The sequence below is a fragment of the Streptopelia decaocto genome, assembly GCF_964273445.1.
Source record: "Streptopelia decaocto genome assembly, chromosome: 3".
NCBI lineage: Eukaryota > Metazoa > Chordata > Aves > Columbiformes > Columbidae > Streptopelia > Streptopelia decaocto.
In genome coordinates this window covers 9,983,120-10,044,067 of record NC_138656.1, presented here as the reverse complement: position 1 = coordinate 10,044,067, position 60,948 = coordinate 9,983,120, and the positions used below count along the sequence as shown (strand labels likewise).

Genomic DNA, 60,948 nt, shown 5'->3' with positions numbered 1-60,948 from the left:
ACCAGAGAAGAAGTGTCACTCTGATTTTGTGGAAGATTGAATCAAGAGCTCTTGACATTTTACAAGAGCCCAGCCACTTGGTTAAAAGTTTTTGCTTACATATCATTACTTGTAACTTATTTAGGGAAGAGATAATTTAACTGTATCTTTTGAACAAGAATCTCGCCTTTGTTAATGTAGGATTAAATATAAAACACATTGAAAAGTCATGTCTGAAAGGGGCCATTCAAATCCACGACTGGATGACATGCAAATTCTTCACAGTTCTTTTATGATCTTAATCCACATGTGTAGAACAGACACCTTATGTGACAACAAAAGGGTTATCTCCAACCCTTGGAAACAAAGCAACAGAGAATCTCAGAATTTCTATTTTTGCAAAGTGTTTACTCACGTACTTTGAATAAATTAATTTGCAAATAAAAATTAAACTACAGTATAATATAGTTTGAATAAAATGATTAGAACAACTACAATACAGGGGTTTCTCGCTGCATTACTTAATGCATATAATCTGGAAAATGTCAAAATCAGTTATATTTCTATGGAAAGGGAGTAACAGCAGTTACTTGTACATGACAGCTAACTGAACTTATAGTACAGGTTTCCTGACACATGCATTTCCTGAGTGAACCAAACAATATATATAATTTCTTTTTAAAGATGGAGAAACAATTGACAGTCAAAGTAAATAATTCATGACAACTAAGTAACATAGGTCTCTCTTTAAACCAAGAAAATGTTAGAACATCTTCAAAAGGACAAAATAAAGCTATGCTATAAACTACAGAAATTTGCTACTGTCAATTATACAGTACGTATTTTGAAAAAAAAAAAAAAAAAAGAAAAGAAAGAAATGAAGCTGGCCAAAAAAAGCTCAACTCAATTCTAAAAAAGGTCAAGTTGTGTATTTGCCATGAAGCACAGTGCGTTAGCAGCAAAGCTGGGTGTAGTGCACTGGCCTTTTCTGGTGGATACAGAAGGGAAAGGAAGAGTAGAGAGGGAAGAGCAGAGAGACGACGAACTAGAGCCCACTGCAGGGTGAGCGGACCTTAGGCAACATCCCACACTCCGGTCTACCAGCCCAGCCCCAGCTCAGGCTCTTCCCCAACAGGGGATGCAAACACATCCCGGGGTACCAGACTTCAACTTTGTTCCACATGCAGCCTCGATGCGTATTTGCACCACAAGGCAGGGCAAAGGCAAGTGCGTGACTGGCCAGTTGAAAGGAGACCATCCGAGTGACAAGCCTGTGACAAGCTGTGATGGTGGCCGATTCACAAACTGCTCCCACATGTGCACCCGCCTCTCCCCTCACCCCCCTGCCCCAAGGAGCAAAGAACAAAACGAGCCTCTTCTTTCAGGTTTCTTAATGTTTAACATTGGAAAAACCCTCACAAATGTCACTAATGCTAAATAAAGAGATGTGTTAGCATGAAGGGAGAAAAAAAAAATCCTTAATCTAGACTAAGTTGCATATTCAAAGAGTCTGGTAAATATTCTCCTCATAACTAGACCGTAATACACTCCTACCAAAAAGACATTTTAAGAAGTCCTTCTTAGCTACCTTTCGACATGGTTAAAGCACACCTTTATGCCACCATAATTTGCATTAGCTTTGTTTAAAAAGCGTTGTAACTATTCTAAGAACTCAGTATTTTAGATTAAAAAAGATTTTTCTACCATTTCCATCTCACGTTCTTCTCCGTCCAGAGCTACTCTACACATCCAATTGCTGGATGTAACACACTATGACCATACTACTCCCTAAACATTCTACTTATTTTCAATAATAAAGATAAATAGAAAAGAGTTAATATACACATTATATTTTACAATGTTTGCATCCAAGCTGTAAACTAATGTTCTTTGAACTATTTACCCTCCATATACAAAAAGAATGAAACAACTTTCAAACACTGTGGGCATGTGATTCAAGACCATTTAACTGAAGGCATCGAAATTCACTCTACAGTACTTCCTTCACCTCTTCAGAAATAGTTATTACTTAAAATAAGTAGGAGTTTTCCCCCTTTCCCCTCTGTTTCTTTCATTTCCAGACTTTTCTTGATAGAGAGGGATTTAGTTGTTGTAACAAAAAAAACCCCAAAAAACAAAAAACCAAAATTCTTCATCTTAATGCAAACCAGCAAAGCCCAGAGAATACAAAAAACAGTCAATTTAAAAATCAGAATCGCTTAGCTTATCAGTTTACTGCAGTCCTTGGTAGCACATGTGTTAGTCAAGAGGTCCTTGGAAAATGAGTCTGATGTAACCTTGCTCACCAGCCAGCTGATGCGCACAGAACGGACAGGCTGCGTGAAAAGTGTGAGTACCATGAGGAAGAGGAATTTGGGACCAATATGCAGTTGTCTTTTCAGAGCACACGTGTCCACACGGGCTGAAGGCGTGAGTTGGAGGTCCTGCATCCACATAAAATCCCGCTTCGCATCCAAGCCACAGCGGCACATAGGGGCCGACAGAGCGGCACATGGGACACTCGCGATCCTTGCCATCTCTCTCCTCTTTGTTTCCCCAGTTGTGATAGCCATGGACATGGCCACAGTTCAGATACACCCACGGCTGCTTTTCATCTACAACATCTTTTCTCTTCATGCTGGGAAATGCCAAGGTGTTAAACCCCACTGGACACTGGGGCCTTGCCGCATTTATCTCCTGTCTTAGTGCCTCCAGGTGCTTGACAGTGGGGGTGCGCGAGAGCCCTTCTGCGGTGCGCCACAGCAGTGTTGCTCCACACAGATCTATCAGAGAGCCGTCCTGGAGCTGGTTCGTTTCGTTCTCAACCTTGTGATGGACAAGGAGAAAGAGAGGTGTCACCTAATGTTATATGAAGAATAACATAAGACACTTTTTCATAATACAAATTTGCCTGGAAGATCCAGACAGAAATTTCAAGCAGCTCCTCACTGTCCTACACAAGATACCATAGGTAGTCCAGTGTCAGCTTCTCTCTTCCAGTTTTCTTAATGTACACATTAATCTCTTCTCAGATTAAAAAAAGGCCGAAAAGCTCCTCTTCAACTTTAACAACTTCTCTCAACTCTATCCCTATAGCACTCCCAACTATGTTAAATGAAATACATCAAGGAGGAATGGCACAAGCCAAGTCTTGTTTAGTCCTTCATCACATTTTAGGCTGTTCTCTTCAAACACATTGTTAATGTGGCTTTCCTGTCCTCCAGAAAAAGTCAGCTGTCAGCATTCCTAGCTAAATGCATGACTTAAATAAGTGTTATGTAGCATTTCTTGTTGCAAAGGGATCCCAAGTCATAGCAAAACAAATCACCTCCTGGAAACGTTGCCAATGCTCTGGAAACCACAGGGAAAACTCAGAATGCCAAGGTAGAAATGGATATCCAGGTATATAGGCATGCGTCAATAAAACTAACTATTATTTGTCGTTCTATAAAAACAGGAGAAATGGGAAAACCTTAAAGGCATAAACTCAAGAGGGAGAATCAGGAAAGTACTCTTTAAAATGTGTGCATGACTGTGACAGTTTGCAGAAGAGCAGAGGGGACAGGCAATTCAATTTAGAAGAGCAGCCTAGATCTGCAGTTAAGTACTAAGTTTGCAGATAAAACTTTTGCGGTTACTCTGGTTGAGCAAGACACCTTCATATATGAGCACAGACGTGTAAGAAGTCAGTGTAATAATTACAGAGGTGACAGCTACACTGAATGAGGCAGATTCCAGCCTCTGTTTCTGCCCAAGCATATGGTTGTACTCATTTTAAGTGTTGGTCACTATTCTTACCATTTTTCCCCTCTGCTGAGCTGATCTGGTTTCACGGAGGCTGAACACATTACCACACACAGATATCTCTCTCCACACCCCTGGCTTAGAGTCTTCTGTAAATCCATTACGGGGGTGCATAACAAGAACTCCATTTGTGGTCAGTCCATCCATTTGCCCATCTGATGTCTTCCACTTTGCAGCTTTCTCCTAAGAAAAGTTACACCAATGAAAACTTAATTTGCCTGAAGTGGAGCTATGAATTAGTTCAAATGTAAGCATGCCTGCACTGAACTTGGAAGAAAACAGAAACAGTTCCCTTACCCCAAGAAAGATGTTTTTTGAGGAGTCAAATCCTGCAGCATATATCCTTGCTGTAAAAGGAGGATTACGTTCACATATGATTCTGCAGGCAAACCTTGATATAGTGCTCTGCACAGACTGCGTATCTGAATTACTCTGACTTCCAGGAACTGTGTCTGTTACGACAAAGTCTATAGGACTCTCTGTTGACCGACCAATCTGGAAAGGGATTAAAAAAGAAAAACGCCAGTTTAGAAGTTTGCTTTTGGGTCCAGGAATATCTGAACTCAATAGATTTAAAAGTGATCAAGAAATAAAACCAAACATGATATTCCAGTTGGAAGCATTCCCCTCCACCAATCTAAAGTTAGGTTTCTACAGTCTAATCTGAATCAATAAATTATTCTACCACCATGTGATCAAAGTTATTCTGAAGGCTGAGTACAGTCAAATGAACGAAGGGGAAATAAAATGATGTAATTAAGTCAGTTCTAAGACAATTTCCCAAGTCAGCTGAGTGTAACCAAGACAGCTAGTAAACAACATTAGATGGAAGAAAAGTGATATTCAGCCACTTTCTGTGCCCAGAATATTCTGAAAAATGCCAGACTAGGTGGAGGTGTAGAGGTAGGAAAATGAGCTCGCTTCAGCTCTGATGGGCCACTGAGAAGCAGAAAATCCATCAGGAAAGACCAGGTATAAGATGTCTAGGGTGGGGAGGGGTTATATTATAATAACATGCAGAGAACACAACAGGAATGCAACATCTGACTGTAACCAGATTTTTTAGTAGCTGTCCCTTCTTTTCTGGTTGCATGGAAGAATGAGTTTTGCAGTCCCACACAGCTCTACTGGGTTTGATAGAATTGCATGGGCTTCACTGCTTTTCCAGGCAACTCATCTTGTCCTTTTCCTTGTAAAGCATAAAAGGAAGTTATATCCTTCTCCTAAACATCCACATAGCCAGGTTTAAAGCCCACTTGCACACTACTACCTTTCACTCACTTCCAGAGCTCTCAGCAGCCTCTTATAAAATAGCTGGTTATATTAAAAGACTGATTAACCGCTGGGCAGGAAACCCAAAAGGCTGAGGTGCTTTTTGGTGAAGGCTGGAGAGCTTTCATTAGACTGAACTGACACGTCAGAATGTATTTTTCCATTGCTTCTTAAGCAGGATAACCCATCAGTACACATGGATTCCCACTGGCAATTTTAGAGCAGCATACATGCCACAGCACGCCTGAAGAGAGAACACTTACACACAAACAATAGCTTATGCTGCAGTTAGTTCATTACAGCCCTTTTGCTCTGTTGTAGGTATTTGCAGTTGCACAGCAGCTTCCTCCAGCACTTACCAACACCTCCCACCTTCTTAGAACATGCACTGGCGTCACAGCTAAATGCTGTGACAGCAAAACTCCTTGCCATAAATTAGTGACAACAACAACAACAACAATAGATCAATCCAGGAATCAGAAGGAACAAAGCACACAAAACCCCCCAAACAAAACCCTTCCTTCTGAGAAAAACAGGAAACTGCTACAAGACATGAGCACACACCACAGCTGCTGTGGTTCCTTCTCACACATACAGGAACTGCAAAGTTGCTCTGAACTTTGGGCCTCCTCTCTCCACATTTCTCAATGCTCTAGACTTAATTCTGGGTTCACTTAAAAAGTTAGTATTTTTCATATTAGTTCTGTCAAATGCTTTCCTGTATTTACACACGGTATTTCTTCTACCTGATCTCCAACTAGCTGATCCCAAATTCCTTTGTAAATGCTAGAAGCAAAGTTGCAATTGCTTAAAGAGAGCTGTGCACTTTATTCTTCATTTTGCAAGAAGGGACTAGGAAATAGGCTACGTGACTTGCAGACCAGCAATCAAAGGCAAAACTATAATCCTGTGCATTAGTCACAAAAGAACAACTTTCACCTCTGACCAAGCCTCAAAGAGACACACAGACATACAGCTTTGTTCAAATGATGGCCTTAGGAATAAACAGAATTAAATATTTCTGAATAGTAAAGCACAGAAAGTGACACATCCAAACTTTCGGGTCTGAGGGAAAAAGCCTGTTGAGAGGATGTCTTGTTAGAAGTTACGAAAAGCACAAACACTTTTATATATCATATTAACTTCACATACCTGGAACATATCTGTGTTGCTGTCATGGGTATATTCAACTACAACTGTTTGGGCCCGAGACAAAGTGTAAGATATGCTGTGTTGGTCCTTATTACTTATTGCCTATGGAAAGAAATGTAAAATATTATTGAGCCAGTGAACAATAACTACTGAATACAGCAACAAAGCAGACAATGTATCTAACTGGGCTCTTGTTCTGCCCAATTAATGCATTAAGGCAGATGGTTGTTAGTGACACACCTGTAGGTAAACTTCACAAAAACCAGTCCCGGCCACTAAAAAAAGCTGCAGGATTGATTCAGCAACAGACCAAACTGGTCTCTTTACTGCACACTGCAACAAAATACACGTAACCAAGACACATTATGAGTCATGCTTGATGGGAAAGCAATGCTGGCCTTGACATAAAAGAACAAAAACAACTGAGTGCAAAGACTAAAAGTGAATATAACACCTTCGTGCTCTTCTCAGCCTGAACTTCTCCAACAGCAAAGTTAGGACAAAAACTTCAGGATTTCACTCTAGAAACAGAATCTGAGTTCATACTAAAATCAGTGATGATTAATAAGATGCATAGACAAAAAAATGTAACAAGCAGTGGTAGTAAACAAGGTAACATGGAGAAACTCAGCAGAGGTTGCAGAAGTTGTAGCAGTCATCTAGGTTTCCTTTTGTTAGTCTAGATTTTAATTCTGCAGCTATGAAGAACTGAAAAAGTCTAAAACTATTTCCAAACAGCACTTGAAGATCATCGATAATTAGGAAAAATAAATGTTCTTTTCACAGATCTCCAACAGATAGAATTCCATTACAATAACTTCAGTTAGCAATATGCTTTTGATTTCAGAATATTTAATGCCATTCCCTGAATCTAGGAATCAATATTCCTAAGTGACAAGGTATTGAGAAAGCCAAGCACTTACTACTGAATTTGTTCAAGGGCCTGATCTCAACAATGGAGATCTTCTCTAAAAACCCACTAAGCATTCTCAAATTCCCTTGGTTTTAGCAGAAATGCTCGATTTCTTATTGAACATAAGTGCACATACGCTTGAACGGCAGAGGTATTTAATGATAGTACTTTCTCTATAATAGTTTTGCCATGAAATACAATTCAACTTCAGGCCTGAATACCACCCTTTACTGGTTCTTAATGGGAGCTGTGAAATTCATTATGAGCCATATAAAACTTGCACTGCTAAATCCACCTGTCCTCATGCCTGGGAAACTCCTACCCATTCAGCCAAGGAGCAAGTACACACAGAGCTTTGGTAAAAATCTTTTAAGACAGCTTCATGTGAAGCAACGTTGGTCCTAAAACATGAATAAGTGCAAAACCAGGAGAGCTAAAACAGATGTCTGTAGTGAGTTTGGAAGGAAAACAGAATACAAAATGTTTTATATGACTAGCGTATGCCCTGAACATTCACATTTCAAAACCAAACATTTTTCTTCCTGGACACAGGAAGGACTGGGCACCAGATTTCTTTTGCTAAATGGTTTCTTGCTAAGTCTGACAGGTACCAAAAAACCTTGGATAAACATGAATCATTCTTTTCACAGACAGAACTTCATGCTTTTTACATCCTTTTATCTCAGCATAACAGCAGTGACTTCAATGAACTCTTTATACAGTATCAGGAGACATAAGACTTAACTAGACAAATCGAGCTTACCTTTGCTGCCTGAGGGGTACAGGCAATATGTACAGTGCTAGGTTTCACCCCATTTGCCTTGGGCCTTTTAAATAAAGCAAACCGACTTTTTCTTCTTCCTCTATCTCCATTTGGGAGAGACCCATTGTACCTATCAAAAAGCACAGAGAAAGAACAAGGTCCATCTTCCTGTATTACTTAGCTTCTTCTCTATATCTAGAGATACAGAGCCGCACAACTTTCATTCTAAACACAAAGTCTTCTTAATTAGTAAGGTATTAATAATTACAGATTTCCAATTAATCACACCTATTTAAATCTGAGAATTGATAAACACAATACTGAAAATTGCTCACGGAATTACAGCATACATAAAGTCTGTAGGGCAAGGAATGCTACCCAGATGAATCTCAAAGCTACCGATGACTTGGGTCCCAAACATGAAAACAAGTGTGGTTTTATACCTACCTGTAGCTTTATCTCCAAATGATGTGTTCCTACCCTAAATGAAAGATTTTAAATACTCACCACCCTGGTGGAGAGATAGTATTTTATAGAACTTTGACTGAAATAAAAACCCATAAAGAATAGATATGCTGTCCTCTGAGACTCCAATTTAACCCCTTAGAAAACCCTCAGACTATCACTTCGAACATGTCAACATAAATGGGCCATCTGGCAAACTCACTGTTTGCACTTGGATATAGTCAGCTACTATGTTCTTACAAAACTCTTTTCAATTTTCACTGAAGTCCTAAAGACCTTCTCCTTCCACATTATCACCTTAGTCATCTGTCTCAGCTCAACTTGGAACCAGCTGGGAAACCCTTCACAAACTGGCTGCCTTTGTCACAAAGTGCTTATGTGGGAAGAAGACAAGAGCTGAAAAAAAATCAACATCTATTCAGGTGTTTAGAGCCCTACATCCATGCTCATGCTGTCACAAAAAAGTATGTGTACTGCAGTGTTGTTTTCCAATATATCACATTACGTATAATGCCACTGGAAAAGTTAACCCTCCTTTCGCTCCCTCACCAGATCAGCTACCAAAGTGAAACCGATTAACTCACTGTTCACTTGCACGCTCACTAGATACACTGCAAAAGAGGGAGTTCAGAGTTTGTGGGACCACCTCTCACAGCAACCTGCATTTTATCTGCTTTAAGCACACCCTGGCATTCTACCTTCATTCTTGCTTCTAACCAAGTCACAAACACTTACCCTAATACAATCAATTCACCATATTTTACTGGTGCTTTTGATGGATGATTTTCTTGATCAGGAGAAAACATGAGCTTAGCTAATGACTTCTTCTCAAATTTCAGGTCTCTGATCAAGAGTTGTGGCACACCTTTTTCATTATTTCCTGTAAAAACAAATATAAAATTAAGGGTAAGAGAAAAGACTCAAATCCATCAATTACACAAGCCTGCACACTTATCTGATACAGCAGATACAATATTTTGTGTTTTCCATATTTTGGTTTTGCCTGATATTTTAAAAACATACATATAAAGCCATATCAATTAAGGCTGAATTGCCTGGAAGAACTACCAGATCACACAGTCACACAAGTGCATTTAAGAAATTCCAGCATGGACTTGATAAAACATCTACAGTTGTTTTCCTTCATGCTAGTTTTCAGTATAAATAGTATATAGGTTCATTTAGTATGCTTGGTTCAACTATCAAGAAGTAGAGCCATATAGAGATTAAAGAAAAAAAAAAACCACAAAACCAAAGCAAGACCATTCTATTAGCTAGAGTGGTGGAAGTTCGCACAGGAAGTATCTGATTCAGAGCATTCCAATAAATTCTGGGTTTGCAGATGGAAGGAAGTTGTGTGAAAATTTGAAATTGAGTCTACCATGCAACTTCAGGGTGTGCAACGTGAACTGTCATGTTTAGCCAGATACAGAAGTGATACAAACAGCTATTTTAAGAAGATTTCTGAGGGAATTCCACATAATTCTTAATGAGAACAGTGCCTTGAAGTGCAATTTTCATTATAGTTCTGCTTCGATGAATAGTTCACACTAGTACTTCTTTACAGCTTCTCATTACTAACATTTCCAGGCACCACTGACCTACCCAGCCCATCCCTGACCTTCCTATAGACTCTATAGTATAGAGAAAGCCTACCCAACAGAGCACTTGCTCAATAAAGAATAAAGCTGATGCTAGCCTGTTTGAGGTTTTTTTTAAAACAGAAACAAGAACATCCCTTTGATTCATCCAAGTAAGTTTTCATACCAACTCAAAAAGCTATAAAGCTTTTTTAGTACTGATGGTTAATATTCTACCTTCTGTTCAAATACACATTTTGGCCCACATAACATTTCTTGTATCCTGTCATCAACTTTGATCACGAATACAATGCCGTATCTCCATTTTCTTCTACCTCAACTAGACTGTAGATATTAGCAGAAAAGACATCCAATGCAGATTTTATCTACCCCATCTTCTGTCCTAACAGGAAAAAGGAAGCAGCAGCACTTGACATCCTGCCCACATTCGTTCAGAAGATGACGCAAAGATCCTTTACCAACATGATCTCTACCTACCCTCTCCCAGTCATCTTTGCTCCTTCACAGAGAAGCTTGGCCTTCAAGATCTCTTCTAAATCTACCAGTTTCTTATTCAGCATGGATACGTTGATCCCCACACCTCCAATCAGCTCACAGCCCTCTCTGAAAATTTAGTACGCTTCTTCACGCTTTCTTACATGCTGTCCCATGTATCTGGGAGGGCTTCACACAAATACATGCAAAGACATCTTACTGTCCTACACACTTTGGCTGGGATGCCTGCAGAACACAACCAGGAGGCTAAATCGAAACCTTTCCTTTCTCCTTTCATTTCTCATTATTTTCCAAAACTTTCCTCCTTTGCTCTCAAATCTGAGTACTGTGGATTTCATAGTGCTTGAAATTAGAAGTTAACTGAAGACTCTCTTTGTGGTTAACACATGTGTAACATTATCACAAGGGTATCCTAACCCACTGCTAGATGTGTGAGCTCACTGTAATAAACCCGATGTGCACAATACTATTGCGAAGTGTCTGCGTCCCATCTACACGACGGTTACACCAATGTATTTCTGTTGCATAGGAACCAGTGTGCGTTTTCACTGGACAGCTCTCTGTGTTCATGCTGTACTGTATCCATCATTTATCTGGTGCAGAAAGTGCCTTATACTGATCCAAGGATCCCCATCTGTTGCACAGGAACAGCACCAGCAGCACAGGAGAGAGTAAAACAGTGCAGTTTGCTCCAAAGCATTTCTAGATTGCTGACCCATCTGTAGCAGTATGGGATGGCGAGGGCATTTACTGTTGTAGGTGGGACCCAAGATTTTGCCTTAAGAATTCTAAAAGGAAGAATTTAAAGCAAATTTATATGAAAATGTGACCTAAAACTCCTATCATGCCAACAGTCAAAACATATTGACGCAGAGATTATCCTATTTGATAAATGGAGCCTCACAGCAGTAGCTGTGTTCACAATTTTCATGTTTGCTATGGTCATCCATCCTTTCACCTTTGCTATGGTCTTCCTCGCCTCCAGGCATCACAACCCCCTTGGAATTCCACACCAGCAATTCTCTGAAACCTTGTACCTTAGGACACACCGCAGGGGTGGTTTACTGACATTAATAGTAAACTATCTAGCTCTTGGTGTTTAACAGTGTTTGGTTCTCCAGCTACATTTCCTTTCTGAAGTATTTTTATATAAGTGATTATAAATCTTAAGCATTTATCTGTATATAGATACATGGTTATAAATATACTTATTATGAAGTATTTCTACTATCAACTTAAGTATTTCTTTTTTATGTTAAAACTTCTTGCATCATAGTTGCTTACATATTGTCTTTTAAAACAGCTCCTAATTTTTTTCTCCTCCCCAAATGATTAACCTATTTTCTGCTTGAATATTGATCTCCTCAGCAGTCTCTCCCCTGCACTTCAGTCTTCTCCACATATCACTAATTTCATCTTGGCCACTGCATTTCACATGCAATGCTTCAGATTTCTTTGCTACAATACATAATGATTGTCCTTTGACTTGACATTTAACAACTCAGAAGAAACACTGCTATGAAATCTGTAGCACCACGCATTAGGATATAGCACAGGAGTAGTAAATACCATGACAGGGTAAAAAAAAGATTTGAATAGTATCCACCCAACACTATGGTCTTTGAAAAAGAGCCAATCCATTCACTTAGAGAAGGTGGGAAGGCAAGCATTAAAAATAACCTTAACTTTTGCCATTAGTACAAGAACAAGTTTGGCATAACTTCTCTGTTTCACCCAAGTGAACAATTTCATGGAAAGCTAAAAAATTCCATCTCCCAATCAGTCAGCTTCTGAGTCTCATTAACTACACATGAGCAGTTAAAGAAGACCCTACTGTAAAGAATTGCATAAACAGGTGGTCAGTCACCTGCTCTTGAAAGATAATTGAGCAGAAACCATGAAAGGGCCAACAGTTCCAAGTGACAGACTTCAGTAATGCAAGATGTCAACTAAAAAAAAAAATCTTAATACATGGAGAAGTGTCCAACATCTAAAACTCATCTTCCCCTCAATACATTTTTTTTTGTTTCACATTTAAATCCAGCCAAGTTTATTTTGGGACCAGTACACGTGACAGAAACCTACTTCTTATTTGGCTTAAGCAAGGTTTGAGAGTTAGAAATCTGTAACTATCACTAGTGGAACAGCTTGCTTGTACATATTCAGAAACATGTCTTGAATATTTGAACTTCTTTTTAACTACATCTCAGAACCTCTATTAGCTGCACACACCACTTTCACAAGTACTAACATCACCCAGCTAACTTCAACTCAAGCACATGCAAAATTCAGTGCCCCTATAAAAAAAAATAATCAGCACAACCTACACCCTGCTTCTCACACAGTATGATCTGCCTGATGCACTGTACCCAAAAGGAAGACTCATTTCCTTCCCAGAAGTAACAAAGATTAACCATATTCTTCCAGTGAGGTCCCTAAGACTAGTCCAAGTGAAATTTGATGTCTGCAAATAAAACTCAGGTGTTGTCCCACTGAAGATAAATCTAACAGGCCATGGGCTAACATCTCCAGTCCTGAAACAGAACAGGCTAACAGATCATTCGAAGCTTGATAAAGCATTTAAGAACTTAAGGGAGGGAATGCTCTTGAGTTGAGAGGGAGGACCAACTAATTTATATAGTGGGCCTTCTCTCGTAATATACCTGACCAGCTTTTATTTCTAGAACACTACAGGAGACTTCTTGAACATGTTAGGAAAGTTTAATTAAATATGTTAAAAGACAACTTAGCCCTGTAGCACCAGTATACAACTAAGCAACTGACTGCTTAAAAAAATATGTGCAAGTTAGCTTTTTGCCATGGCCATTAATTTTGCAACAGCACCTCTGGCCACTGGTGGAACAGGCTTCATTGGAGCAGGCTCTGAACAACAGACTGTTCTGAACTCCTCCAAGATCCTTCAACACTGATGTTAAGGTGTTAATTAAGAGATCCCACCCACCCCATCCAACATTCTTCCAAAATCATAGAACTGATAGTGGCAAACTCTTCATGTCAAGATCTCTGCTTCTGCTACAGAGACTAAAACCTGAAAACTCCCACATGTGCACAGTCACATATTATAGAATGAAAAAGATTTTGTGAGTAAAGCAGCTTGCACACAAAGGAAATAGGCTCAGAACAGCATTCTTTGGGTAAGAGGTGAGCACAACTGTTTGCAGTTAGCACCTGGAAAATGGAACAGGAATATGGAATAGGAAGAACTCACAAAAAAGTAATGCATTTTTATTCTTAACACTGTTTTCTCCAGAGCTGGGAGAAAACTCACAGGAGGTAACTTGCACAACACTTGCTTGTGCAACTGTTTTGAGGGACTGGAAAGAGATAACATCTAAACTGAAAAAGTATGGAAATCCTGTTTTGTGCAAGCTTTCTTGTTCAATATTCACTTGAGCCACAGAAAGCCAAGATTGCTATGGCAGAAAACAAGCCTCAGACTTCTGATTACATTCAAGCAGAAAGAAAAGCCGTATTGCATGGTACTCTCTCCTGTCACATTCAAACACGAGTCTCCAAATCTGGAGGCAGACTATTCCCCGGGAAGACCTAGCAAACCATGCCTCAGAGTAAATGAAGAGTTTAAGACCCATTTTTAGTGGGGGACCTAGAGATACAATGAATTTTGGTTGGTTTTGCACTATCAGCTTTAGCTCACCAGCCATCCTCAATCACTCAGCTGCCTTTCCTCATCATGAGACTACAAACATGATTAGTCTTTGGTAGCTTCTACAGAAAGTCTCCAGATCTTGTTTGCACTAAGGCACAGCATTTTGTGGTTAAGTTTGCTATTTAGGAGACCAAGAACAGCAGTATCTTAATGGTTAAAATGGGGCGGGGGAGGGGAGAACATAAATTCAATGAGCCCAAGCAGAGATTCATTAAACAGTCGGCTGTGAGCTAAAAATACTAGAATAAAAGTCTCTTTGTAATAAATTACCATCATTTTCTAAACACAGAGCCAGCATTATAGGCTGCTAGCAACTGTAGCTAGTGCCAGACTAGCCCTTTTCTAAAATACTGCATAAATAACTCCACTTTCACAGTATAAAAAGAAGTCTTCTGTCAATGAGTATATTAAAACAAAAATACACTGATTCAGATGCAAAAATCGGACATTTTGCCATTTTTGTAATATTACCTCTTTATGTTCTATATCTACATGTTCTAGGGTTTGGATTTTTTTTGAATTATAGAAATAAAGCTCAAGACAACTTGCCTACTGACATTTTTATACAATTTGCTACTTGTAGTCCCTCCATCTACTACCCTTGCAATTCTCATACCCAGTTCTTGCCTCAGCAATTCTGTGTTAAATCAGGGGGATACAGACAAAATATAATCCATCTCTTCTCACAGGTATGCAGTTACAGGACAAGAAGCAACAAACAAGCTTTAACACAGAAAATCCTGATTAGTTATTAGGGAAAAAGTAATCCAGGGAGGCTGTGGGATCTCTATTATTTGAAATATTCAAACCTCAACTGCACATGATCCTGATCAACTTGATCTAAAGCTGTCCAGTCCCACTTCGAGCTGGGAAACTGGACCAGCCAACCTGGACCAGCCCAAATTATTCTAGGAGTAGAATTCATTTCAGGAAGCCTGGAGTGATTTTTTTCAACCAACTAAAATATGCACCTTAGGTGCACTTCTGATCAGTCAGACAAATTCTGAGGAAGTCCATTACAAAAAAACCCCAAATTTTACCCTTGCCCTCGCAAGGTTTGCGTGTTTCTGTACAGAAATTTATTTTGATGTAAAATTCCGTATTGCTCTTCAAAGAATTCACATCAAAAAGCACAGTTACCTGACTAAAAACACAAGCAGGACCCAAGTTTGCCAACATCCATTGCCACATTTAAGCCCCTCAATACTCCTATTGATTTCTACTAGGCAAAAATCATGGCTTCCAGATTTAAAGGACCAGAACACCTAAGTTAAAGTCACTGTGAAACACAAAAGGGTCTACATGGAGTCCTAGTCTTTCAAGATCAATGTATTTGCAAGCACGGAAGAAGGAAGAGGCAATAAGTAATGATAGAGAAGTAAAAACAAAACAAACAAAACCCCAAAAACCCAAATTGATTCATCCCCAGCAGACTGCTTTCGTGCTTGATTACAAGTCTCCATCAAGTCCAGGTTGCCAGATTTCAGAAACATGATGTATGTTACTGCTGATCTACACTGGTGTTAGCAATGAGGAATCGGTTTCATCACTGCTTATGAAAGCTGAGACAAAGATTGGGAAATCACTTTCTTCTACATGATGGTTAAGTCATCACTGGAAAGTTATTCTTCCTTAACTGTTTTTCCTAGCAATCTTTTGGAAGCTTTTATTAAAACAGTTTTACTGAAGCGATCACCTGGGTAGAGGAACATGCAGAAGAGTGTGTGTTTATCAGCCGGAGTTTTCACACTTCTCCCAGTTTCCAATTAAAAACAAACTCACATTTCCTTCACACACATACCTGGAACTAAGTTCAGCAGGTTCTATATTCCGCTTTCAAGATCTGCCAGATTGTGTCTACAGCTTGTGTCCTTCACTACAGATGCACAGGAAAGGTGTAGTAATGCAGCTGTGATGTATTTAAATTGCATTGTCATTTTAGATCAGTAGCCCTACTTTACCTAAGGAAAGACAATATTTTCCTTTCTAGGAAAGGAAGTTTCTCAGCACTAAAAAAAAAAAAAAAAGCCTTGGGAGTGGGACAAATCAGCTCAGCCTTTTGCATGGCTTATTCTTTCCTTAGTCTATACTGTTTGCATTTTCTTTTATAAACTCTGAATAAGCTTAGTCATCCACTATACACATAAGTGTTTTCTGATATGAAAGTACTGAAAATGTGACAAGGCCAAGCTCTGAAATGAGCAAACAGTCTCTCCTGCATAGGACACTACACACAAAACAATGCAAAGTATCCGCTGCTATGCCTTGACAACATCTGCAAAATCTCAAACAGAATGAAAACACGTTTTTACCACAGACATCTGGCATTAGTAGGCTAGTCAACCTGAAAACGAGTCCTGCAAGAATCATAGCACAAAAAAAGCCCCAAACAAACAACCAAAAATAAGGCACATGGCCTGTCAACACTTTCAAAGGGGCAGCATTAACCTGAAACACAAGCACAAACCTACCGCTTTGCACCAAGACTACAGTTAACTTTTTCCGGTCTAAGAAACAGCAGTTTTAGTCGGGTTGGCATCCAGTGTCCTGCTTCAAGTTTGTTTCAGTCTCAGAAGCAAGCCTGAGCAGTTCTCAGCAACTTCAGGGAAGCTGGGAAGAGTAGTGAGGATAAGCATCCTTGCTCAATTAACAAGGCAAGTGTTTCATAGAACAAGACTTCTATTATAGGCACCTATATGGAAGTCTGTACTTTATGACACCATTGAAAAATGGCATTCCTGTTCCAAAGATGAAAAAAGCCATCTAAGCACAGGGGCCCGATTTCAATTGACCTCTGCTAACTTCTGTCCTGTTATTCTGAACTGCCATTGACTGGATGAGAATGTGGCTGGGCATATTCAACCTGGAAGAGTTATGTAATGGCTAACAAGATTGACTAAAATTCTGAAAATATTCTCCTGAAAAAAAAAAATCCAGCATTTTTTCAGTTACAAAAAGTAACAGCTGATCCTCCCCTGAGGAAACCACGATAGCCTCCTACAGGTTACAAATGATGTAATTCAGGCTGTGTGTGGGAAGCTGAAAACATTTGTCTTTTAGCACAAGGTGTCTATTTTAAAGCTGTCACCGCAATATTATCTATAACCTTAATTAGCTGAGAAAAAAATTCTTCACCAGTTAAACTGCTGTATGTACACGCGGTCTGCAGCCCCTTACCACCCACGTCCTCCACGCCAGCTTTCGGATGTACCAGTGACGAAACACGAGGCCAAGCTCCTCTGCTGAGCGCCCCTGCAGCATGGGGGACAAACGCTACGGGCGGAACTTGCTCCATCAGCTGAGCGACCTGCGGAAGTTATTCACACGAGCTACTTCAGAAGATTAATTTTGCAGCTTTCTACATGAGCTTTTGGCTGTTACAACAAACTCTGTATGTTTTGTTAAAAAGGGACAGTTCTGATTTTATACTCAGATCATCAAATGAAGATTATTTATATGACCTGTAATGTATGAAGCCATAAAACAATATGGCAGAGGCATTCTGATCGAACAATGTGTTAGCACTGCTTATTTGTATCTTCAGAGAGTCCCTTGCAAAAGTATAAGCATGAAAATAAAAAAAAATTTACAATAAGGGTACTACATGGCAAAAGTATGGTTCTGACACAGACGACTTTGTAGTCAGAAGCCTTTGAAATTATCCTCTTTACTGCCTTCAGACAAATTGCAGAGCACTACCTTAAAAATAAGCAGTCCAACTTTCATTGCAAGTTGGTGACAGAAGCACAACTCCCATGTACAAACTAAGAGTTTATACTAAAACAGAAGCATTTTATTTTTAAAAGGGCTGTTACACAGATCGATAGAGCTTTTTATGCTTTAATGACTGAGCTGAGAGAAATCTACTGTGTGATGCACCTGAACTAGAATACACAGCTGACAGCCCCATGCTTGCAGAAAACCACAATGACTTCTTGTTCTACAGATCTGAACGTTGCCATTTTGCTTTTTTATGAGCCTCTGACTTCCTGAGGAGGCAGTTTATGTACAAAATATCAGCTAAATAGGTGTTTGTATTACACTAAAGCCTTTTCACATAGCACACTATACCATCTTGCAAAAATAAGAGTTGCAATTACATTTAAAAACCTTTTTTTGTTTGTTTCAACAGCACAAATCTCTAGCAGCTCCATAAGAAATTCTTCTTGGTATGATTTTGTTAGGTAGTGTGGACAGTTTCAAGGCATCTTTGCTCTGCACTGTGAAAATGAGAAGCGACTGATGTTTCTTGCAAACAAGCAGCAATTATTATACTACGCACTTTGAATGTGTCTTCCTATTTTGGGTGGAAGGGCACCCACAGACACACTGCCTGATCTCGGATTTCCTTTCAACTGCATCACTGAACTACCTTTCAACTTCTCACTGAAAAACACTGCAACTGAGGAGGTTTTTAGAAGAGAGACTGAAAACAATACAACACCAGAAGGGAACAGCAATGGCATGCAGAGCACTTACCAGTATCTTTTGTCCTTTGAGTATTTCTGCACAGCAGAGGAAAAAAAAAAAAAAAAAAAAAAGGCGCAACACTTTGATCTTGTTTAAAACCAGCTGAAATCCACCAACTCCTTTAAACCCCCAGCAACTGCCAGACTGAGTGCCTCTGCTCAGTGTGCTTTTACTTAAGCCGTGGGTAGCGCCTTCTGACTGAAGAGGGGCTGGCTCTGCCTTGCGTAAGCGAGGTAAACACCACCGCGCCTCACACCATTGGCTGGAGCCAGAGCCTGCATCCCGCTTGCCACCCCATAAATTCATCCCTCTCTGGCCCCAAAAAGGGAAAAAGGAAGCGGAGGGTGTGTTGAGAATGATCCTGCAGCCCAATTCCCTGGCAGCTCTGTGGATGAGGTTCTCTGAGAAACACCCATCTATTTCCTTCTCTGCTTCTCTTACATAACTGTACCCCTGCATGCTATACCTTTTTTTTTTTTTTTCCTTTTTTAATCATCACTTAATAGCCCAGCTTACTTCCCTAACCTCCCGCACAAAAAATGACTTCTTAATACAATGAGGATTAAACCAGCAGAAACTCTTCAGGCATTGCTATCCCTGTTTTCACTGGGGCTATAGAATTGGACACACAACACACCTGCAGACAACACCTGTGTGCACTGGACTCCCATGGCCAGTGATGCTGTAACATCTCATTCCTGTAGGAGGCACGTTCAGAAAGGCAAATCTGCACGTGTCAGACCAGGTTCTGAGCTCATTTCTTATTCCACTAACACTGAAATCACTGCTTCAAGCTAGTGGGTGGGATCATTTAAATGTCTGAGCCATAAAACGGTGACTTCCAAGTTACCACCTCTTCAAATTGATCATGCAAATGCTCTGAGGCGGCTACAAACATTGCACGATGCAGTAGTTAAACCTTTACATCAAGTTTTACATCACAGTTGTAGTGGGACAAGATGAAATGCATGGTTACCCTGAGGCTGGCATCTGACATTTCCAAGTTCTACAGGTGACTATTGCTCCTATCTCTGCTGCTCCTTCCTTGGCTTGCCACCTCAATATCACAAGCACAACTTTGTGGACTGGTTTCCCTCATCTATCCACATTTTCAGAAGCTGGTTTACTTGCTCAAACGTTTTTCAGCTGGATCTGTGTTCAGCTCGTGGTACAGCTGTGCAGTTGCACCAGCAGAACCAAAGGTGTGAGGGGAAGAGAAGTTGCATTACGCAGCAGCACTCTAAAGCAAAGCACTGTCAAATGACATTTTTGTTCAAAATGCCATGACACAGCGTAATTTGCAGCTCCACAGAAGTCAGCTTCACTGCTGAATGCACGCCCCTTTTCTCTCTCCTCGACCTGTACTCCACAGCCAGCCTGCCCTTAGGTAATACTGTAATGCTGTCCTGTTACAGGATCTTGTCACCTACCTGAACAACTCAACTGCAGAACCTCTTGCCATAAGGTACTTTGGATAATAAAACATACATAGGCTCAAAGACATTTCCCCCTGCCGGCCTCCTATCAGAGTTTACTAAGCACAAAGATACTACTTTGTTACACAGGTGTGAATGGGCCACAACTGCTGAACACTGAGAAGTACTTGGAGAAACACTGATGTGCATGGCCTTCCTTGTTCCCACTCTTCTGGCTAACAAAAATGACATGCTACTGAATACTGATCTGAAATGGCACAGTCATTATCACAGCTATCAGATTACTGAAATGGAACAGGGCTTAGAGAAAAATATAAAACACAACACACAAACCCCAAATATTTTAACCCAAATTATTTTGCTAATCTGTTCGTGGGTTTATTCTGTAAACCTGCTATACCAATGGCAAGTGAGGGGACAAGAACCTTTTGAACCAATCTCATCAGTAAAGCCAGAGGCTCATCAAGCCACATCTTGAAGTTAGAGTTGAGCCCTCCTTCGTGCCAAAATATCAACACCCTGACTCTACTGGCACATGAACCTAGCTTTTCCACTGGAAACTTGAAAAACCTTAAAATTACACATTTGCTGTGGTGGAAGTGTCACCTCATCCCAACTCCCCCATCACCTTATTAGAACATCCCTGTCCTGGCCTATACAAGTTGGGCAGCTTTAATAATTTTTTTTAATCAGGGCTAAGTTATTTTTCTTTTGTTTAAAACCAAAACCAACCAAAAGCACCCACTATCAGGACTGTATTAGTATCACTTAACACACAGATATGGTAAGAAGAGTACAAAAGGTGTTCTGTATTCAGGTATTTAACTGTAGTGATAAATTATATTGGCATGAGTACTTTGAGGTTGTGTTAGTTTCCTCAGAAAAGCTGTAACACTTAAGTTGTACTGTTTCAAAGCTGTTCATTCTGAAAATCAGAACTTAAGAAGACTAACTTGCTTCTAGAGCTCCTTTACTTTCCCATTTTACAGATGCCACTTTTCAGAGACCAGGTTAATAATCTTGTGGATGACTTTATGCTGCAGGCACATAGAAATTACAGAGTGAGCAACTAGAGATGAATATGCCTTCTAGTGCCCAAGCCAGCCTCCTGCAGATAACAATCCTATCTCTACATCCCACCTGCCTTCATATTAGTGACTCAGGGGATTCTGGAGGGCAGACTTCTGGTCTCAGGCAAATACACCATAGTGCTCTTTTCATAGCTAATTGTGCCCAACCTTGAAGCAGTTTTTTGGGGGCATTTATTTTGCCCCTAGGCACACTACTCTGTGTCTGCCTCTGAACATCTACCCTACAGAGTTTGAACCACTTTGCTTCCCTGCCCACTTTCACTAACTACCAGGTTCTACTCCTCTCTCTTCCTGTGTCAAAATTGTCTCTCACTTTTATTAAAAGGAGGGCTCAATGATTTCCCATCCATACAAGAAGCATGCACTGCCTTGAGGACTGGAAGCAAACGCCTCAAGCGTGCTGTTGCTAGGCAAGCTATCTGATTTTTCCTGGAGCAGAGATGCTGCCGACCATGCCAGAGTAAAACAATAAAATCTGTAGCCCAAGATATCACTGCTAATTTCATGAAGTGACGCTTAACTGCAGGGGAGGTTCTTTCCTTGAAGTTGTTAGAGGAATAAAGGGCTGTATCGTCATGTTCTTCTATCTGACTCATGAGCAGATGCTGTACAGTTTGATATAATTACGTGATTTCACATGACATTCAAAATGAGCTTCGAAGAGAAATGTATTTCTAGCTCTACCAGTTAAAAAAGGCAGCCTTGCAGATATGGGCAAAGGGTAACCCTATGTCCTCTGGCACGCAGACACCCAAGAAGCCTGAACAGCAAACTCCTCAAACTAGACTTCCCCTCATCGGTGTATTACTGATAGATTTTAGGACTGACATTTTAAACATGCCTCTGATAATTTTATTTAACAAAATGGGCAGGGAGTGGAGTAAAAAAACCCACACAGGATAAATGCTTGAAATTGCCACACACAGAATACAGAGAAAAGGAGACTGAAAGAAACAGTGAGAAAAGAGAGTAAAAACCATGGAAGAATATTATCCGTAATGGTCCTAAGGGGAAGTATACTTGTACACCAATACTGGAGGCTGAACATGCACTTATACACCGCTTATAACTCTGTTTTCCACAAAGTCAGTGGTTGAGCTCCAATCAAAGCCAATGATACACAAACCCCCCAAATATTTAATGCACTGGGAAGTGTGAACACTGTCAGGGGGTTCCCAGAAATCTAACCCCAGGTACACAGCAGAAGAATAAAGAAGGGAAGATTACTGACTTGCCAGCCCCATTAATCTTTCACTGTGTTGTCACATGTAATCTCTGTGCAAGGAGTTCCCATGTTATATAGTTAAAAAAAATCATACTACAGTGTTTTAAGAAGATTGGGGGGCGAGGTGGGGGGAAGCAGCCAGAAGCCAAGAACACACTAAATAGAGTATACAATAGAAATTTTAATCAAATAATCTGCAGGAAGAGGAGGAGGGAAGGAAATGACCTAATCCCCTGTGCTACTGCATGGTGCCTTTTTGCAAGCAGCAAGAAAATCCTTGTAAGGGCCAAGCAAACAAAGGTCCATTGTTATGGCTCCAGCTTTCAGAGAAGAACATTTTGCTGCATCTCAAATTGCTGCAACATGAAGGGTAGACAGTACTTTATGAACTTTTCCACACTGACCACTTCTGGAAAGGGTGGGAGAGGCTAATTAGATTTGCAGGACAGCTGAGTAAAAGATCTAAGTAGAATCTCAAGTTCTTAATGCACAACAAATTCTCCTTCAAAGAGATGTGCCAACTTGAAAATGTCTGTCATCCAACAACCATGGTGATCCTTAGGTAACTGTGGAGCAACTCATCGCTGAAGCTGCAGTAGCCTAGCTACAGAGAGGCAACAAATCATCACACTGCAGAGAGGCACTTCCCATGACACGAGTCATCCTGTGCCACCAGAAAAACCTAATGAGCTCTTCTTACCAAGTCCTATTTCACCCTTAGATCTTTGTGTGCCTGCTCCTCAGCTGCAACTCAGCATATCCCACTCTGCAGACTGAAAAAACAAGTGGCCCTCTGTCACGAGGGTGATCTCCGCTTTAGTAGGCAACACATGGCTTTTAGCATTGTACCAATTCAGTACTTTCAACTGCGAGAGACCCTGTCAAAAGTGCATGCAAGATTTTCAATCCTTGGACTGAGGACATATTTCTATGAGCTGAAGGAATCCCAGGCAGGAATAAAGAAATACCTACAGACAGCAGGGCTACTGACTCTCAAGAGAGCCAGTCAAGAGTTACCCCTAGGTCTAATTCTAAATTGATTCTAGAGGGTGCAATATGATCTGAAGCATAAATCCCAAAGTTAATTCCAAAGGTCTCCAATGACATTAACAATCTGAGTCCAAAAGGCCTTTAAATTTAGGTTTCCTTCAAATAAGGCACCTCTGTTGGAGGTTTTCTCCCTTCACACTTCACTTTAGTCATTCACCAGAATCTGAGTGCTGCTTCTGTGTTTCCAAGAGGCTAAGTTAAGTCCTTTCCTCCTAAGGGATTTCACAGAATCACAGGATAATTCAGGAGGTCATTAGTGTAGCCTTCTGCTCAAAGCAGAAGTTGGTTTCCCAGATATTGAGCTATTACTGCCAGAGACTGGGAGCTGTAAGTACGAAATGGCCTCTCGAGATGTACATTCCCTCCAGAAATAGGAAAGGTGTACCGAATGCTGAAGAACTGCAGATGACAAGCTTCTCGTCTGTTCACAGCCTTCCTATGACTGTTAGATTCAACATTTACTTAAAATAAAACAACTGGCAAAAATTACTGCAGAGAGCTTGCTGTAGCCACACCAAAGATTGTTTGGGCAGATGAAACACTTGAAAGGGTGAGACCCACATATCCTGTGTTTTACAACAGCTTTGCAGGAGAAATGTGTCCCAATAAGCAATTCAGCACTGACACTATAAAACTATTCACACAAACTGTTGCCCAAATAGGACATTTGGGAACCAAGCTGCTCTTAAGATGGTCCTTTACCTGGCTTCTCAAGAATGGCCTGAAGCATCAGACATGCTGGATTCCTAAAAAGCCAAGACTGAATGGATGATAGGTCAGGGCATCATTCTGAAGAAAACACATTCATTTCCCAAAAGGTCAAACTGGTGTAAGCCATCTGCTAAGTCAGAAACATGCAGATGTAGCTGCACCAGGCTTCTTTCCAAAACAGTAAACTTGAGTTACCCAGGCACCTGGAAACACTTTTTTTAAGTTCTCTAGGAACATTTCTGGATCTTGAAAACTCTGCAAGCCAAATACTATATCTGCAAGTCCAATTAACCTAGGCAATACACAAACATTTGCTCAAATAACTTTTTAGTTGTAGTTCTGTATTATTTGAATTCAGGTTCACTGAGCTTCAGATATTATTGTTTCCTCTAAATGAAGGGAGGCCCAGTTTGAATTCATTTCCAAGATGTAGTTTTCCTGCTTGCAAAACTTTTAAGGTACCTTCTAGCAGAACTAGCTGAACCTGCATTACCTGCAAGTTTTCATTCCCACAAAGCTAGATCATCTGACCAGGGACTTCTTCAGAGAAAGTTAAGACAGACGGTCGCTAGAAGTATTAACACATTTTTACCTTACTTATAGCATTGAAAAACATTTCACATAGACTAGCAAAAAGGAGAGAAAAAGTATTCAGTTAGAGAAACTCAGCTATAACTCACTGGCTCCCCACACTCACATTCTAGGGGAGAAACAATCTTAAGGACAATGTTTAAAAAGCTATTCAGTACAGTTTCTATTCAACTCCCACATCACACAAATGGATATATTAAAATAAGGCAAGTACCTTTTCACTCAGAGAGGTCATGAAGCTCAAAAGTAAAATTTATCCAATAGAGTTTCCCTCTGTTTTATCCTAAATTCCTGACCACACTGTTATTACACTCTTGATGCTCACATTTTCAGCTGTAGTTCATCAGCAATTCCAGTAAAAAAATTGCTGGATAACCTCCACAGTGCTCTCCTCACCTCTGCATGTGAACATCCCAAGTCTGTAGTTCATACACAAATACTTGGTAAGTCACTGCTAACAAATGTACTATCTTACTGTATTCTTCTTCCTCCTAACTTCAAACTTTGGACAGTCTTTATATAAGGTGCAAAACCTGGCCCTTTCTAAACATATCACCTCCAGCATTTACATATAAAAGCATATGACCTACATACCTCTGGATAGCTGTCAGAAGTTTTGTGTACTCTCTGCAAGCCAAGTGTCAGGTTTTTACAGTAGCCTGGTAGGATACATTACAGCCCTACACATAATGGCTGGTTTGGGTACCTCAGTTTCCTATATTTCTGACATTCAAGCATGTATTTTTATGACTATTTTAAACAGTGTTGAATGAACTCGGGTACAGAACAAAAGTTACTTTAGACAAAAACCCAAGAGAACAATAATTGATTACTTTGCACATGCAATAGGTTTCTAATAGAGGTATATTGAACTATCTCAAAATATATTAAAAGCTGTCTCTTCATGAGTAAAGTTATACATAAACACAAACTAACCTTTTGCATACCTAAGTTTCCAAGCTGACTGCCTTCAACAGCCAGCAGTTCAAACAGGACAAAGTTCAAATATCTCTTCCACCTCCTCATCACTTACGTGTTCCTAGTTTGTTACCATTCAGGAAAAAAAAAATCCCATGCTATTCAATGATATCTTTCTTTCCTTTATAATCCCATGGGCAATGCATAATTTAGCATATCTAGAGAGGAACAATACTTCCTACCCTTCTAATCCAATTTGGATAAGAGGTTTGCTGCTTAGAAGAATAAACAGGCAGCTGCACTTTTTCTCTACCTACATGTGGGCACTAACACATAACAACAGAAAGGTCGTCCTCAAAAAGTAGCCAGTGTTAAGGATGCCATGCCTCAATTTTATTCCTTGGTTGAGTCAGGAATCCAGCTTCTTTACAGGTATAAGGAGAGACCTGGTAGGTACTCTTGGCTCTTGCCACATCCCACATTTGGCATCATTGCGCCAAATATATTCTCACAGACAGAATACCCCAACCATGGAGATGAAGCTGTCCTACTTCTATAGACTCACAGCACTTTCGTCTGACCAGATGGCCCAGTTTTCACTAAGAGCTAAAAAAATTGTTATGTTTAACATTTGACTTACAGCTGCAAGTTTTCAAGGTGTCGCTAGTTTCAAGTTTTCAATTTGCTATGTATAAAGAAAAATGTTACTTTCAAATAAGTGAAGGTATCTAGCTGAATACGGCAACTTTTAAAACTTCACAGAGTGTTCAGTTACAGTCAGAACTCTGATAGAAAAAGTATTTTCAAGCACGTGGGTCATACAAGACAGATTTTTGAAAAACAACAACGGCTGTTTTTGTACCAAGGCAGTGGCATTTTTGTTTTGTTTTGTTTTTAAAATAACAGTGCTCTCCAGAATCTGTATGGCTTTTTGTCCTCTCAGACTATGTCATTGAGGAAAGAAAAATCAGACCAAAATCTCACATATGAAGAGAAAAGTAATTTTCAAAATTGGCAGAGTACGGGGATAATGATGGTCACTGGTGGCAGAGAACATGCACCTATTGCGAGACAGCATTAACACGTTCAGCTGGTAGTTACATAGAATGCCCTTGTTTTTCAATGATGTTAAGTCATAAAACTAACTCTAATGAAATTACATTAGCAAGACAGCAATTTGACTCTTTAGTAATTCCACCAGTGAGGAAAGTGTTCCTGATTATTAAAAAAAAAAAAAAAAAAAAAAAAAAGAAAGTTCTTCCTTGATGCACCAAACGCAACAGAAATCTGCCTGAATGCAAACCTTCAAGATTTGGCCCAGGAATTTATGAGTCCTAAAACTGAAAATTGGAGAAACAAGTTCAGTGTATTTCTCACCATTTAATGCAAGTTTACGTCTTTTCCACATAATGTTCTCCAGCAAAACAGCTCAATAATTTCTTCTGAAAAAACACATAAAACACATAAAACTGTATCCCAGCTAGGTCTCTGGTGCTCACATTTCAAAGTTACCTGAAGAAGCCTGAAAACCAAGCGTAGCTGAGCAGCTACAGCTTGGGCTAGATTTGAATTAGCACACGCATGAAAGAAAATCTACATCTCTTTTCCATTTCAGGCATTTCTCTGATATGCAAAGATAAATGCAGAAGTATCTTACACCTGAAAACTCACTTCTAGCAATTACCTTGGCTTTGCACTTTGTGCCTGTATGCACTGAGAGGCAGGCTCTAAGTAGTAAAGAATTACTCATTTTCTCTCATAGAAAAATGCTTCCATTCAGGAAATAAGAAACACTGTTGGGCAAACATACCAAGAAGAGCATATACCTACAAAAGTCACGGTTTTGACAGCACCACAACTGAGTAATTTTTTAAATAGTACCAGATGATTCAGAACACAGTAATACTTTACACCGTTTTGAAATCAATTTCACATGATTTACAGCATGCACTTATTTATTAACCAAACTGACTGGTTAATGTACTACAGAGTCTGAATCTTGACAAAGAGGTTGAAAGAAGCCTCCACTTCAACCCACAGTGTGCGCCCCAGATACCCATACAGGCTACCAACAGATGACTGGATATCTTCAAATGCACCTCTGTGAACCACAGAAACCTTAAGTCCTGTTTTTCTAATACAGCAAAGTTAACAGTAATAATCTAGTATGGAGGAGCTGTTTCACTTGCCCTTTTTTAGTCAGTCATTCAGGACAGACTGATTCATTTCAAGAACTCTGGCTCTTCAGAAGTAATCACTGCAAGTTTTTAAGGGTAGACAAGCCCTCTCAGGACTGACATTGTTTACGAACATTTCTTCAAATTACTAACAGCTGCTTATACTGAGCACAGTGGTGCCTCACCCACATGCATATAAAGGTTTGTAGAAGCCCTGCTCACATCCTATTTGCTGCTTGTGATTAGTTACTCTCCTGCTTAATGATGTCTCATATCATCTGTTTGTGAAGAAGAAGGGCTGCAGAGGCTACAAGCCGAGGTAACCAAGTTGCCACATGTTAAGGAGTTACTACCCAGACTCAGCAGAGATGTCTGACCACATTCAAGCTCCTGAAGCAGTGCAAATTCAAAGTAAAAACAAACAAAAAATTAAGGAAGCCCATTCAAGTAATTAACTATGCAACAGACATACTAAATAAACTAAATATCAAAATGGCAAAGTCAGTGTAGCCAATTTGATACTAAACAGCCACAATGAGTTCACAAAATGTCAGGCAACTGGGACAAAAGCTACAAGTTCATCAGGCTCATCAGCTGAGACAACTAATAGGCAAGTTGCTGCCTTAAGCAGAATGTTTTGCCTTGATGCAACTTCGTGGCAGACATTTTATTTAGAATTTCAAAAACAAGTCTTCAAGCATGCTCAGTCTCACTTCAGCAACTTCAACACCAGCTATAGAAATAATACATATTATCTAAACATAAGAGAAAGAAAAGGCTTTTGCTGGCTTCACAACCACTCTTGTACTTAAGCTCTTTAAAACTCTGAAGTCATTTTGTACTTTCAGCATTTCACAGATGGAAGTGTGTGAAAAACATGTCCTCAAAATAAACTCTGAACTATACAAATAAACACAGCACTGTCACAAGCTTGCCCTCCTCTAGCCTCTCTTTTATCATACTTATTTCTTGTCTGTAAACACAACTGCTAGGACAAAAAGATGTAAGGTAGACAGTACCAAACAACTCCGAAATGCTATTGACACTATAGAACATTACCAAACCAACATAATGAGGAGCGTATCAGCTCACATAATTTTATTAGTTTCTGAAGTGAAGCATTTTTCTTTTAGTAATCACTTCCAGGCTGACTGAGGCTTTTTTACTTGCTAGAGGTGAGGCACTTCATTTCAATTGCAGAAAAATTAAAAAACACACACAAAGACACACAAACAAACAATAAAAACAGACAAATATAAAAAGCCTATCTTCTAAAAAAAGTCAAGTTTAAAACAATCTGTGACCTCAACTGAAAGTATAGCTTAATAACATGGTAGGAAAGACGTATCAGTAAAATAAGATATACAGATATATAACTTTCACCATATTTTAAATCTAAGAAATCTATAGTATCTATCTCATATTAGAAATAAGATTTTTTTAAAAATTACTCAAGAGAAGGATGGAGATGTCATAGCCAAAGTGCAGGAGTGCAGCTGTTGACACAAGGCTTCAGTCCTGAAACTCACACGAGAACTGCGAGTTGGAGCTCAGCACCTGTGGAGCAAAGCACCACGTCTGGGAATAACTGTACATTCCTAGTTTTGCAACAGAGATCTGCTTTTTCCTGCTTCTGGTATTAAAACTAAGCATGCTTGTATTTGCTGGATCACGATTTGTGAAAGTCCAGCTGTGGGAGTAACTGTGTTTTACTTCTCCTAGATCCTTCTTTTAAGAACAGGAGTGAACCTGACAGTAAGGGGTGTGATGTTATGAAGTACTGGGCTTCTTTTTATATGTAGACCTGTCAATTCAGCTCACCCTCCCTCTCTCAACAAAATGAAAAGATTAATAGAATCACATTAAATGTGATTTCTGTCCCAATATCCTCACATGTTACTTACAATTTTTTTATCAACAGATTTAAATATCTGTGCTTCCCAAAGTTATAGCATTGTGCTTATTCCTTAGCTTTTGATATAGAAGTCTACCTGAAACTTCAAAATTGGATAAAAATAAAGGATGCAATCCCCCCCCCCGAAAACAATTCCACTATAGTTGTATACACTAAAGCAGCAAGACTTGTCTTCACTTGCAAAAATAAAGGTCTAGAATACAAAAGTAAAGCAAAGATAGCAGAAGACCTAACACAAAGGGGCACTGAAATATTACAATAGAAACTCCCAGTGAAGTGGCAGCCAACTGAAATCAAAGATCATAAGAAAAGCTTTGTTGTTAATCAAAAGCAACGTGGAACCTCTTTCCCACCAGAAATGCACAGAATAATCTAAAACAGCTCCAGCGCACAGAAGACTGCATCCTTTTTCAAAACTTCAGCTTCTCAGATAATTGCTTGAAAACTCGACATGCTCCAAAGATTATTTTTACTGTGGCACAAATGAAGAATCTCTGATTAAATAATTAAAAAAGAAAACCTCGTAGCCTGTAAGTTTAGCCCAGATTGGAATACTGCAACAAGATCCTCTTCCTTAAGCGTCTTTGTAAAACATGCCAAAAACATTAGTTAGAAGCATAATCTAAATAAAACCACTATTAAAAAAATAAAACTACATCATACCATGGCTGGAACAGCTAACGAACTGGTCAGGGAGGAAGCATTATTTCCTGGCACAGTAATGTAGCAACACACTGAGTTCTCTTTCTCTTTTTATTATTATATTAAGCCTTCACAAGGTTTTGCTAAAATGAAACTGAAGTTTGTAGCTCATCTGCTTAACAGATGATCAATTGTATTGAGCAGCAGGACTTTGTTGTTTCTAGGCATACTGTGAAAAAAAAAAAAAAAAGAAAAGAAAAAACAAAAAAACAAAAAGGAAAAGCATGCATAGTAAGGAAAAGAAACTGAAGTCCAAATTCTGGTTTTGCTCATTTGCCAGATCACCTCACCAAACCTGATACCTGAGTGCAATTATGCAGGTGCAAGTAAGGATTCAACTGCATTGAAGGCAACTGAATTAACCAGCATAAGCAAGATCACTATCAGCCTACCTAAGCAAGACTCTACTAGAGCAGACCTGGGCTGTACATGTAATTTATTTCACCACACCAATTTTGGATAAGCCCCAGATCTTCAGAATAATTACAGCACTAGAAACAATGCTTCATGTCAGTTACAATATTTACGCTGTGTACTGTTTATCTGAAGAGATGAAGCACTCAAATGCCAAGTACCTTTTTTCAAGCCACCAGCTTTCAAGCCACTACGATTTTCAAGCCACCAGCTTCAACTGTGTTCTACAACTCTTACGGAATGACACCCTTATTAAGGCTTGTTGCAAGAATTTTGGCTTACACACAAGTACTTAAATGCTGTAGGTCCTCCCTGATCCATTTTATAAGACAGAAACTTCTTCCAAACAGATGGGACTCTAGAGTTGATAAAAGAAAGGTCTAAAAGCTACACTACTATTAAAACTCCAGACCATATTGTGCTGTTTGGCTTCACCTTGAAGTGCACTGGCAGAGTTAAGTAATTGTGAAATAAGAATTCATTAATCATAGAAACTTCACAGAAAACCCAGAGGCACAGGGGAATATACAGCTGATGAGAAACCAAAAGAAATGTGCAGCATGAATTCAAGTCAGGAAATTCATGTGAAAGAAATAATGGAGTTTTCTACACTTAAAATGTTTCAGGCTGTTAACCACCGATACTGACTGCTCTAACCAGTTTTAGGACTTTGTCACTTTAAACAAAAATAGCAGCCATTTAAGTACTGATACTTTTGATCATGAATAACATTATTATGATTATAGCACCTCATGCCTATTTGCTCCAATCCCTTGAGATGCAAAACAAAACTGTGAAGATTTTCAAATTTAAATGTTAAAACTCTTCTTACTATTAATCACACCCATTGTGCTTGAGGCTATACTATCCATTTCACTAGCATTAATTTGGTATGAAAACTGATCCAAGTAAGGGCAAGTTGATGTTCTCACAAGACCACATGATCACTTTGGTGGAAGCAATAGCGAGACAAGGCAGCACCTGTTTACTCAAACCAGAGGGCTAAGGAAAAAGAAAAAGCTACAGATACATTCACAGAAAAAGCTATGGAAAGCAATGCAAGAATTTTAAGCCTATCACATTAGAAGCTTATATAGTCAGTGTAACAACAAAACTTAAGACAGCTCCCTGAACCTCTTAGAAAACACCCATTACTAAACTCGTTTCGCTTGGGTTAGCAAGAAAAGTCAGCTCACAGACAAACTCTGGTCAGCAGGCCTGGAGCAAAGGAGGGCAGAAGGGTCAGGGCTGCCCCGCTCGGGTCTGGGGAGGGGGTGTTATGTGTGTGCACAGGATAGGGAAATGAGAGGGAGAAAGCATCACTCTCAGCCAGCAGTAAATATTATACCAGCTCAGAGCCTCTGGAAACAGCCTTCTGTAGAAATCCAACATTAGAGCATGAGAAAGTACACTTTGGTACAGCTTAGTGAGCATGTCTCTAACATAATGATCTGCAGTTTTATAAAAGCTGGGGGTAGTTGCCGTAGAGACATGCTGTCCAATGAACAATTTTAAGCAATCTCTCTCTACCTGCTTCAAAAAAAAAAAAAGGAAATGTTTAGAGAACAAACATAGTTACAGACAATACCAGCAAGAGAATACTAATAGCTTGTATTGTTCTACACTTGTACTCCTTGCAACTAATCTCAATCAACATGTTAAAGAGGTAAACAAAAGTTCTATTGTATTTTGAGGGAATTCTAGACATAGTTACTGAATTCTCTCTTCAAATTTTTCCTATAGAGAAGGTGCAAGTAGAAAAGTTTGCGCTCTCAGAGTAACTGCGTAGATACAAACTCACCATGTCCAAGAACTGCGAGATTGTAACCGCACTTCCACTTGGATTTACGATACATAATCAAAAGCCACACTCGAAGGGAAAATGACCTGTTGATGATGGTGGCTGTCAACAATGGGTTCAGATCAGTTAGCTGCTAGTGCAGACAGGACAACACTTTTCAACACTGCGAGAGAAAGCGAGACCATATGGTTAAGCCCCATCCATTCACATTAGCACCGAATGGCTAGCATCACCAATTGAGAACTGTCAGCTGGGAGACACAGAGGTGGGAAGTCCACCTGCTGCTCACAGCCACTGTAAAGAATGGTTCCATAGAAGTTTAACAACATTGGCTTGGTGTCTACTGGAATAAATGCATCTTGAGAAAAACTCAACTTACACTTTTGAACACAGCATATACGCCTGCGTCCAATGAGTATCGCTAATGCAGAGCAACTCAAATAATTGTTTAAAATTATTAGGGTAAGTCAGTTGGTTTCAGAATGCTCCAGATTCACCCAAACTTAAAAAGATGTTCTGGAATTATAGAGGATAAGTCCAAGTTTTACATTTACAGAAGACTGACAGTTGCAGGTAAGCATTAGGCAAGTATTGTCAGCATACACCATGGCCATATGCTACTCCATGCAACAAAAATAAACGGATGAAAGAGCTGGCTTTAACTTCAGACTACTTTTGAGTAGGGTGAGCTGGACCACATGATCTCCAGAGTTCCCTTCCAAAATAAATTATTCTATTAATTGACAAACTTGGCCACTAGTGCAGAGGCACGAGCTTTGCATGCAAAGATGGAAGCCCTGCATCACAGAATTATTATTTATCACCTGTTTTCACAACCTGCAGGAATGCCCGCACTTAGTTGTTACCACTAGCATATAGCAGGAGCATGTTCTGTGGTTAAATAAATTTAATGTGGCATAAAAATACCACTGCTGGCGAAAGCAGCGGCCTTGCCTGCTGCCCTGCATTTAGATGACACAAGGTTTTTGTACAACCATGATGTCTACAGAATCACGTGCCAATATATTCCTCAATTTGATTTTCCAAGTTTCATGCATGCACCTGAACAGAAGACAGGAACAGAGGGCTGGGACTACGTTACATGTAGTGATTTCTGTGTTCATTTCCAGAGAAAGAGTGAAATTACATTTTTTTAAAATACATGGACTAATTAATAGTGAGATGACAGAAAACAGGGTTTTTTCCTCAGCAGCACTTAAAAGCTGTGTTTAATCTTGAAAAATAAGGGAGCATAACCACTCCTATTCTTAACTTTGGAGCTAATTTTTGTTTTCTTTGTACTCACCCTGCTATTCAACTTATTTTGTTCCTTTAGGTAACAAAAGCTACATTCATCACTAAAAGACAGCTTAGTACAGCAATAATCTTATTAGCATGCATATTGAGTTAATACTAAGCTTATGTGAAGGATGTTTGAAAATTAAGCTTGAAAAAAGTACAGTAGCAGCAATAAACTAAAAATTCCAAGTTCTGCTTCATTTACAAAAGCAGACTTGCAACAACTTTTTCTTTTGTCTTCATCAGGTTTAGTCATTTCCTGTACAACTTTTCTATTACTGTTTTTGCTATGCTTGGGGGCCTAGGACTTGGGACAATTTGAGAGACTAAAGGCAGGCAGGCACCATTAGGCTACTCAGTTCTGCAGCATGATGTAGCACTAACTCCTCTAATGAGAAACACCATCAAGATAGAAATTACCAGAACATTTTTGGGAGACAAAAATGAGGCACAGTTTGTCTGCTAACATTTATTGCAAGTTACTTCCATAACCAATTGCTAAAACAGAAATTGCAAGCAGGATATACTAACATTAACACATCTTCAGGTCCAGTTGCAAAAACTCTTCTACCAATATTCCTTCCAAACTGGTCATTTGTCTGCATGCTACAAAAGCATCTTCTAATATTGCTTGGCAAAGGCAAACTGCAGAAACTGAACAGGTCACAACAGAGACTCCACCACATGTGTGCTAAGTCGCAGTGAAAAGACAGAAGAGGAGAAGAACAGTCTCTGAAGACTGTGGGATAGTGTCTGAAGATTGTCAAAGCTCAAGTGATTGTCCCAAAGACTAATCACCATCCTTAAAATGGAGTAAAGTCTGAACTATAAACTCTAGCTGAGGACTGGACAACTGAAGTTAGACTTAAAAGCATGCTCGCTCCTTCAGTGCAAGAGTTAGGCCTAACAAAAACTACTGACTACTGCAGTTAAGCCTGCAATGAAGACTAACTAGGAATTCCCACATACTTCAATTACAATAATGACTAATAATAGGGAATGTAGAACTCATTGGAATTTTAAGTCCCTCTGTATCAAGAAGATAGCTCTATTCCCCACTTAGATGCACATCTTTGAAAAGCTGAGCAATGTTAACAGCACTAGGAGAAGGTAAAGATGCAAAGCAGAAACTGAAGCAGACAGTAATCTAATGAAAGTAGGCTCGTGAGGAGTAAAAGTGACAGAGGTGGAAAAAAAGAGGCTCTACCAAGTGCCAGGCTCTTCCACACCAGCACAATGGAAGGGAATCCTGCTCTACTCTGAGGGCTATGAGCCACCTGGCCAGAAGCCATGTTTATGCATAGCTACTTGGCCCTGAGGTATTGAAAATAAAAGATGAACAGCCAAAATACAAGGCCAGCAGACACAGCTGTCAGGCAGGGATCAGTAGGCCTGACGACTGTAGTGTTATGAATGCTCTAGCCCATTTGGTTGGCTGTTTTACACTATACCCTATTCCTTCCCTCAGTTTATCTACCCTCAGGTACATAAAGAGAGGAAGGAAATAGCTCCTATTTGTGCTCTGTGTCTCTCCCCCATCTCTTTCCTTTCTTGCCTCTTCAAAGTTCAAGTTCTTACAGGCACACTTCTATACATACAGCATACGAGCACTGCAAAATGAAAGTTTACAATTTTTGCTATGGTTAGCTGATTCTGACAGCACTCTCCCACCTTAGGCTTTTATAAAATTCAGGTTTCTTGAAAGACAGTTGATGGACTCTGTCTATAACACTACCCTTAGTCACAGCATACTAGTCAGTACTAAAGACTGGAGTTTACAAATAATTCAGGGGTTTAGCTTCTATAAATTGAGAGTTTGGCTACCGCAGAGACGTCTGATCTACAGCTCTTGCTCATATAAACAGTCCCTAGCCACAGAAATAAAGACTTTCAAGATCCTTCTGCAAATTCCTGCAGGGAAAAGAAATTAAAACGATAGCAGATTGGATGGAGCAGCTCTATGAAAAATCAATAATAGTAGCTGTAAAATCTAAAATTAAAGTAAGTCTGGTTTTGATGCTTTCAGGACACACAGTACATTAAATCTGGCATAAGCCCAATGGAACATGAAGTACTTGTAGACAATGTCTGCCAAGAGCTAGAAATATAGCACTTAGTCTTTAAAGAACAAACAGAGAACCTTGGACCATTTCTACTTTATGCATCTGAAAAAAAATTAAATCAAGGTGATCTTTCCAAGGGAACATTTGTATTAAAACCAATTGGTGTGCTTTGTGCAATACTGAATGGAGCATATGCCCATTGGCAGGTAATCAGTATTCGTCATTTTATAATCTGTTTCACTTGTCACAGAGGTTATGAACAGATACACCTCCTCATGTTCCAAATCATCAGGCCTGTGTCTCAGATAAGCTCTGTACCTGGTCCTTGGTCACGCTGACACTTCTAAACATCTGACACAGTGGAAGCAGAAGAAAGAAATGGGAAGCATGAACCTGGGGAACTCACACTGCACTATCGTTTTTTTTTCACCTACCTTCACATTTGTTGATACTCTGTTAGTTTACTTATGTCAGAGCAGAGCATGATTTGATTAGTAACTAATACTAATTCATATTTCTGTAGCAACCTTCTCTAAACATTAGCAAGTTAAACATCAACAAACCTGTGAGTTCCTTACCTTTATTAAAATGAGGACAAAAAAAAAAAAAAGAGAGAGGGAGACAAGCCTAACATGCATCTGGGGCTTTGGAGACATCATCCATCATTCCAGCACACAGGTTCCTCTCCCTGCCATCTCGCACGCACTGAACTCCTAGTTGGACAAGAAAGTGGAGAGCAATCCCAGCTCTGTTAGGTTTTCTGCTATTATAGGTGCAAGGGCTTACACATTCTTCCCCACATCTCCCAGGGATTCAAGAGAGAACATACCTCTCCTGTCTCTAGGGCCAGTACGAGGTGCTGGCACAGCAGGATCACAGCCCTGCCTTGGGAAGCTGAAGCTGAAGAGCAAGAGAAAAGAAAACAGGCTATGCTACACTCGACATCTGCCCAGACCAAAGCAAGAAACTTCTCTTGCCACCTCATTCTACACATAAGCCAGGGACTGTCTGGATCTCTACTATTTCTTGATGACTGAGGTTTTGAAATACATAACAAAAGGGACAGAAAAATCTGAATGTTAATCCTCCTCATTAATAGCTATGAAATAATAGCAGTATGCCCACATGCGTGCTTCTGTGGGCTCAAGGAGACTAAAAGACACCAGATGCTTGCTACACATGCTTACTGACATGAGAAATAAGCTTTTCACTTCTCCCTGCTACTGGTCCCTCTTGGCTTTAAGGTTAGCTCTTTTCCCCCCTCATCTTTTGGATCAGGCTCCTATCTCATCACTGCCAACTTAAACAAGCTCCTCCCCAAAGTTACAGTAAGTGAAAGATTGCAGGAAAAATGCTTGTAGCACTTTACATCTAGAGGTAGGAGTTTCCCTTGCTAACTACACATATCTCAGAACAGTGAAATATGGACAGTTATTTAATTTAGGGGAAAAAAGTTAAACAGTATATAGATATTGACACAGAAATTCAAAAGCAGTTGCTATACCTAAGTCACACGTGGTTTATAAGCCCCACCATTTTACTACAGCATCCTTGTCTTTCTCAGTCAGCAGGAAGAGGTACAAGGACTCTACATTCACATCTGCTGCTCAGAAAGCCCCAGACAAAGCTAATACACTGGCCACAGTACTGACTGCAAATATACACACACGTGCAACGAAAAAAAAAAAAAAAGAAAAGGTAAAAATAAAAGTAACTTCTGCATTTATCCGTTTGCAAGATCAAGAAGAGTTACTCAACTTCAGCAGGTGGCTGACCACCACAGAATAATGCATGACTTCTTTTAGAAAACAAAAGGAAAAAACACCCAGCTGCCATTTTCACCACAATACACTGTGACAACTTTCAGTATGTCAGTAACCTTAACCAACAGCTAATGCTGCACCAACAGGGAAAGCTCTACTGGAATGATATTTCACATCCACTACATACAGCACCAAATGAATGCAAACACAATTGATGTAGGCTATCAGCAGCATAGTAATTACCTTATAAAGACAAAACAAAAAAAATCAACAAAGAACTAGTATGATGGAATCAAGAGGAGATGACTTGTCTGTGAAAGTCATCTAAGCACAATGAGGTGATCAACTGTCTTCAGACTAATATGCATTACCATATAATTTGTGTTAAACTTGGTCTGTTAATCTCACAGTATGAACTGCACAGTTATATATGGGGGGGAGGGGGGGAATGTACATGTATCTATATAAGCAAACATATATAATGGTTTAACTCTAAGAGATGCAGGGACAGCAGTCTGGACCAGAGGAGCAGTCATTATCAAAAGTGTCAGCACTACCATCACAAATTTGCTTAAACATTATCACATGAGAAAGAAAACAGAACAAAGGAAACATTCAAGCCTGGTTTTGGGCCTTCAGATGGTCTGCACTACGTATCTGAAAAACTGAAAAAAAATGTTTAGATTTTCTCCCTGTATAGAAGCAGTTTTTACTGATTGCCCCCATAAGTTTCACAGAATTTGAGCTGGATCTCTCCCAGCCCTTTGCTGATGGTACATTAAACAAATATCCCCCTAACACACACACATAGCAGGTGTTTAAGTGTTACCACCATGATAAGTTTTACAGTTTGACTATTGTCTCCTAACTGTTCAACTTCTGATCATCACTATTAACATTACAAATATTTCATCATTACAATGCCAATTAAACAGAACCTACATCCAATGCGAGAACAAGCCGGAAACATTTTCTGGGTAAAAAATGAGGTGATTTTTACGTGTGGCTTTAATTCCCCCTTTTAAAGCAGAAAAAGAGGATGAAAGCACTTGAACATACCAAATCTTTAACAAGTGTACAAGTGATGTTCCTCCTGCTCTGCACCCCAAGTTTACCAGCCTTATCTGTGCTGGCCATTCAAGCCTGCGTTGTGCCCTAAGGCCAGGGTCAGGCCACGTACCACTCAAGCACAAAGATCATACTACAGCATATCTAGTTTAAGGAAAAACATCCCCTAGGAAGCAGTGCATGGACAAACAGTGCATTCACACCACTTCTAGGCATGGTACCACTTTTTGTGGAGTTCTGAAAGCAGCATTCCTACACCTGAAACCAAACTGCCATCAAGGTTGGGTCATGAAGATTTTCCTACAGTCAGCAGCTCTGGTTTCCTACACACAAGAAACTCTCCCAGTTTCTTTTATAGAAGATTCTGACATCATTAGTAGTATGTTGCATTTTCTTACTTAAATTCAAAACAGAGCACTTGTCCAGCAGAAAGGATGAAGATCCAAGACAAAGCACATACCCTGCCTGAGACATTAGCTCAGGGTTGAGGTCCCTGTACTCTCTTTCACAGTACAACAGAAGTTCAAAGTCATCTTCAGCTAGCTTTGAAATATGGCAACAGAAACATCTACATGTGTTCCTTTTCTTCCATGTTGAGCATTCCTCGGAGCATTTAAAGTGGCTCAGGGAAAAAGCAAACCAAGCCAAACAAAAAAAACCAACCCCAAACATATTAGTGGGAAATGGCAGAACTGACTTATTTTTAGAATTAGCAGTGTATCCCAAGAGGTACATCACAGAAGGAAAATGAGCAACAAGCTCTTAAAAAGGAAGTGAATTACTTTATAGTAAACCTCCATGTGTGATGCATTTTGGATTTTTTCCCCTAATCTCATACCAAGTAAACAGTTCAGTTACCTGGTATGGCAAAAGAATCATTACTTATTTTCCCAGTTGAGCTATGTGTTAAATCATGATCAAGACAATATTTATTTGTGTAAAAAATATTGTACTGAACTACAACTACTTCAGATAAGTGGATAGAATATCAAAGTAGCACAGACAAAATCTCAGTATACATATGAACACTCAAGAGGAGCCTTGAGACTTCTTAGAAGGAGTTCTTCAGGGACCACTTTTATCATTCAGCACGATTAATTTGTCTTAAAACAAAGAAAATACAGATGAGGTAATCAAGTTTGTACAATTTTAAAATCAAACCTTTACTATTTAATACTGCTAGGTCATTAAAAGCAGAAAGACCTGAGGACAGGGAAAGCAGGCTCTTTGGGGCAGGTCTGTAACCATCAGAAAGGCATGGTCTTAACACAAGAAAAGGAACTACAAACACATGATACTCTAAGCCTACTATCGCTACTAGTTTAATGTTGTCTTACAGCATCCTAATGGACTTGATGGTTAAGGGGTCCATATTTGCAGGCTATGTAGGCTCACTAGTTTCCATACCTAAAGCCCACAGTTCCACCTAGGTGCTTCATGCACTGCCCAAATCATTGCTCATCACTTCTTGGGCAAAGAACAGAAATGTTTCAAGCTAGATCTAACTCAGAGATTTCAGTTTGGCTGCCCTGACCCAAAGAACAATTGAGACATTCATGTTGTTGACCCATGTTAAGGGGTTACCATCTTAGAGGACAAGCTGGCAGAAGGGAAGGAGAAACAGCCTCAAGAGTTGCTACTTCCCAGTTGCTTGCTGCTCCATTCAGACAAACCACAAGCAGGAGCACTGAAGAGAGAAGCAGGGCAGGGTGAGATGCTCAAACCAGATTACTAAATTTGCTCTCACTACGTCTCCACGCACTTTTGCAGGCCTTGAGCTCCACTGATGGCAAATCTTAAGTCGTCATAACACGGGGTGTGTGTGTTGGGGGGGGGGTGGTGTGGAAATCAGTCCCTTCAAATTTGATCTCTACCTCCCACCATGCCCATTAAGTAAGGAAACTAGGTATCCCAGCTCAGGAAAGAGTATTTTTATGTATTTGTAGTGAAGCCCAAAGTGTTATATAGTTGCAGAAACATAGCTGCTTGTATTTCAAGTATACAAAGTACATCCAGGCAGATAAATCAATTGGCAACAGAAGCAAAAATTCATTTATGGTGGTCTACTTAAAGACAGCTTTGGCTACGCAGGGTTTTGCTTTTTGTGTATTGTTTTTCTATTTTGGGGGGTTTAGGTTGGATTTTTTCTTTCCATCTTCTCCTCAAGTCCTAGTTACAATTAACTATTCCCAATAGAATCTTAATCAACTTGCTCCAATCCTGTATGCTGCAAGCATGTACAAAATATTTTTTTATATAACCTACTCCTTCAAAATCTCAATCCACAAAGCAACATTCTCTAGTGGCTATTCATATTATCAACTATCCTAATAATTAAGAAAAAAAATTCTGCAGATTATTTCTGGTTTAAGTCTATTTAACTTCAGCTTTTTCCTGCCTTCCTTGCTGTTCATTTCTGTGCTTCACTATAGGCTTGTCTACAACACAGAGCCTCATCCACTATCGAAAATGCTATAGGCCCACCAATGAAAACGCAGCATTTAGCAAAAAAAAGCTTTTTTACCAAAAGTACCATGCTTATCTCCCTGAATACCAAATATGTAAACTAACAGGCTAACAAAAGCACTCCATGGGCAAAAGCTTGCCTACACCTACACTTAATTTTTTGTAAAATAGATGATGCAATTGTTCCCCTCAACACATACATGCCCACCCTATCTAACACAGCCAGACCAGCACCGATCTGGCCCAAATATCTCTGTACTACTGAAAAACAAACAAAAAAAAGTCTCCCAAAAGGAATGCTTTTCTCCCTTGTAAAAACACATTGATGCAATTAATCCGCTACAAACAGGGTTGGCACAGGAAAAGATCTGGTTGACACAGCTGTATAGCCAACGCCAAGGGAGATCAAGAGCATTTTGAGCCTGCACAACATATCCAAAGTCTTCTGCAACATACTCTACCGGTAAACAATGACGGTACTGCAATGTGAGTGTGAATCAAAATTCTCTTCCCAACATGAATATAATTACGGGGCCAGAGGAAGAGTTTTTGACTGCTCCTACTCTGACAACCACCATGTCCCTTCAATTAGAACAGTAAAATTATAGGACACTCCTGATCCTGAAATCACAGCCAAAAATGCACTGCAAGGTTCAGTCCACTCCACTCTCAAGAGCATGAGATTTGAGCACAAATTTCAGCATTTATGTAAGTACATGCCATGGCTGGCAGTCAAGTCACTATGACTGAATTCACCAGCATGGATTAAGACACAAAGTCAGCAGATTAACTTTTATTACCTATTCATGAACTGAACTGTGCTCTTGCACAGCAGGGACTGAAGGATTTCACCAATCTTTAACCAAATGCTTCCACTCAGGCACTACGTTCAGTCCAAATCAAACAAGCTGCTGATTAGTTTGCACTTGAGCCCACATCCCCAAACACCACCTTTCACAGCATTTACACCTGGTACATCAGCCAGGAGATGAGGCTGGAGCAAGATCAGCATTGATGACCATCTACCTTTAGCATAGGGTGCCAGCAGAGGACAACAGACTTTGCCTGTAGTTTTCAGTCAATTATTTTACATCCATTCAGGACTACACGGTTATTCCTGACAGGTCACTTTGAGGAGCTGGCAATAGTTTGTGCTCCCAAGCACATGACAAGGGTCAGCAAAAGAAGTCCATGGCACAGGGTTCACCTAGGTAACCAATAAGCTGTGCACTCACTCATGTGAAGCATCGAAGAACCTCTACCTACTCGAAGCAAAATCTCTTTTCCAAATCAATATAAATACAGGATGCATGGAAAAGAACATATTCATAGTGCAAGGCTGTAATTTTTCTGCAAATCAAGTTATTGTCAATAGTTTTTCCTGCTTTTAGGATGCAGCAGCAACAGGGTAGAGCATTTTTTTTTGTAATTTAAGGATGATTTCCAGCATGTCAATGAGCTTCCTTCATTTTTAACCTGGAAGGCAGTTTTTTAAATACATCAATTCAAACATTTTAAACAAGAAACGCAATCAGTTGTGACTGTTCTTTGCCACATCCACTGCAGAACTAGGCCACAAAGAACGTGGCACAATGCTACCGTGTTGCTCTAGCCCACCTCCAGCCTCCCACTGAAGACCCTACACCAGCACAAGGAGGTGGAAATCCATCCCACGAGCTGCCCACAGCCTCCAGGGAGACAGACTCACTTCAGTTTTCCCCAACTGACATGATTTGCACATCACAGAATCAGAACTACATTGCTATTGTCCCTTCTTCCCCATGAATTGCTCCATCCAGGTACACTAAATGGGCCTGACTGGGATGCAATGTTAATTTCATTAGAACCAGCGGGCTACAGTAGGAGTATGAGAAACAGAAACTAGATCAGATGGAAACATGCTTACTTTTTTCCACTGAAACTCTCTCAGCAGTATTTAGTAGTGCTCGACCTACTTCCTACACCATCTCTTTGTTGTCACTTCCTTTGACAGTTTGTCAGCACTCCTGTGAATCTTGCACATTAAGAAGCAAACGTCTGGGAAGCTAAAGAGCTGGACTTTTTCCTGTTGATGCCACCTGCAGTGAAAACTTTTACGATCTAACCAGCAAGGTGCACAGTGACCAGCTAGCAAGAAGTACCTCCAATTACCGGCATCCTGCAGGAATTCCTAATCAACTGTGTAATTTCACTTGCAAGTATGCACTTAAAGGTGACTTGGATTTCTCAGGAAACACCCTAATTCTTCCTTTTTTAACTTGGGACACAGATTAACATTACAAACACCTTTGGGTTTTCTGCTCTCCTGTATGCCAGAGTTTCTGTCTGAGAAGACACATTATATCAAAATATACTCGCAATTAGTTCCTTTCAAATGAATAAGAGTTTTAAATACTACTGGCTGCAAGCAGATTATGTTCTATTTTGCACCTAAAAACACACAGTCTCTAGTTATAAATCCTGAAGTGAAAGGATCCTGTTTTCCATGCCTAGTTTCTTAATAGAAACCAGTATTGCTGCCAAAATACAAAACCGTTGTAGCACACAGAGTTGACGCTTAAACTAATATCTAAGTTCTGCTTTATATGAAATACTAGTAGTTACTCAAAATTTTCATTTCCAAGATGAATACTAGCATGGTGATCTGCTGCATTGAGAAATACAGTGTATAGTAAGAATGGAAACATTCATTAGGCACACTTCACAAGACTATACTCAGCATAACATAGGTGCTCCTGCAACAGGCAGTAGTTACATTTATACAATCCTAAAATTATATATGGCCCTTTGAAGGCAACCACGAGGCTGATATGACCTCAGGTGAAAATGAGTTTGACACCCCTGTCCTACAAGCTTAATTCATTCATTTGAAACAGGAAACGTTTAAGCTTAAGGTACCTATACACAACTAAAAGGTATCCCTAAAGCTTCCTGCCTGCCCATTCATACAACTTCAAAAGGAGCTAGTACACTTATCTTACATGGCACTAAACCGGTCTAATTATGAGCACTCAATTTTCCACAAACTGGGCTTTTTCTTGGGGGGAGAGTGCAGGAAAGAGAAGAGGGGTAAGCGCCCTGTGCAGATGTTTGAACTTTGGCACCACATTACTCATTCCCAAGCTGTGGGCTTAAAACATTACAAAGCCACACGGGCCACATGACGACACATGCAAATGAAAATCTGTGTAGTCTGTTCGGCTGAAACTTTCATCTCCGCTAACCTACTGGTGCCTTTCAGCACAAAAAGCGACAGCAGATGTACCATCAACAGGTCATCTGGCTGCTTCTTTGTAAAAAGAAAAAGCAAAAAAAAAAACCAAACAAAAAACACGAAAAGCTGCTAAACAGAAACCGGAAACGGCCTTTTTTTTTTTTTCCCCCAGTTCGCCCCCCAACCCCCACAAGCGTTAAAAAATGGAAAAAATAAACCCATCGTCCTTCGGATGTAGAATCGACAGCTCTGTCTAGCTGAAATGCTTCCTAATTTTACTTTCCAAGTAGTGTGTTTTCAAGGCAGAGGAGTCCCAGCAAAAACAAGCGGGTGCCCTTTGAAAGATAAGGCCAGAAACACGAGTGTAACAGCTAGACTGCTTTTTCTTGTATGTATTCTAGAAGCTGCATCTTGCAGAGGTGAAATAGCTCAGTTTTTTTGAGGGGATAGTAAAAACAAAAACAAAGGGAAAAAAAAAAAGCTTTCAGTGTAAAATATAATAATCGCTTCAAAAGATCATTGTCCCTTTTAAGAAGGAAAAAATTTATTCAGCTGAAAACACAACTGCTGCTCCTCCCCGTTGCCTTTTAAAAGCCTTCTCCATGATTGTTACAGGCAGAAATATTCCCCTGTTATTAGCTCTTCCTAAAACTGCATTATTTAACTACTTGAAAAAAGAAAAAACAAAACAAAAAACAATAGAGTGAAAAGAAAAACCCGGCTAAAGTTGCGCTGGATGGCAGGCTGCTCACAAAAGAGCCAAGGCTGAGAATATGGGAGAGAAACCTCGCAATTCCCCCCAAGAAGCTTAAAATTAAAAAGACACAACTTATCTACCAGCTATCTGGATTCTTCCGAGGTAAAACAACGTCACATTTGTTATAGCTAAGGGAGGAAGGAAAACAAAAAAATAAAAAACAAAGCTTTCCCCCACCAAGATTTTGCACGTTAACACCAGCAAAACAAAACCCCCCTTTGTTTTGTTTTCACCGCCTGCGTGCTGCTCTCATTCAACGCTCCGGCGCAGGGGCTGGGATAAATGGAGCCTGGACTTCAGGGGGACTCTTTCCTCCCCGAAAAAAAAGGATAAATAACAACACCACCGCCAAAAACACATATCTCCCTAAATTAACAAAATCTCGGAGTTTTAATACTGAGCTACTTATTTTTTTTCTATTTTTATTTAAAGCGGCTCGGCAGCCGCTCCATGACAAAGAGCTGCTTCCCCAGCACATCCAGCCCGAGAGGGGCTCGGCCAACTCCGACTGGGTGCGAAAGATTTAAAAAAAAAAAAAAAAAGGCAATAAACTGGGCAAACCTTCGGGAAAAAAAAAAAATTTTTTTTTAAAACATTAACAAAAAGGTAGCCCTGAGGAGGCGCAGCACAAAGCGCGCAGGGCGGCGGGGAAGGGGAACAGGGGGAAGCGGCCCAGGGAAGCGGGCAGACCCGCAGCCCGCCTCCCCCCTCACCATACGGGCTCTGTCGCGACAGGCGCGATACTCACCCCGGGAAGGAAGGAAGCGGCAGACGAGGCACCCCACGCCGGCAGTCGCAGCTCCCCGAGGCGGCAGAGGCAGGCCGGCAGCGAGGTGAAGGCGAAGGGGCAGCCCCAGCTTCCGCCCCCGTCTCCTCACGGCCGCCCGCAGGACGACAGCCCCGGCTGGGCTAGAGGGGAAGGCGCCTCCGCAGCGCTCCCTCCCGCCCCCGCGGGCCCGCGCTGAGAGAGCGTCCGTGAAACGGTAGCAGCTGCCGGGAAGAGGCCGGACAAGAACAGACCGATCGACGCCGGCTCCCCCGCCCTCACCACGGCCTGGGCCTCCCCGCTCCGCTCCGCCGCCCTCGCCTCACCGAGCCGCCCGCCCTCTGGCTCAGCGGCCGCCGCGCGCTCGCGCACCCCACCGGCGGGGGCGGGGCGGAAGGAGCGGGGGGCGTGGCCCATGACGGAGCCCCGCCCCGAGGCATGACGGGAGTTGTAGTTCCGGCCCCGCACGTGCGCGTGTCTGGGGCTATACATGTATGTGTACATACATACACATGTACAGGTACATATATATGTGTGTATGTATGCATGTTTTTGTGGGTATGTCTGTATATATGTATACGTATAGAATCACAGAATCATTTCAGTTGGAAGAGACCCTCAGGATCATCGAGTCCAACCATAACCTAACTCTAGTGCTAAACTATGTCCCTAAGAACCTCGTCTAAACGCCTTTTAAACCCCTCCAGGAATGGTGACTCCACCACGTCCCTGGGCAGCCTGTTCCAGTGACTGACAATCCTTTCCGTTAAGAAATTTTTCCTAATATCCAATCTAAACCTCCCCTGGAGCAACTTGAGATCATTTCCTCTTGTCCTATCACTTGCTACTTGGGAGAAAAGACCAACACCCTCCATGCTACAACCTGCTTTCAGGTAGTTGTAGACAGCGTTAAGGTCTCTCCTCATGTATATAAATGTATGTATATGTATTTGTATATCATCAAGTCACAGAATGGTTTGGGTTGGAAGGGACCTTAAAGCTCATCTAGTTCCAACCTCCCCACCATGGGCAGGGACACTTTCCATTAGACCAGGCTGCCCAAAGCCCCGTCCAACTTGCTGTGTGTATATGTTTGTGTATATATAGATAAGTAAAGGTGTATATGTCTATGCATGTGCATATATTAACATCTGTGCATATATATGTGCGTATATTTCTGTGTATATATGTATGTATATGCATGTACTTATAGATAAATATGCATGTGTGTTTATATAAGACGTCTATGTATATATGCATGTATCGCATCTACTCCCATCTCTGCAAACCAGAGCCTCCCTATTTTTCAGTAACAATATCAAGCGTGGTGGAATAATAAACACATTCAGTAGGAGTCAGGAGTGATGCTCTAAGGCTGTTATACAGGCTCAGAATGGAATACAAACTCTACAGAGTGGCGTGAAAGCCCAGCACCATTCAGGCTCACACCTGGCTCTGGGGTTTTAGCCTCATTTCTCTGCCAGAGTGAAATAAATAGTCCTGGATCTTATAACTTGTGGTGTGCTGTCTTGATCTTGTCAAGTTACTCTTGCTATGTGTGTGTGGGTGCTTAAATAAATATATAAAAGCATATTTTAAGCAAGATCGCTCTGTATCATAGGCTGCTCTGGCAGTACTGCCAATGATAACTATCATAATTTGTTTGGAGAAAACATATTATTGAAATAAATACCTTGAAATACTATTTCAGCTGAAAGACTCTTCTCTAGCAATGGAAAGACTACATTAACTGATTTTGTTCTATGTTTTCTGTAGCTTGTACACAGCGAGAAATAAATAAACACACTTGTAAGGGGAACCAGGGCTTTTATCCCCGCATCGCTCAGAAAAAAATGCAGCCCTGCCCCAGAATGACACAAAAAGTCAGTGAAGATGCTTTCCTTGCCATCACACAGAAAGCTGCTGAAGAGTTAACAAGGTTAGAAACAATTAGTTGTGCTGGGCTGTGTAAGCACAGCTCTATGAGTCCTTAACCTGAGTTTCATTGGCTCTGGGATTTTTAAAGAGAGATTAAGAGATATAACTGGCAGCTCCGAGATTATAAAAACAAAAGGGTCAGGATGATCATCTATTCTGACCTCAGGGCATAACCCCGGGCATCCTGAAGACAGCTTTTGCCTCAAAGGCTGTATTTCTTTCAAAGAAGCATTGACACCTGAGATAAAAATAGCCCTGATGATAAATCCTCCCCCAGCCTTTGAGGACTGCTGCAAACAAAGCCTGGTGTTAAAACAGTTCTGTCGAGTGTTTATTGGTTTGGCTTTAGATTTGCTGTAACTTTGTTCTCTGCCCTGGCAGCCCATTATCTCTGTTTTATTTCCAACCTAGGTATTTATAGCCCTCTGATCAAGGCATCCTTTAATCTCCTCTTTGCTGAGCTACTGATACCAGCATCCCCTAATCCTTTGCTACGGGGCAAGTCGCACACTTGCCCTCGAGCAGGAGCGTACCCCACAAGTCCCCATAGCTGTCTGAGGTGTCACTTCACACAGGACCTGACCACGGGGCAGCAAGGAGCATGCACATGGGCACGTGAGAGATAGGTGGCTGGTGACGGAGTTGCTGGGGTGTGGGTGGAGAAGCTCCTGGCATGAGCCTCGGCACCGAAATCCTGCTGGGTCCCACCTGGGAAGAAGCCATGTCTCTCCTCTCAGGGACCAGGTGCTTCCTTCCCTGGGATGGGGAAGAAGGTGGGGGAGAGACAGAAAGTCACAGTCATCGCACTGGGATGAGCCTGGTGCTGCCTGGCCCCTGCGTGCTGCCTTACATGCTGGGACTATTGCATGTAATGAATCACTTGCCACACATGTGATGTAACATGACAGTGTTAATAGATCTCATTATTATCCAATTAACTAGAGGAAACGGAGGCGTGGAGAGGTGAATATTATGCCTGGGGCGTACTGGGGCTAGATAGCTGGAGACATCATGCTGCTGTCCCATGTTCAGTTTACTAAGATATATAGGAATTAGGCACAGCTGGCAGAAGCACCCACTGAGGATGCTGAAGAAAGCCTGTGGGGAGAGGAATAGCTCACAAGGGTTTGCCTTGCCCATTACATGTGTGTCCTGACACAGCAGATGATCCCCTTGTCATGTTGAATGGGGTCCTGTTTGGCTACCAAGAGATGCTCCAGGCTGCTCGCACTCACTGCACTTTTCTGGGTTTGTTGTGTCGACCCTTGGGAGGCTTTTTCCTGATTTCTCCCCACTATGCAACCCTCCCACAGAAGCCAAAGCATAGATAAGGGGTTTCCAGTATCCCACCATCCCCACCACAGCCGCATCCCTCCTGTCTGCAGGATGAGTCCTGGATGCCAGCAGTGCCGGAACCGAGCCTAGCCCTGTCCCAGGACAGCAACCAGGGCTCACATCCCATTGCTGACCCTCTTTTATCCAACTCTAAATTAGCACCTTCATGATGAATAGCCTTTGATGGACTTCTGTTTCATTAATTGGCCCAATCCTTTCTTAAGTCTGTGCAAGCATTCATCCTTCATACAATCCCCTGGTGCAGCCCTGCTTGCAGTTGCCTTTCTGATCTCCATCCTGCCTCAGGGTTCATTTCTTTCTCAAACACAGTTCAGAGGAAGTTTAAGAGACAAATCAGATGTACAAAGCATTCCTCTTATAGGAGGAACAATTTCAGAAAGCTTTTCTTTCCCACTTAAAATAAAAGAGGAAACAGCTGAGTTTGGTTGCAGCTTTTGGTATTTCCTTATATTTAACACATGTCCCTTGCTATGGAAAAAGCAACCGCCACTCAAGGCTGACAGTCCTCTGTGACATGCCCAGAGGTCTGGAGAAGCTGGTGCTTCATAACTCAGCTATCTGCTGGCAGCAGGCCTAGGGGCTGTTTTTCCCTGTGATCCCACCATGTCCCCATGTCCCACAAGCTTGTACTAACCAGTGGTAAGACAGCAGGGAGCTGAAATACAAAAGATTTGGTCTTTTTCAGGGAGCCAAGCTGGCCTGAGGTGACCCAGCACCACAGACAATCAGTTGGAGAAAGGAGGGTAGGTAGGTAGAGCACACGTCTGTGGATCCATCTCATTTCACACCATTTTTTCCCTCCTGGCACTGAAACCTGGAGCTGCCACCCAGCAAAGCAGAGCTCTAAAATCATCTTTGATATTTAAACAATTATTTTCTGTTTTCTGACAGCCACATGCTGTTCCAACATTCATGTCGAACAGGCATGAGTCAGATGCAAATTAAAATGACACACAGTCCCCTCTAATGTTTCCATCGGAGCACGTATGGTCCTGTGATCTCTCCACAGCAATGAAGAAACAGTAAAGGATCTTGGCCAGGTTTCTGTACTGCTCTAAACCACATATAGCCCCAACAGCTCATCCACACCACACTGCTCCTGTCTATATTATTAAATTAAATTACTCTGAACCAGAGTGGCTTGGCTGGGCTAATGGCCATGCTGCTAAACACCACACATCCCCAAAAGTGTGTGGTTGGTCCAAACTCCCCCTCTGGTTCCAACATGTCTCCTGGCCATGCCCAGATCATCTTTTAGACTTAGGCTGCCAGGATACTTCACCAAGTCCTCCCTAAAACCTCAGAGAAGCCCCTCGTTTCTGGGGGAGAACCTGTGTCCCCAAGGAGCATTCTCAAGCCCCTCTAAAGCAGCTGCCTCCCCAGGCTGTGAAATGGAGATTGGCATCACCTTTTTCATCCAGCCCGTGGGATTTAGGGTGATTCGCACCTACACACAAATAAACTTTTTCAGGGACCAAAGCTGCTGGGACCGAGCATGATGACAGGGCACTGGGTGGCTGCTGATGCCACAACATGCTGCCGTGGGTGCCTGCGTGGGTAATCACTGTGGCTTGGTGTGATTAAGTCATTAGTCAGACTTCAGTCGCGTGAAAATATTTAAGATTACAAGTCAATGCTGAATTCCTTTTTGGAAGTTTTAAGCAGATCAATATTTAGTGCCAGCTGACAGCAGGTCAGAGTATGTCAAACGTTAAGACATGATGCTGTAATCCAGAGCACTGCCATCGCCCTGATCATGAGATTTTGAGTTCTTGAGAAGGAATGTGCTCCAGCTCATTACAAACTCAAACAATGGTCCATTAAGGATTCAACATTCAATCACAGTAGAAAAAACAAACCACCCTGAGCCTGGCAGCCAGTCCCTCCTTTCCCAAACCTGGCAGCAGGGATGTGCACTCACACCTGCGCTGCACTTAGACAGAGTACAGGGGTGGCTGTGCAATCACTCGCAATCAATCAGGCCGATCGTCTGTGACGATTAAATTATGTTCTTCCACTGGTTCTTAGAGATGTAATTTGCTTTAAGTTAATAAGCAAACGTCTACCCTCTAAAAGTGTATTTGCAGAGATGTAAAATCAAGGGGCATTCCATATTGGCAGAGAGGAGGAAGGAATGGAGCTGTTGTATCAGCACAGTGTTTAGCGAGGATGCTGCTGGTGGTTGCATTGCAGTCAGCCGCCTGGATGGACAGGTATCAGTCCCACTGATATACATTAATTAATGATGAAGGACAAAACCTTCAGTCCTTTTAGAGGACATCCCTCTGAAGATAACCGTAAAGGGAGAGCTTAAGCAGCACACGAAGCCTCCTGCTGTCCCTCTGCTGCGGAGGGGATTGCACCCCACGGGCTCTGGAGTGTATTTCATTGCTTTTCCTTGCACATGGGTCTAGAGGGAAACTTTGTTTAGCATTTGCAGTGATTTCCCCACCAACTGCACCCCGCTAGATGTAGCCAGCCCTCCACCAGCAGCACCTCAGGAGTATCTCACAGGTGGTTGAGATGGGAGAAAGTGGACCATGCAAACACACACCTCAGCTTTTCTGGACAACCATTCCCACAATTATGATATTTTTTAATACATGTTGTTTTGCAATTAACCTCCCTCCCCTTCTTTTTATTTTTTTCTTCTCTAAAACACGATCTCTGAAGATGTTGGCTGTAAGGACATCAGCCCTGTGCCTTTTCCCGGGGAAGTGAATATGGTAGCATCTCCCCCTCACCCAACCCACGACACAAACAGCAAAATAGAGGAGGCAGGTGTTACTTTATCAAGGCATATTTAAATGCATGATTAGGCAAAATGAAAACACCACGTGTCGCTTGTTAGAGCTGCTGTATCAGTCTGGAGGTTGATGTAATAAGAAAATCAGTACATAAACATCAGCTTGTGAGTGCTCCTCATGCCCATAGGGTCCACTTCATAGGTGACCTCTTTTACACATGAGGAAACCAAGGCAGAGAAAAATGAAGGGGCTTTTCCCAGAGTAGCATCAGCCAGCACAGGAGCATGAGGGATGGACATGCAGAGATGGTATCTTATCCATATTTTAAAAGGACTGGCAAGCAGTGGGGACACCCATAGCACCCAGCTCCCACCCAGATGATTCAGACTGGCCTCTTGTACCCTCCTTTGAGTGGAGCAGCCACCACCATCTCGCTGATTTACTGCCTAGAGACCAGTCCACATCACATCCAAGTCCATGCTGTCTAACCATAGGTTAGTTGAAGAAACAAAGCAGCTCGTGTCCTTGAATCCCATGAAAACACACAAAACCACGGACGTGTATATATTTTTGTTTGCTTTCAATATAGGCAGCCAAAGCTTTTTTTTTTTTTTTTTTTGTCCCCCTGCACATGTTATGGAAAAAATCCTGTGCTTTCTGCCTGGGAACTCATACACCAGAATGCCCATTGTGACTATGATTTAAGCCACGTGAGCTGGCTGTGTGGTAACAGACTAGTACTCTTTCTTCAGCTTTCACACTCAAAAATTATCATTAACGTGGTATCTTCTGGCTGGTTGAAGGGTAGCAGACCAAGGAAGAAGTTAAAAGGAAGCCACCACGGTCTTCGTCAACACAAGGTTTGTTTAATCATTGCTCAAGGAGGATTTGCATCCAGGACCTAATTAAAAGTCCGCTGGGACCAGCCCAGCACAGCCACCTTCAACCCTTCCATCCATTTTGAGGGTGGTGAGATGCCTACAGAAAGACCGATGGTGGCCTGGCTGGGACCAGATCCACCAGATCTCCTCTGAGTATCTCCAGCACTGTCTACCCTAACATTGGCTCAGACACCACTGGTGATACGAGTGATGTGTTTGGGGGAGGAACTGAAAGGCTCCTGCTGACTGCAGAGGTGTAGGGCAACGATCTTTGGGGATTTTACAGCAAACATTTCAAATCTCTCATTTTCTTCACTTGACTGTAGGGTCCTGTGAGACAGGGCCAGCAGCAGCTCTTGATATTCCTTCTCTAGACCAGCCAGTACCTATTGTGTTTGCCCCTTCCTTGGGGTTGGCTTCTGCATCCTACCACAGGTTTGGGGTTTCTTTTTGCTTTTAGGGTCACTGCTGAATTTTGGAGTCAACACTTGGCCATTCATAGCCATATTTCACCCCTGGACTGATGCAGCTGATACCAAATCCTGTTGTTTCCTGCCACTGCACTTTAGTTTGCATTTACCATCACTGAACTTTATTTAATATGATCCTGTCCTTTCACCTGGGAAAACTCCCCATCTGCAGCCCCTCAGTTTTACATGGGTTCGCCTCAATCATGTCACTGTGATCTTGGTGAGGAAAAAGCCTTCTCTGAATATTATTCAGACAATGAAGAACACTGTGTCCCAGTCTGGTGTATGCAGGCTTGGGTTATGGCAGCTTGCTGCAACCCAGAATGAATCAGAGCTGTGAAAGCACATACTCACTAACAGGAGCCAGCATCCCACCTTCCTAGCAACCACTCAGCCCTGTCTGCCCACCAGACCAGGCTCTGGTGGCTCCATCAGGTCTTGCTTGATCCTGAGGAAGATGTGACCTTGTTCTACCCACCACTGGTGGTCTTTGCTGGGACCCCATCACCTAATGGGGTCTAATGGCTTGGTGATAAACAGCTCCTAAAACATATTGGCTGTGTCTGTGACAATAAAATAATCCACACAGAGGCCTCAGCAGCGTTTTGGCCCAGGCCAATGAGCTCAAGCATTGCCCAGGTGTGGTTAGGAAAACATGTGAGCTGGTGACCACTCAAAGGTTGTTGGATAGGGCCACCTTGTCTGGGGCTGCAGGAGACTTTGACAGCAGTAGTACGCTGCCAGCTGGCCTCAGGAACAGGACACAATTTATTAATGTATCTATTGTCTTTGAGGCTCAATGATGCTCTGAAAGTCACTGGTGTAACCCAAGCTGACTCTGCTTCCTCCATGCTGGCAACACCAATGCTCCTCAGCAAGGTTCATAGCCATAGGAAACAAGGCTTTCCCAGCAGGAAAACTAGGAAATAGGGGTAAAACATGCTATTTTTAAAAAATCTCATACCGTGGTTGTGCAAAAAGAGGAAGAGAAATGAAATTGTCTGCTTGTTGAACACTCCATGAGTCACTCTGATACTAAGGTGTGGTATCACAGACTGCAGAGCTTGGCAGGTCCACCCTTGCTTCACTGCCTCCGTGGCAGGAGCCAAGCAGTTTTTCAGGGCTGGGTGTTGACGCTGTTTCTGGGTATAGCTGATCACCTAGGAAGATGGGTTTGCTGTGGGCCACCCAGCATCAGCAGCCCATCAGGAGCAAGCTGTGCGCTGATGCAGACCAGCCATGCCAAGATCATCTGCTACCTGGGCTCTGACCCTGGCAGAAATTATCCCTTGTGTTGCCTTAGAATGAGGCACACAGGGTTGTCTTGCACGGCCCAATGTACCAAAGGGAATAACAAAGGCTGCAGAAGCAACACAAGCAAAGCATTGGAGAGGCCAAAAGGAGGATTTTTCTGGCTGCATGCTCAAAGCAAAGCTGAGCTTTGACCTCTGCAAGGCCAGGAAATGTAGGTGCGGTGTCCATGCCTGGATCTGGTGGCAGGAATTTTTCCCTACATAGCAACAGTTGTTATGTAGCAATAATACTTGGCAATTCTCAAGGAACTTGAGAAATATTAATTAATCTGCACATCAGCCTTATCAGGTAGGCAGCTAAATATTTTCATCCGTGCTTTACAGCCTGGGGAAGTTAGACCAAAAAAAAAATGAAGCAGGTTGTCCATGGTCATGGCAAGAGCAGCTGCCAAAATGCAGGCAGCACTCAGTGACTGCTCAGGGCAAGAGGGCTGATGCCATACCCATAGATAGCTCATCAGAAGATTCAAAGGAAGCACCTAATTTTCAATCCAGCAAAGCAAACCTCCCATCAGAGAGACTTTTCTGCTGCTCATGCTGGCATTTCACAGCTTAGTTTAATTATACTAATCATGTCGATGATGACTCCTGACATTCACCTTCATTAGCCACTGGCAGCCGTGCTCAGCTGCCTTGACTTCAGAGCTATCAATGTCTGCTTTAAATAACCCATGAGTAAAATCAGCTGGGAGACAGTGTGTCTGGGCTCTCCTCTGGCATAGCCTGCATGAAGGTGGCTGGGAATGCAAGACTGAAGCCAAAGCTGCAGCTCAACCCCAGCTAAGCATGACCTTTTTCTAGATGTCTTGGGGTAGGAAGAGCTTCTCTCTTTGGCATTGAGGGTGATGACTGGAAGTGGGGATAGGGGATGAGGTGCAAGAGGGACCAGGTGAAGATCAATTCATGGCACCATCTTCCCAGCTGGCTTGGGAAGCGTCATTGCTACACCTGCTGTTGTTTAAACACACAGTTAGTGCCATAAACAAGATTCAGCTAAAGGATTTTTTTTTTTTTTTTTTCCTCAGCACCCATTTTCCCCAAACAGAAATTCACATTGCACTGGGGGCAGTCATTACCTAAAAGTAGGGGGTATGATGGTTGGAAGGGTAAAGCAAAATGCAGGAGGACACATGATGTCACAGCCATTACTGCTGCATGGCTGGAGAGCAAAGCCAGACACTGTCCCACCCTCATGAGAGCCACCAAGGCCACTGTTGTAATCACACTGCCCTTCCCAGAAACACGCTTTACACACCCTAAACCAGGGTGAAATGTAAAAAAACAAATCATGAAATCCCAGGCAGATCGTGAATGCAATTAGGTGCTGTGATGCAGCTGCTTTGTTTTTAATTCCTTACGGTTTAATGTGCTGTTTGCAGCTTGTGATTCCCATTTTACTGGTTATGCTGCCCCGGGAACACAGAAACAAAACTTTCAGTGATGCCATTTGTTAAAGCAGAGGAATTTGAGCTCTGCAAAATAAAAGCAGACAGAGAGGTAGGATACTGTTTGTGTATAGTTAAAGATGCTGCAGCAATGCTAAGTACCACTTCTGTCTGAGGGATCCAAATTATAATCTGCAAAAGGCTGAAGAGGATGATGATTTCAGCCTGCTAGAAAGCAATTTTACCCAATACTGACGGCAGTCCAAAAGCTTTTTGCTGCAATGTTTTTTTATGAAGTAATTATTTTGCAAACTAGTGCCCACAATAAATCCACTAGTGCAGATTCTATTAGCAGAGACCAGCCACTCATTAAATACCATGCCACGCCATGCTTGTTTAAAATTTAGGAAGCCATCTGTCTATAATTAAGAATAAATAAAAAGCATAGGGGTTTTACATTGTAAAAGCAAGATCATTTTGGTATTAATAGAACTGGTCAAGGTATCAGGCATGAATAACTATTTGTGCCTGTGGCTCTCCCAAATGCCTGGTGAGATGCAGGATTTATGAATGATGCACTGGGTATGATGCCACTGCAATAGGGTAGTTGGACACTTCACTCTCATTGTATCTTTTGTACTTTGCTATGAGGTAACTGATGCCTCACAAAAACCAACCAAACAAAAAAAAAACACAAACCAAAACCCACAAACAAACAAACAGATAAAAACATACACACACACACACACACAAAAATCCAACCGCAAACCTCCAAAAAAACTCCAAACAAACAAAAAACCAACTAAGGAAGAAGTGAGATGGTTTAACTATGAAGGATGGGATTTAAGTATTCCAATCTTTCATTCAAGCTTTACAGTTGGTGTTTTCCTGACTGTGGAAGTGCATGGAAAAATGGTAATGTAACTTCTGTGTTCTTTGGGGAAGAGATGGCCCACAGCAGTTTCTGAGTGCTTATATCTACCTTGGAAATCCTTGCTTTGCATCAAGTTAAATTTCTCAGCACTGGTTCTGATGTATTGTAGCTGCTCTGTATTTTGGCTGGCTTCTCTGTTGTGTGTCTTGGTTTTTGCTATGTCATGCAACACACAGTCTCTTAGGAATGCAATGGACTTTTGCACTCTTAATTGAGAAGGATGCTGTCACTGCAAAACCCTCCCATGTAGCCACAGGAGTGTTTCTGAAGGCTCCTCTTGGGGAGCACACGCCTTCCTTCCCAGGAAGGCAAATCGCCGCCTTTTTCCTGCTGCAAAACTCCAGGAACATTGTTCCTTCTGCTTCAAATATGACTTTTAGTTACTGGAGCAGATGCTGCTGGTGACCGGTCTGGTGCGAAAAAGCCACCTTAGAAAGGAACATGGGACTTTGGGCCAGGCTGGCCAAGAGAGGAGGCACATCTGCCCCTGGCAGGGTCCAGCTTCGCATAGCAACCGGCTTCCCAAGCTTGTTTAAATGCTGTTTCAAAGGCAAGAGAAAACTCTCTTAACTCCCAAACATGTAGGAGCCTGCAGTCCGTTGCCACTGCACTTCCCACCTCGCTGCAGCGGTGGGCAGGACTGCACCGCGCTTTGCGCCCTCTTGCACTGCGGGAAGGAAGGAGTACGTGAGGTATATGATGTAAGCCGTGTACCCGAGCCTTTTGGTGCTGGCACTAAAAACCAGCAGCTGTATTGGTGTCCCGGAGGCAGCAGAGCAATGGGCATGCGCAGGCATCGCTTGCAACCCAGTGGTGGTAAGGACAGAGCAGAGAGGAAAAAAATGGATTTCTCTTCCAGCTGCTGGCCAGTGGGTCTGTTTATGCCAGGGCACAGAGGAGAGGACACGGCATCTTCCCGGCTTGGCCCTGGCCGGGAAGGGCTGGAGAGGGGAGTGTCACCATCAGGCTCATCCCTCCCCACACGCTGCCGCTGTCCTCTCAGTCCCTCTTCAGAAAAGGGGAGAAAAGGGGGAAAAAAACAAAGCTGATGGAGGCTTACAAATTCCTAGTTTCTGTATGTCTTCCTGAATATGTATACAGATTTTGATACAACAGACACACTATTTTTAGTTTCCTTTGGGGTATGTTTGGGAGCAAGCCCTTAACTGTTGCTGTGCTGCTATAGAAACCGTATCCATGTACACTGACATGTTTACAATTGTTTTAAGCACCATAAACTTTCAAGGGCAAAGTCGAGCAGCTTATTTCCATTAAAGTCACTGCCCTGGTGTGGGTTTCTTTTACTATTACATTTATTAATTCAGGACCCTTCTCATCTTCATCCGCCCCCATGGAGCTTTCCTCTGGAGAAAGGCTTGCCAGCTCTCACCGCCATGGTGCTTGGCAAACCCGGAACAGAGTGGTTGCAGATCTGGACTGGGGAAGAGAGAAAGTTTTTGCTAGCTCTTCCTGACCTCAGGTGTAGGAGATAGCAGGGCAGATAGCAGGGCATTCATGCAAATCTTGCTGTGCAAGCAAAGCTGCCTGCCTGCTGCTTCTCCACGCTCCATCCTGGAACCAGGCAGTCAGTGCAAAGGGTTGTTCAGCCCTTATGGCCAGCTCACACCTATCTGGGACAGCAGTTTAGGCTTTGGGAAGAGAAAAATCTTTTTCAAATTTATTTTTTAAGGTTTTCTGAAGTTAGGGTTTCCCATCCCTTTTTGTTTTGAAGTCTCAATCTTTGTCCTCCAACAAAAATTAGAAAAGGGGAGAGAAAACTGGATTTTTTTCCAACATCCCAGGTGGGCAGCAGATGTGAGAGAGAGGAATACTGCATCCTTTCCTGAACATGAGACATGATGTATCATTTGAGCTGGGTGAGGAGCACGGCTTTGACCCCATCCTCCTTGCACCCCTCAAAATCAGAGCCATCATCTGCAAGGCGGTGGATCAAGGATGCAAGAGGACCTTCCCCTAGAGCACCCGCCCCAAAGCGACCATGCCAAGACAAGGGAGCTCCATCTGTGGCTAGGCAGGGACAGACAGAAGGGGACACCTTGGGGTTGCTCAGCACCCATCAGAGCACCGAAGCACACACATCCCCTCCCTCCTGAGCTGTCTGAGCCCCATTGCTTTGCTATGTTGAGCTGGATACTCTGGCACAGAGAGACACTCAGAGGCTCAATCACACCAAACTCGTTTTCCCTGTCTGGGAGCATCTGCAGCAAAGCCCAAGGCAGGATTTGGCCTCCAGGGTCAGTGTCTGCATTGAGCACTGCCTTGTTTTGAAGGTGGACCGGTAATTTTGAAATCGGACCTGTAAAGCCCTGCAATTGCTTTGCTAAGCTTAAGCTGAGTTCCCTCAGTTACCCAAGGTAAGTAGGAACCAAGTCTATGTCGAAGTAAAGGAAACAAATGGGACTGCGCTGAGTTTGCTTCTAACTGGATGTAATGCCTCCACTGTTGGCACCACCTACTTTGCCTCTTTCTTGTGCAAATATGGCTGTGCTTACCTGGTTATTATTTGTCGTTTCATTCCTGCTATGGTAATTTATTTATGTTTGCTAGGTCATGCAGTATGGAACAAAACCAACAATCAAATAAGTAGCAACTGCAGTAACACCCAAACAGGTAAACAGAGGCCAGTGTCAATGGTTAGTTGTGGGTTGCCATTTGCTTGAGCCAGCAGTTTCACTTTCCACATGTCTTCGGAGAGCAAGAAAGTGACAATCTGACTTGACATCTACCTTGATGGAGAATCTTGTGCTGTGTTGTGCCATGCAGAAAGCCCCCGGTGAACTAGCCCACCCCCATATAATGCTCATGGGGCTGAGGTGATTGTGGTCATGATGCTCTGGTCCCCATGAGTTATAAAACACAGCAGCCAAAACACAGATCTTGGCCCAATGGCTGATTTCTGAGCGACTGGGTAATGACAGGTTATCACTTATTGATATGCTCACTGTGAAGCAATTAAAGGTTGGCAGCCAAAAAGCCCCAGAGCTTGTTGTGTAAAGAACATATTTGCCTGCAGCTGGAGTTTGTACACCCACAGAAGTCCAGGTTGAGGAGGCTTGTAAAACCTTTCAGACCATGGGATATGAGAGCAAACTCGAGAGCTGCTTAGAGGGGAAAAAAAAGACATGAAGAAGGGGCTGCTCCTGAAGGTCCCATCCCCAGGTGTTGCACTGTGGGATCCCCCTTACACAGCAAACCAGGCAATGATGCCAGCATCACCATCAGGACAAAACCTACCCCTGCCTTCTTTCTACCCCACTTCCATGGCCCAGTGACAGGTCCTACTTGGTGCTGCAATGCTGCTACACGAACAGGGCTCGGTAGTGTTGCAGGTAGAACAGTCTTGACCCAGGGAGTTTTGACATCGTTTATTTCATTGTCAGTTAACACAAACTTCTCATCACCTTTTTGAATATAGAGCTGTTTGAGTGCTGAAGCGTGAACTGGTTTGGTGCTCATGCATAAATTAATTTGGCGCTCATGCATGAATTAATTGGGGGCCCATGTGTGAGCTAATCAGGCACTCATACATGCATTAATTGGTTGCCCGGGCATGGATTATCTGGGTGCTCGCGCAGGTACTAACTAGGTGCTTGTGTATGAATTAACAGGTCACTCATGCATGCACTAATCAGCTGCTTGTGCATGAGCTTACTGGGTGCTCCTGTGTGAACTAATTAGTGCCCATGGGCGAACACAGTAATCCCTGCAGTTCATGCCCATCTTGTTCCTCTCCCTGAAGCTCATCCTTAAAAGGTGTTCAAACACAAATCCACTATCAACTCTACATTCAACATCATCATAATCTTAATACACACCAATTACAAGCGCCACTCTTCCTCCCTGGGGACAAGACAGAGGGATTAACACTGAAGCA

At 41.7% G+C, this 60,948-nt stretch overlaps 1 protein-coding gene across 2 annotated transcripts; it reads right to left on the bottom strand.

Annotated features, from left to right (window-relative positions):
• Positions 1–366: 366 nt before the first annotated feature.
• Positions 367–46,337, bottom strand: PELI1 (pellino E3 ubiquitin protein ligase 1). Of its 2 annotated transcripts, XM_082048373.1 has the most exons (8): positions 46,012–46,123; positions 32,634–32,796; positions 9,084–9,228; positions 7,884–8,013; positions 6,208–6,309; positions 4,081–4,278; positions 3,778–3,966; positions 367–2,805 (listed from the first exon to the last, which is right to left on the bottom strand). In XM_082048373.1, exons 2-8 carry the CDS (start codon positions 32,686–32,688, stop codon positions 2,239–2,241), a joined length of 1,386 nt encoding a protein of 461 aa, XP_081904499.1. In that variant the 5' UTR covers positions 32,689–32,796; positions 46,012–46,123; the 3' UTR covers positions 367–2,238. The 2 variants fall into 2 exon arrangements, with proteins under 2 accessions (XP_081904499.1, XP_081904500.1); XM_082048374.1 differs by lacking the exon at positions 32,634–32,796 and having other exon boundaries at positions 46,012–46,337.
• Between the last annotated feature and the right edge of the window lie 14,611 nt (positions 46,338–60,948).

Excerpts from the sequence above, each read along its gene's own strand:
- PELI1 (XM_082048373.1), bottom strand. The coding sequence starts at position 32,688 with ATGTATCGTAAATCCAAGTGGAAGTGCGGTTACAATCTCGCAGTTCTT. Across the intron at positions 9,229-32,633 it reads TCTCGCAGTTCTTGGACATG|GAAATAATGAAAAAGGTGTG; the intron begins GTGAGTTTGTAT and ends TTGTTTTTACAG. Across the intron at positions 6,310-7,883 it reads GTACCCCTCAGGCAGCAAAG|GCAATAAGTAATAAGGACCA; the intron begins GTAAGCTCGATT and ends TTCTTTCCATAG.